Source organism: Cannabis sativa, chromosome 4 (assembly GCF_029168945.1).
Source record: "Cannabis sativa cultivar Pink pepper isolate KNU-18-1 chromosome 4, ASM2916894v1, whole genome shotgun sequence".
NCBI lineage: Eukaryota > Viridiplantae > Streptophyta > Magnoliopsida > Rosales > Cannabaceae > Cannabis > Cannabis sativa.
The window spans coordinates 6,217,401-6,287,435 of record NC_083604.1 but is presented as its reverse complement, the minus strand read 5'-3'; the positions used below and the strand labels follow the sequence as shown (position 1 = coordinate 6,287,435).

Here is a 70,035-nt window from a genome sequence, read left to right as displayed (position 1 = left end):
GAATTAGTTATTACTAATTTTTCCTTTTTCTTAAATTTGAATATATTTTGATTATAATATTAAGCTGAGGAATTCTAGGAATTAGTTATTGAAGATTCTTAAAAGATATTATTTTAAGTTGGTTTTAAACTTAAAAGGGGAATATCTTTAAATTAGGTAGTTACCACCTAATTTTGATATTTAATTAAATTATGTTTGGAAAATCTTAAGTTTGTAAATTATAGATTCTTTCTATAATAACTTAAATCAGACATTTTCCAGATCTTGAAAAGATACCTAGTAGAATTGAGATATTTTCTAGATAGTTATTTCTATACTAATTATTATTTCTAATATAGGAAAATATCATTGATTGTGAAATTAATTGTTTAATAATTAATTTTGGTACAATTCAATTAAGGATATTTTTCCTTGTATTAAATTAGAAATTAATGATTAAGCCTTCGCTATAGTTAATTATTTATTTCCTGAATTTAATACATTTAATTAAATTGAAAATTAAATATCTAAGTTGATTTTCATAATGATACTTAGGTATTGTAATTTTCATGATATTTAATTAAATAAGAAAATTATTTTAAGTTGGATATTTCCATAACAACTTAAATTTGAATAATTTTCAAAATATATTTTATTTATTTTATTAATCATTTTTTCAAAATTGCATTTAATTATGCAAGATGATTTTGAATTTATCTTGAAAGATAGATTGAAGTTGTAAATTAATTATTTTAATTGATTTTGAATCAACTTAAATCAATGATCTTTTCATTTAATGATTAATTTAAAATAAAGGAACTGAAATATATTATTAGAAATTGGATTAATTAGTCAAGAAAATCTAGATAGATAATATTTTTGCTTGAAGTATTTTTTCTAAGTAAAGTTTGATTTATTTTAATGTATTTAGAAAATTGTATATTTTTGGAAATACAATATATATATTTATAGAAAATTTTAATTTGAGTTGCAAATTAATTTAAATTAATACAACTTAAATTAAGTAATTTTCTTAATATTTGTTGGAAAATTAATACTAAGATAGAAATAATTCATTTTATTTTCTTAACCATCTAAGTTTAATTTTACAGATATTAAATTAAATTTTATTTAGATTCTATTCTAATTTAAAATTTAACAAATATATATATGGATTTAAAATAAATAAATAATAGAAGAAAATACAATTTTAAATAATGAGCTTTATTATTTTAAGATATTCGATCTCCACTGTTGGTTTTACATAGCTATTGTTTTAGTGAGTAATCCTCCCTAATGGAGGAACGTTCATTAGCAAGTTAGCGCCGTTTAATCTCGAAAGATAAGTATGTTTGTAAGTGTTTTATATTGGTATTGATCACCCTAATGGTGGGTACTGTATAAGACTTACAAACACATGAAACAATGGTAGAAGCTCATGAAATAGGAATGACCTTGACTCTCGCCTAAACGGGACAACGTCGGATTCTCTTTTCGATCGAATAAAAGGTTGCTAGAATGTTTGCCATTTTAGATGAGCTGACAACTCTATTCAATGGATGATAGCTTTGACTCTCGCCTAAACGGGACACTGATATCAGTTTGTTGAAAACCTTGGAAATTATTTAGGATTGAATATTTTTTTTGTATTTTCTATAGTCATTCCTACTTGCTGTGTGCTAATAATTTCTAAATAAGATTTTGTGATAAACCATAATTGATATCTATGTGTTATCTTGTAGTATCCTGAATTGCAATGTCAAATCCCATGTTGGCACTCTTAACTGAAAATAAGCTAAATGGGTCTAACTTCCCAAAGTGGAGAGAGAACATTCATATTGCTCTCATAGGTGAAAGTGCCTCGTTTGTGTTGACTGAGCCGTCCCCTGAGCAACCAGGTGACAATGCAACCAAAACTGTGAAAGAAAAGTTCGAGCGTTGGCAGAATGCTAACAATAAAGCTCGTTACTTCATGCTTTCCAGCATGGTTGACACCTTGAAAACAAGGTTTACAAACACTGTCACGGCTACAGAAATCATGACGCAGTTAACTGAGCTATTCGGTATGGCATCTATCCAGTCTCGTTTTGACGCGACTAAGAAATTCATCAACGCACGGATGGAACCCCATCAGAATGTGCGTGATCACCTTCTCCAGATGGCTAGTTATTTCCAGGAAGCCCAGAATCATGGTGCTGAAATGGATCAGACTACTCAAGTGAGTCTCATCTTGAATAGTCGACTCGTATTTTACGCCCTACACATCAAATTATGTCATGAATAAGAAGGAACAAGACTTTCATACTTTAGTCAATGACCTTCAGACATATGAAAATTTGATTGGAGGTCCCAAGAAAAGAGGGAATAAACCTCAGAATTCTGGAAATGGTAATAAGACGAGTAATCCTGAGGCACATGTTGCTTCTACTTCCAAATCCAATCATAAGAAGAAGTGGAAAAATGCCAAGAAGCGAGCTCAAGCTGCGAATGCAGCTAAGAACAAAAATGCTGGAGCTTCTGGTAATACACCAAAAGGAAAGTGTTTCTACTGCAATGAGAAAGGCCATTGGAAATCCCAATGTCCTAAGTATCTCGCAAAGAAACAAGGTATTTTCTTTATAAACTGCTGTATTTTTAGTGAATTATTATCCTTTTGGATTATTAATTCTGGACTACTAACCTTGTTTATTATTCTTCTTATAGCTAAAGCTTCTTAAACTCGGGTGCTGTCTTAGCGAGTTGGATTAGAAAGCTGGATGGTGGATGGAGATTGTCTACAATAAAGAAGAAGCTCTTTCATTTGAATTAATTGTTTAGTTTTTCAAACAATTTGGATTTCAAGTTTTGGGATCTTAATTCCCTGTTTGGTTCTCATAATATTGCAAACAATTTTTTGGTTTATAATAAAGTATCTTTTTCAAATAAATTGCAATTTATGAGTTGAGCTTCAGTACTTTATCTTATCTATTACCAATTGTTATATTTATTATGTTTGCATATGTATGTGTTTTTATTATTGATACAAATTCAAAAGGTATTTAAACTCCTTACAGAGTTATTACTACATAAACACTAGAAATTATTTCTATGTTTATGAATAATTGTTAGTTCCAAAAACAATTATTTGAGAATTTGTTTAATAAAAGGATCTTTTGATCTGATAGGGGTGGAGAAAAGTTAAGAATAATATGCAGTTCAAACGATCTTTTATATCTAATGAACTCTGGATTATATTCAACTCCACAGATTCTCTATCACACTTAGAGATTGACAACCTTTAGGGGTGGACCATAATCTCTATAAACTTAGGGGTGGACTTTATTCTACAGTACCCTTTGTGACACATAATTTTAAACATGCAAATAATATAATAAATTAGCTATTATCAGAATAAATCCTTGATCTTGATTATATGTTCCAGTTTAGATTCACTGTTGTAATAGTTATTGATACCATTAAAGTTCTTTGATAATGTATCACATTACCTTGGTTGAGTGGGAGAATATTAAAATTCTTTACCCATCTTCACTTGGTTGATAATTGTGATAGGAACTTAAGAACACCTCTGATAAAAATAAGTCTAACCATTCACATGGATAGAAATAACTTATCAGAATTATGAGAGTAAGATAGAAGAATTCTTGCATAGTCTATTCGAAAGACTTGATTCAAGATGTCTATTTCTCATAACATTTTATGGTATCTTGATTTGATTTCTTAAATCTCTAGCAAGTATTTTACACATCAAATACTAGACTGCTATGTTGTTGACCTAGTCTTAAAGAAACTTACAGTTTCAGCTTAAGATAATAAGTCACAATGAGATGTTCCCAGAAACAATAGTAAAAGGTTAAAAGTTTCTAACCAGACATCTGCTATTGAGTGGGAGCCATCTGAGATGTAATCAAATGGGGAACATTAGGGGACAATCAAGAAAGATTTATAAAAGTGACCTATATGTTATTAAAGAACTATGCATCCACACCGACTCATTAAGAATTGTGAGATGGTGGTTACTCTGGGGGTGGAGGAATCATTATAGAAGAGTGTTAAAACCCATCTATAATAATTCAAGCTTCATCAGAGAAGATATAACTTTGTAAATTCGAAATTACCAGAAAGTTATTTTACTGAAGAAAATTCTACAATGCATTATCTCAATTCCAAATTTTAAAATTTGAGAGATATGTCTTCTGGTTGTTCAGATGTACTTAATGGGCAGTAAGGATTTCAGTATCCCTTGATGAGTAAAGCATAAGTTAAGGAGGTTTCATGAGTCTTATGAACCTGGTTCCAGATATATGGGTGGATTCAAATATACTACACTTGATCAGAGGATCAAGGCAAAAGATTGATTGTAATGCACAACTTGTTTTATGTTAGTGCAAGTGGGAGTTTGTTGGATTTTATGCCCTAAATAAAATTCATTACAATCTGATTAGTTATCAATTTAGAATTTTGAAGTGAATTATGATTACATGTATGTTACATGTTTATGGTTTAATATATATATACTTGATATATGCACAAAATCAGTTAAATCCAGAACATATAGTTATTCACAATTACAGTATTGTCAATACAGTGGAATGTGATTGTGATTATATGATTCAAAAGATTTGGTCCCTGTTCATCAGTGTTTTGGATTTACACTGATGTGATAATCAGCGATGAAGTATACTTACACTTGGAGTAAGTGTTATGTTCTTTCCAGAACATTGGCAAAGTATACTGGTTTCGAATGTATGGAGTATGCATTAGACTGAACCGATATTGAACTTGGTCAAAGATATTGTAAACTTACCGTTGTATCTTTCCAAGTCAATATCAGAAGTTGATCTTAGATTAAGAGAATCTAAATCCTGATATGCTTAGGCTCAATCTCAGGAGTGCTATTCTTGTTCTTTGATTTATTAGTTAAGCCTACCTTTGGGTCAGGATAATACATATATTTTGGGAACATGATAGCATAACTGAATGGGAGTGCTGAACATAAATATGGAAATCTATAGCTTCTACTGGTGTATAGAAGTAAAGTGATGATTCCTTTTGAGCTTAGTTAAATAGAAGTAAATGGATGAGCTCTTGTTTCGGTATTTGTATATCAGATCACTAAAACATCATTTACAGGTAACTAAGTGTTCAAAGGGGCAAAATACATTGAGGGGTGTAAACGGTAAATTGGTCCCATCTCGATGTAAATCATCTATATAGAGGATCTCTAAATCACATTAAGATTATAACAATGGTTAAATGAGATAGCATATTGATATCGTGAAACATATGATATGCTCTATATAAGTCTGAGAGTGCAATTCCAAGTTCTAAGAATGGATTCAACGAGGAATTAATAAGTTAGGGATTTACTTGGTAAATCGGTTCAACTTATTGGAAGCTCAGCATATAGATCCATGGTCCCCATTCTAGTTGAGACTATACTGTTTGTAAGACTCTATAATTGATTTATGATTAATCAATTATAATTCTAAAAGTTAGACTATGTCTAATTTGTGAATTCTCACAGTTTAAGGATGAAATTGTAAATAAAAGAGTTTCTAGGTTTAATTATTAATTATGAGACTTTGCATGTCTAAATTAATAATTATTTTAAATGGCAATATTATTTAATAATCTATTTTAGTTATTAAATAATTAGTTTTGGCATTTAAATGATTAGAATTGGAAAAATGGCATTTTTGGAGAAATAGAAATAAAATTGAGGAAACTGCAAAATCCATGTGAGGCCCATTCACACCATGGCCGGCCACATGCTTGCATGTTTTCCAATTATTATTTTCAATTTAAATTGCCATATAATTGCTAATCAAAGCCTAGCCTAAATAGGAAAGTAGTGGATCACACTAAATAAGGCAGTTATTCAATTACACAGTAAAAGAGGAAACTGTTTATTTGGAAAGTTGTGCTCTTCCCTTTTCCTATTTATAGCCGCCCCTCTCTCTACTCTTATAGGGCTTGAAAAAGCTTTGCTTTGCATTGTGTCACACGAAATCAAGAGAGAGAACAAGAGAGAAATTTCGAAATTCCTAGTGAGAGAGAAGTGCCCACACACATCACTCAGTACCTCATTATAGTTTGGAAGACTGTGAAGGATCACATCCAATTGAAGAACTTTCGGGCTCAGATCTTGATTATACTCCGCTACAGACAGGAATCAAGGGTTAGAGATCTGAGTGGAAGGAGACATTAATTCTGCTGCAATCACTGTAAGTTATTCTTAACTTTTATGTGTTTAGTTCATCGTTTTAGAAGTTCAATATTAGGTTGTTAAATCAACATACTTGTGAGTAGATCTAAGATCCTGGATAAATATAATTCCAACACTTGACGAGGTGAACCAAAAGCTTAATGAGGCCAACAAGAAACTTGAAGGGGTCGAGCAGAATGCCATAACTAAAGTTAACTCGATGGCTAAACGGTCTATCTATGATGCCTAGATGGCCAATCCAAACATGGATCTAAGCTTTTTGGCAGAAGGAGTCATGGAGATGCTGGCCCTTTTTTAGCAGACCGAGAAAGACGAGGTTGCGGATGCCGAGGAAGAAGAAGAAGAACTTACCAAGTCTCCAACCATGTAGACTTGGTTGTTTATATATTTTTTTTTTTTGAATAATGGCCTTTTGGCCGAGACCTTGGTTGCCCTTTATGGCTTTTTGTAAAAACTTTTGCTTTGTTGGATGGCCAACATAGCTAATTTATATATATTTTTATGCCTTTATCCTACTTTTTTCGAGTTATGTATGTTTGTTTATTGTGTTCCAATTCACAATCTAAATATTTTTTCTCTCGATATAGCTTAGGACACTCTTTGGGTTACATGCATTTCAATGTCATCTTCTTTGAGTTACACGATTAGTTAATAATCTACCACATTTTCACGAGCAGTTTACAATCTCACATGTTATACGCGAGCAGTTTATAATCTTCTATGTTATACGAGAGCATTTTATAATCTGCTATGTTATATGCGAGCACCTTTTGTACAATTTTTAGTTATTAAACTAACATATTTATTTTTTAGAATGTAAGTAGAAAACTCACATTTATAAGAGTGCTACAATAACCAAATCTTTTACTATTATCCCAAATCTATCAAAGAATAAAATAGGATATAACTGTGCTCACAAAAAAAATATAAATCTCAAAGTCATTACTGATACGTCTTTAAGTGGGTGGAATTTTAAAAAATGTTGCCATGAATACTTTTTCAAAATTTCACCTCAGACAAGGGGTAAAGTCAGTATACAGACGAGATAAAAGACAAGGTGCTCCAAGGAGCCATAGCTCAAAAAAATTTGCTTAACAAAGATATCTCGAATGGCGTACATTTGAGACTTTGACAAGTAGGTAGCGTGCTAAAATTGAGTACCCAAAGAGTTAAGGCCAATGCCGACAACTTGCTAAGACTAGCAAAATGAAAGCTACCATTGGCAATAATTAATATTATCTTTAAAATCCCGTATTATAAAGATAATAAGTATCGGAATAAAATAAGTGCCAAAAAATATATTAAACTTAAGTTCCAAAGTCGCCAAGATATGGAATAAACCAAGTTATATATGCTTAAAAAGTTCTAAAGATGTGAAAAGACTTGTTTGTTCTAACTATAATAAGCACTCCACAACAAGTAGACATATACAAATCCATACATGTAGGTCTTAACATAAATGCACAACCCAAAAGTGTATAAGAAGAATAATAGAATTCAACTCTATTCACGACAGTCCTTACTTGCCAGCCAACTTGAGCAAGAGATTTAACTCTACTCAAGGATGAGTTTGAGAAAGGGATATAACTCTACTCAACCCTGATCAAAACTTAAGCAAGAGATTTCAAAACTTTGTAAAAGATTCAAATTCAAGAAAGAGATATAACTCTACTCTGAATTAAAAAACTTAAACAAAAAGTTTTAAACCTTGCAAAAGTCCCAAAATCGAGCAATAGACATAACTCTACTCAACTACCGCATGAGATGTGAGAGATAACTCACCTCACATTCTAAGGAGAAGCCATGTGATTTAAAAACTCCACACATATAATTCCAAGGACATTGGTCGTGCCCATGCACACCTCTTCACAAAAATGACGAACATTGGTCATGCCCATGCACACCTCTTCACAACAATTAAGGACATTGGTTGTGCCTATGCACACATCTCTAGAAGAGAAGTAACATTCATACAATCTACAAAGAAGTGCTTTCCGTGAAAGCCTTAGGAAAAGTGCAAAAGCAATGCATGAAGGCTTAGAAGCAAAAAAAATTGGGAGAAATGTTATATCAAAATTTCACAAAAAAATAAAATGGCTACTCTTGCACAAGGGCCCACTTGCCAAGAGTACCTTGAAGACACTCAACTCAACCCTGTGACTTTGACCAAGACTTATAAATGAAAAATAAGTTAAGACATCCTACTTGAAGGCTCCATGGCACCTCTAGGAACTCAAAAACATTGACCAACTATTTAGTGCCGAGACTCACACACCCAAGTGTGCCTAAACTAAGATTTATGAGCCCGCATGAGCGTTTTCACCCTATATACCTCAATCTGACAAGGAGACCAACAAGGAATTTACAAATTAAGGCATAAAAATGCTTAGACTTAAACATGAAGTCAAAATTGCACAAGAATTTCACGCAATATGGCCTATGCGACCACTGCCACATGAAGATGGCAATGCTCTCCTTTTTTTAGAGCACTGTCAGAAGAAGATGGAAGCTCTCGCCACTCAAAGAAAAATACAAAATGGGACTTATTAAAATGTGTTCTCTCAACACCCAGCAATGTAACACAAGTTAAAGAAATCATTTCCCACAAAAGATGAAGCCCAACAGACCACTGCCATCTTTGTGGCACAAAGAGTGATAGTGGTCGTCCACATTGAATGGGGAAAATCTTTTTTACCAAAAGTAATTTTTCATCAATAACATGTCAAAACCAAAAGAGAAAAGCCACCAAGTGATATAGAAACCACTTGGCCGACCACTGCTACCTTTTTGGCAAAAATGGTGGTGGTGGTCGACCACAATATAGGATGGGGAGTTTCTTTGGCCAAAGTGTATTTCTAACATCCATATATCAAATACAAGTGAGAAAAGTCACCCAAGAGTCCATAACCCTCCTATGCGACCACTGGCATCTTTTTGGCTAAAAAGATGGTTGTGCTCTCTTAACCAATTCACCAAGAACCAATGTGGCCAAAGTAGTTTTATAGCGTCCATATGAAAATAAGCAAGAAAATCCTTCCAAGGCTTCCCACAAGCTATGGCCGACCACTGCAATCTTTTGGCCCCGACTGATGGCAATGGTCTCCCGTTAGGGTTTTAGACGTTGAGATGAGGTTTTGGGGTCCCAGGATCCCCAAAATATGACTCGCCATAAAAAAATGTCAAAACACACCCCGAGGGGGTCAAGAACATGCATGGTCGAGAGCTGCCATTTGGTCGTGTCAGTGCTTGCATTTGGAGCAAAATAACACAAACTGCCTTTTAGTAAAATGTGGATAACTCTCTTAATTTTTATCCAAATGACCTGGTTCAACTTGCAATGGAAAGATATTTTTAAGAAAAATCTAAGTGTCTCATAGTCATAGCTCAATTCTGAAGTTATCAAGCTCAAATTTTTCTTACAAGACAGGCTGGTACACTGTATTCGAGAATTGAGTTGTGTAATTAAGTGTAGGATGTTGGAGAGCTATGCCACAGCCCATGTAGCATCATATGTGAGAAGTGGCACCTTAAAACACCTATTTCCAATACTTCTATATAATTTTATGAATTCCAAGCCGAGAGGTGACATCCAATGTCATCCTCTCCAATTTGATATTTTTCTAGCCGAGAACAACCATTCTCCCAATGTTTGTGGGATTTTAGCCTAAGAATAAGTGAGATTTTTGTAGATATTTATTTATTTGTACTTTTTACTCATTATTGGGAATGGGATACATGATTTGAAAGTGAGACATGCTGACATATGGGGGATCACAAACAAACCCTAAGCCTATATAAAGATAGTGATATGCTGGTTAGAGGATGAATCGCTTGCTTACTGGATGGCTTCTAAGAAAATTACATCCCTTCATTTGCTCCTCCATACTTTGTCGACACCAAGTCTCCATAACTCAAATGCCATTAATATACACAGTTTCCAAGAATAGAGACTATTCTCTTTTCTTACTCCTATTAGTTTATTATTCACAAGAGCCTTACAACCAGTACCTATACTAAATTTGTGAATATTGGATCTCCCATGTGTCTTGTGTTCATAAGTCTCGATACAGATTTCACTTGGAAATCTATTTTTGTATTATTTTCAAAACACTCTTGAGAATATAACTCTGGTATATGTCGGATCCAATTAATAAAAACAAAAGTAGACGTAGCCCCATTACCATCGCGACATGGGAGTGAACTACTATAAATCCCTGGTGTCCATTTTATTTATTACGATTTTATTTAGCCAATTAATTCATCGCAATCCTCTTATTTTTTACGATCTTCTTATATTAGTTGACGAAAAACTGCATCAACACAATCGTATCACTGTGACACCAATGGCCAAATCGTCGCATTACACTGTTACCGGGCATAAAATATAAAAATAACATAATTAATATATATTATATATAATACATCTAGAACTCAACAAAATTACCAGAATTGAGAAAATATTTCTCAAACACCTATTTTTTGACAATAGGCCCCATTTTCATTAAAGCATGCATAATCAACATTAATTAACTATCAATCATAAAAATACCACTAAGTTCCATGTCTAAATATGCAGTCATTACACACTCTCTCCAAGAGATTTGTTGGCGCCAACCACTTCTACCCTCTTCTCTCTTCCCTTCTTTTCTCCCTTTTATCTCTCTTTGTTGCCATCCTCTCTCCTCAAGAGAGTGGTGTGTGCCAACCAATTCTATCCCTATTTTCTTCTCTTTTCTTCTCTCTTCCCTTATTTTCTCCACTTTCTCTCTCTTTAGAGCCATCCACTCCCCTAGAAGAGTGGTTGGCACCAACCACTCTTGTCCTTTCTTCCATTCTCTTCTCTCCTCTTCCTTTTTCTTTTCCAATTTTTCTCATATTCCCTCTCCTTGTCGCCAGATGGTTCTCAGTGCCAAGGAGGCTCAATTCCCTTTTCTTTATCTTATCACTCAATGAGACATAAGAACACAATTCTCGTGGCACAAAAAGGATGAAATAGAAACAAAGTGGTAGTTAAGCAGGGGGCTAAAAGGCCAAACAAATATCTTTGGGAGCGTGTTGTGTAGTCACTTGACCTCAGCACCCAACAAGTAGTGGTGGCAGGGTCAAGCATGAGGAAATTAACCACCGAGTACCCCAAAAATTACACTCGTGCAACCACTACTCCTACAACCATGACTCTGACATATAGGAGTTAGCAGGTGTACCTTCTACTAATTATCTCTGGGGAGCACAAGAATCAACTTATAACACAAGGCCAATAGAGCCTCAATATAAAAATTCTTCTCCTCCATTTACGAGCGGGTTGGAAAATTTGATTGTAAATTCTAAATTATTTTTACTTAGAGATTCTCTTGAAAGCTTTTGGAGTTGTATTATTTTTCTTAAATTACATTATAATTTTAATTTTCCAACTTAAATATCGTTGACGAGTTCTGACTGTCATTTGTCATTAGTTTTCATGAGGGACTTCGGATTGCCATGTGGCATATGCAATTCTGATATTGTTTTAAATTTATTATTGTCTTTTTATTTTATTTTTACTTTTAATAATAGTGTCGATACACCACTCACTACAAGAAATGTCAGTTGTACCAGCACAATTCGCTATTGCGCTCGTAAAATTTCGCAAACTGCACTAGCAAAGAGGTCAAAGTTTAACGAGCGTATATTTGTAGTCGCTAAAATCTAACTTTTACCAGCAGATTTACGCGCTGGGAAAAGTCATTTTTGTCAGCGCTTTTCGTTTTATGCTGGAAAAAGTTCTGATACCAATATTGATTTGCTAACCCCCTTTTGCCAATACATCACAAGTAAATTCTATTTTACCAGCGCAATACCAACTTTTGCCAGCACAAAAATGTGTTGGCAAAAGTGACATTTCTTTTAGTGACTTTCCAATTGTTATGGTAGTAGGGCTTTATTTATTCATGGTAGGGAATTTTAGTCTTATTTCATTTTGGAGCGTTGAGGGAATCTCAATTAGCTCAAAGCACGTATGTGTTAGTAGCATGACTATCCTTGTTCATACTCAAATTAGGGGTATCTCGAATTCTTATTGAATTCATAATTTATGATGCGATTGTTTGTTATGATTGTTATACGTTATCACTATATTGGCCGTTTGATTATTTTCCTTTTATTCTAGTTTGAATAATAAAATTGTTTGAAGATCTAGTATTCTTCTATTATTATTATTATTTAGCTTGTCTATTAATAGAAATTTCTATTCTCCTCTCTCTCTAAAATGAAATGTGGTAAAGAATATAAAAAACGAAGATCCTTATTTCACCTAGCATAAGCTTTACTACTAACCTGATATTCTTTTCTCCAAATTTTCCGTCAAATCAATTCTTGCTTTTCCTTTTTAGCTATTATCCCAATTCCCAACATCAAGCAATGCATAGAATATTCTAAATGTTTGTAATTTAGAAAAAGAAAAAGAAAAAGATGAAAAACTTGGCAGAGATAATAGATCATAATAATCTAACCACATCCCAAGCAAGGTATTTATACATATCGATCGAAAAGAATTTTCACCTTCTATTTTGTTTTTCTTTTCTTTCTTAGTTGCCTTTATTCCCTACTGAATCATTTTAATAAGCGTTTTTTGAAGTTAAAACACAACTAGTTCCATGCATGTATGTTTCACTTGTTAAAAAGTTTAGAATATTGGACATGATATATTTATTTAATCTACATTAACACTTTGCTATAAGTTTAATGCTTGACTTTTTAATTAAAGAGACATTATATGTAATTAATTTTACCATTTCACATAATAAAAAAATATTATCTATTTGACAAATTTTAATTTGATAAAAGTTTGAGAAGCCGGGCATATGAAAAAACAATTTATATAAATATATATTGTTGAGAATCATGATCATGATGTTCCATCTCAAAATTAATTGGCAATGAGTGGAGTAGCGCATGTTCTTATATATGGCTCAATTCTCTATTATTTATTCCATGTGAGACAATGTCCACACAATATATATTTATATATTTAAAATATAAAATTAACTCATCATTATTTGTGGTTTTAGTAATTGCATAAAAATTATATTTAGTGTGATTAATAAAAGAAAATTACCATTACATCAATAAAGAAAAATACTAAAAAATATCAGTAGTGTCTAGTATTATTTTATGTGTCAATATTGTTATTGTTAGTTAAACTAAATATCATATTTCATATAATTTAATATAATAATAATTTTTAAGAGATATCACTAACCAATCGTAAAATAATATGTTACCGATGCCCAATAACAACACTCTAAATATTAAATGACACTTATATTATGGATTACTTTAAGAGGTGTCATATAAAAGTACTTTAATTGTTATAGATTAAGTTGTTGCCTATAAAAGGACCCAAGAGTGTAGCCAAAAATGCCACTTATTCGAGTCCTCTACATATACACCAAATGGAATCACCACATAATAACAATAATAACAACGCAGAAGCGGGTGATCATGATATTATCAACAATGATGATGGTGATGATGATGTATATCATGACATTGTTAGTAGTAACATTCTTGACTCTGGACATTGTAATATTCTTCATGTAAGGCCTCTTCTTAACATTATGGATATCATCTTTAATAATGGCGTAACTGATCATCTTTCTGCTCAAATATTTATCATGGTAAGCACCAATATATACTTGATTTATATTAAATAAATGATTTATTTCAATGAAGTCTTAATTTTTATGCAAAATAATAAATAAATAAACAGGGTAACAATATGGCTGCAACCGAATTGCCTGATCATTATCAAAGCATGCACAAAGAACTTCCAAGAAGGATGATTAGAGCAATCTGTGAGGTAATTATTAACATAATATTATAAAACTTCTTTAACCCTATGTATATGGTATAAACCAAAACGATGGCTTGTATTATAATTATTATTGCAGATACTGAACAAGTGTTGGGATGGTGGAGTAGATCAAATACAGATGATAACGAAAGAGATATTGCATATAACGAAGCAATACAAGTGGGATGCAAAGGTGGTGTTAGTCTCACTGGCTTTCGCAACGTCCATTAGTCAGTTTCCGCTTGTGCTGTGCCATTACAAGACCAATCCACTGGCCAATGCAGTTGCTCTTCTCAATCAATATTTTCCCCATTTTAGTTTGGAGCATGAAGTGGTCGATGCATTCTTTACACTCAATAAACAAATTCTTGATGTCACCACCAAAGTTGTCGATTTTTATGACTTTCCTCTTCATAACTTCTTTACTGATGAATCGCCTGAAATCTTGGCTGCCAATTCTTATATGCCCTTTGCTGTTTATTGGATCATTCGAAGTATTGTGGTTTCTCTAACACAAATTTTGACATTCACATACAAGAGAATCGTGTATGTAACATATAAAATTATTTATTTATCTGCAAAAGTTATTAAATTATTACTTTTGCAAAAATTAAGTACCCAATTACTTTCATTATAAAATCTATTTATAATTTAGATATTTTTGTTACAAAAGCGCAATAATTTATTATATTTTTGAAGATATTATCGGATTATCTTCTTCTAGTGAAAAGTGTGGGTTGTAAAACATAAATTTTTTCTGAGTTTGGTACGTGACATTTTCTGTGTAGGATTCTTTTTCTTCTATTACATTATTTTGTTGTAAGCAGACTAATAATGCTAATGCTCATTTGCTTGCACAATTGGCTTTCTCTCTTCAGTCACTGCCTGTTTGGTGGCCGAGTTTGCCTAGTTGTTAATGTGCGTGTTTTATTTGAGTGGTTTCTTTAAAGATGTATCTTATAATATTAATGAACTTTCTCAAAAAAACAAAAAAAATACAATACTACCAACTTTATAATTTTGGACACTTTTGCCTCAATATACATCTATCTTATCTTATGTGTTGTTCTAATGAAAACTTTTCTTGATCTATTAGCTTGCTAAAATCAGAGCAATTGAAATCAGCTAAAAAACTCAACGACATAAAAGGCCGTCTTTTGGAGCTAATTGAAAACCGTAACAGATCTGCCAGTGAGGACTTATGCTTTCTTTTCTTTCTTCGTTTATTTATTTATATGTTTGGTATCTAACTCATAAAATCTTGTTTGATTCAGAAAACAAAAAAAGCAGTACTGCTGACAGATATCAAGAGTTGTTGGAAATTTTATTAGGATCATCATCAAACACTACAGATAACTCAAAGACCTTGAACATTTTGTTTGACAAACCAGGACTTCATGACTGCTACTACAAGAAAAAGGTGCAATTACTATTTCAATATTCTTTGAACTCTGGTTTGATTATTGCACTATGATGAAATTAAGAAGCATATTGTAACATTACCCAACACTGGTGTTTTACCAAAACAGGTCTCTAATAAAGATTTGACTAACAAAGTTGTAGCATTGTTCATCACGGATTTGGAAAATGATCTCACAACTGGGGCTGAATGTGCAATCATTCAACAAATGTACATGGAAAAATGGCACAATCCATCACGTATATCAAGTAATTTTGAGGTTGTTTGGGTGCCAATTAACCTGGATTCTAATAACAGTTGGAGTGAGGAGAATATGGAATTGTTTAAGAGGCTAAGGGACCAGATGGAATGGTATTCAGTGGAAGATCCTTCAAAACTGGATTTAATGGTTGTTAAGTTCATCATTGGGCATTTGAACTTTTTAGAAAACCCTCTGTTAGTGATATTGGACACACAAGGAAAAATTGTACATAACAATGGAATATACATGATGTGTACATGGGGAAGCCTGGCATACCCTTTTACTACTCACATAGAAGAATCATTGTGGGAGGAAATGAGTTGGTCCATTGACCTTTTGGTGGACAACATGGACTTAAATAAGGACATTTGGGTAAGTTTATATTAGAATTAAAGCTATTATTTTCGTGTCAACTATTTGACAATAATGTGTTAACCTTTGTTTCAGATCCTAGAGGGAAAACACATTTGCTTATATGGAGGAGATGATGTGAAATGGATTAAGAAGTTTATCAAGACTGCAAAAGTTGTTGCTAACACAGCAAGGGTTGATTTAAAGTTTCTTTATGTGGGGAAAAGCAAACTTAAGAAGAAATTGGTAAAAGTTATTGACATTATTCGAAAGGAAACTTTCAGCAACTCACTTGATTGGAACATTATATGGTATTTTTGGGTACGGTTGGAGAGCATGCTGTACTCCAAAAAACTACACCAGAGAGGGAATTGGGACTCTATATTGCAGGGGATTATTACGTTGTTGAGGTTTGACTCTGAACACAAAAATTGGGCCATAATAAGTAGTGAATCTGGTGAGATGGTTATGGCTGATGGGCAACGTATGCTCATGGGGTTGCGTGAGCTTTTGAAGATGAAATCAAGAGATAAAATTAAAGGCTGCTTTGTCCCTGCTCTGAATGAGTACATCAACAATACTTGTTCTGCTCCTTCTGCAGCCTTAGATATATTTGCTATCACAAGTAAGAGTTCTTCTACCTTCTACAACTCCTATCATTTTACTTAGTAAATAATCACAGGAGCATTGTCATTAGGCACCAATGCTGTTCTTAACATGGTTATAATAGCAATATGACATATTGTCGTTAGTCACCACGGGTAAACAATTTTATCATTAGCATTTCTCATAATCACGGCTATTTAGAATTAGAATTTTTCCCTGAAGTTTTAGTATTGTCAAATCGTGCTTACTAATTGAAAATATATCTTTGTGTTTTTTTTTTCTCAGTGTCAAAAAAAGACTATGAAGTATTTAATGTTGTTGAATGCATTTTGGAAACATCAAACCTGCATGACTCAAAGTATAGGAGTGTTTTATTCAACTTCAACTACACTCATAAAGCAATATTCAACGATTTATACAGCAAGAAACGGGTTTGTTCTTCAATCCTGTCACTTTTATTTTCAATTTTGAAACCTAAATTTGGTTTATTAAAATATTAATTCAGATCAATACCTTCTTCAATTTACTTTTAGTTATATAACAATTTGATTATCCTATTCAGATTTCCAACTATAACTTGAGAAGGAAGGTTGTAGTGTTGTTCATTACAGATTTAGACCCTGAGCTCCCACTTGGATTTGAATATGCAATTTTGAAGAGAATATACCATGAAAAGTGCAACAACCCAACCAAGACTGAGAGTCAATTCGATTTAGTTTGGGTACCAATTATGGATCATTGGGCTAGTGAGGATGGTAAGACTTTTGAAAGCCTTAGAGAACACATGGAATGGTATTCAGTGCACCATCCTTTGATGGTGCCTCTCAAAGTAATAAGGTACATAAAAGAAAAGTGGAACTTTACCAAGAAGCCTCTGATTGTGGTGATGGATACACAAGGCAAAATTGTGCACAGAAATCCTATCCATGCAATGTGTATTTGGGGTACCCAAGCATTTCCTTTTAGTACCGATCAAGAGACATTGATGTGGAAGAATACAAAATGGTCAGTCGACCTTTTAATGGACAACCTTGAGCCAGATATGCTTAATTGGGTAAGAATTTTACTCTATGAGCATGAAATTAAGTACAACTACAAACTTATTATTAATCATGTTTTGTTTTAGGTGCAAGAGAATAAGCATGTGTGCTTGTATGGAAGTGAAGACATAGATTGGATCAGAAATTTCACAACGGTGGCAAAAAATGTTGCAAGAGAAGCTAACATTACCTTAGAGTTAATTTACGTTGGATGGAGCAACCCTTCTGATAAGGAGAAAGTTAAGAATGTTATAGATATAATTGTACAAGAGAACCTAAGCAGAACACTTGAGTGGGACAACATGTGGTACTTCTGGATGCGACTTGAGAGCATGTCCAAATCTATAAAACAACATCTTAAGCCCAAGAATATGATGAATGACCCTGTAATCAAAGGGATCGATGCAATGCGTGGCTATGGCTGGGGGGCAGTGATCGGCATGGGACTTAGCAAGATGGTCATAAGCAGTAATTTTTGCATGCTCAATGCCTTAGTCTCATATGATAAGTGGAAATCAAGGAAGGACGTGATCGGGTTTGTGCCTGCATTAGAGGAGTACATCAATTCGTGGTTCAGGACTTTTGGTGAGTCATTTCATATGCATAAATACCCAATTTTTCTATATAATAATTTAGGAAAATCCTATGCAACGCCCTTAGTAATAAATGTCTACTATTTTCATTTTGGAATAAATAGTATTTGTCTCCTTAAATTATGAAGCTTTGTAGAGTTTTGCCTTAAATTATTTTTGTTGCAAAAGTTCATTAAATTATAAAAATCGTTACAAATATCTCTCTAATTATATTATGCTGTATTTTTTAAATAATTTATTGAAGTAACACTAATATAATATTAATCTACTCAATTAAAGAATTAATTCAGACAAATAGTCTAATCGATTATAAGAATCTTTATATACCTAGCTAGAGTTAATATTTTAATATTAATAAATTAGATTTTTAATAATTGTTAACTCATGGCCACATAAGTAAGTTTTTTGTTAAAAAAAATAGCAGAATAAAACCGAATAAAAAAAAATTGCAATGATTTGTATATATTTCGGGGAAAATTTTTGGCAAAAAATAATTCGGGGAAAATATATTCTTATTTTATGGTGTCCTGACAGTCCTGTGATTAGTATGTATTTTTTTTTATTTGTAGAAAACCCTGTGACTTGTATTCAAAAGACTGCTCTCATTCTCATTTTTTGTAAACACTAATACAGAATACATGAGTGATGACCAACATCATGTTTTGAGGATGCATGATGATGCATACGATTTGGATCGGCTTAGGCGTTATTTTGTGCTTTTGGAACAGTCCCTAATAGAGCACGGTGAGTCCCTCATCATCATATTTATACTAGTTTATAAAACATACCTAACACACTTACCACTTACCACTTGAAAAAAAAATATATAAAAAACAAGACCAAAAAAAGAACAAAAAATAAAAATTAGAGGAAATTATGGTGCCTTTGAAAAAAAAAAATAGAAATATGCTCCCTAGCTATTTTTTATCTTTTTTTTTATTTATTTAAGCAAATAAAAGAGAAATAAAGTGATAGAAAGTGGGAAAAATGAATTAAATATTACCAATAAAAAATAGAATTACTCCATATACTATTTTTTTTTTTTAACTTTTTTTTTCAAATTTACGGTTTGGGTGTCTAAAGGGATTTTGTGTTGCAATTTAGGTTGCAGCGCTAGTTGCAATAGGAATTTATATGTAAAATTCCGTAAAAATGCAAAAAAAAAAAACTATTTTGAAGTGTAAAAATAAAAAAACTCCTTAAAAAAATCACTTTATATTTCTTAAAGGATTTAAAAAAAAAAAAAATCTTTAAGTAAGTTTTTTTTTAATTATAGCCTTAGAAAGCTCAAAGGCACCAAGAGTGAGGAAATATCATTGATAAATGACTTGACTATAATAATATTTCTAATATAAATAACACTACAATATTCCTTTTCAACCTAACTTATTGAATGGGAGGTTGCATGTAGTGTTATTTTTCACCATAATAAAATTTCATTTTATATAAGAATAAATATTGTTGCTTAATTTAAGAAAAACAACTTGTTGTGGTGGCACAATAATATTTTTTTATGTTTATTTATTTATTTAAGGTGTTTATTTCTTTTTTTTTTTTTTTGTAAGGTGTTTATTGTTAGATACTTATTACAAAATAAAGTTAAAAATACATATATGTTTATTTTTACCATAACAAAATATTATTTATACAAAAAAATAAATTGCCATTATTTATTATTGTGATGTGATGAAAATGGGAAGCAAACAATTATTTGTAATTTTTTATTAGATTAATTAATTGTATCGATCTGTATGAGGAATCTTTTATATGTATATATTTTTTAATGAAATTAATTTATATTTTTCAAAATAAAATTATTTTTGATTCTTTAAAAGGAAATTATTTATTTGATTGTTACAATTATTATGGTGTAATATTTTTATATTTGAGGCACTCTATCTTTAATATTAATGTAAATAGTATTATAATATTTGAGGTACTATATTAGTAATTAAGGTATTATGTTAAATTTTTTTATTTAATAATTAATAATGTATCTATAATTATGGGGTGAATTGTTAGGTATTTAATTTAAAGATAATTATATTCTAAATATTTTTTTTTTTTGAAAAAAAATAAATCTTTGAAATAGGTGATTATTGGCCGTTAAAATATGTTTTAATATGTGTGGTGTATTATATATAATATTGTATATTAATATTTTTAATAAATATTGAAAAATATATAAATGTAATGTAATATATCCTACTTTATAAATGTAATATCAGTATTGGAGATGATTGAACGCAAGTACTCAAACAACGTCCCCGATAACCTGAAGTCATTGTATACTTTGTTCTCCTTCTTCTTCAAGTATGGCAAGCCTCAACTCTACGATGGTTCCACCAAGACAAGGGTTTGCCCCAAATTTAATTTACATTTCAAACTCTGTTTTATTCATAATTATAATTACTTTATATACATATATTGTTTTTGTGAAACACAGTATGATGACTTGGAAAAGCTGAAGGGGAAAGTTGTAGCTTTATTCATTACTGATGTAGATGTTGAACTCACAAACAGAGATGAATACTTACTCATGTGTCAGATGTACTTAGAAAAGAAGCAGTGTAACAATAAGTACGAGGTAGTTTGGGCCCCAATCAAAATATTCTGGGACAACGATCTAGTTAAATTGTTTATGACCATGAGAGAGAAAATGGAGTGTTACACGATCTACAATAGTGTGGCGCTTTCTCCTGCCATAATCAGCTCCATCATAAAGAAATGGAAGTTCAATATTGAGAAGCCTATGGTGTTGGTTTTAGATGAGAGAGGTCAATATGTGCATTACAATGCCCTTTACATGATGGGCATATGGGGCATTAGAGCCTACCCTTTCTCATATGTTAGAGAAGAAGAATTGTGGGAGCAAAACAATTGCTGGAACTTCAACTTTATCCTTCACCGCCTCCACCCAGACATCACTAATTGGGTATTATATTTTCACTTCATTCAAAATATTCTAATAGAAATTTAATTACACTAATTAAAATCATAAATACGATTCATCTTCATAAAACTATTAATTTAATTATATACATAATGTTGCATGTAGTGATATGTTACATATAGGCACCAATAAAATACAATATAAGCAGTATATTAGTCACATAAGTAAGATTAAAATAGACATATATAAGGCATAACTCAATAGAATGAATAATTTAAAGATGAATTTTTAACAAGAGAAGCATAACTTAAAAGTGGAAATAATTTATTATGTTGAATAAATCTTATTTATTTTAATTAAAATGTTAGGCAGCACATATGCTTTTATAACAATGCTCTATCATAATAGATATACTTAAGTAATAGATGCTCTTTCATAATAGATATATAAGTAAAATAATTTTTAAAACTTTGTCAATTACTTTGGATAAATCTCATATTTATTTGGGTATTCCGAAAAATTTTTATTTCAATTTTTTTTATGCTAGTATACATTGTAGTTTTTTTAAACTTTTTTTGGAATACTTAAACAGAGGATGCACCGATTAGTGTATTGTAAATAGTTGCCGGGATCAACTATGATATTTATACAATAATAGGAGCATATTATTATCTTAACATAAATTTACCGCTTGTGAAAAAGAAAAATGTTATTATAATTATATATGTATGCACATGTTTCAGATGGTAGAGAAGAGATACATATGCTTGTACGGAGGAGATGATATTGGGTGGATACGAAAATTCACTAGGGCCGCAAAAGAAGTAGCTCGCCGATCCCACATCCCCTTGGAGTTGCTTTACGTGGGAACAAGAAGTAAGGATCCTCTGGCAAATGAGAAAGCTAGGCTTAACATTATCGATATGGTTTCTAACGAGAACTTGAGCGTATCACTTGATATTAAGCTTATGAGACAATTTTGGATGAGGATTGAGAGCATGAATTACTCCAAGGAACAGCTTATGGCAGAGGACCTCATGTCCGAGAGGATTTTTGAAATGTTTCACTATGGATCTAATGAGAAAGGTTGGGCCTTGATTAGCAGAGGTGAATATGATGATGTGGTCATGGGTAATGGGGATCACATGTTCTTGGTTTTTGTCGAACATCTTAGGTGGATACTAAGGGAGAAGAGGTTGGGATTCCTTCCAGCTCTTGATGTTTACCTCCGAAAGATACAACATGATGATATGACACAACAAATCACCATAAGTTTCCCTCCCAATTTCTACATTTCCAAATTGGTGTGCTTTGTATGTGGTCGTGTAATGTCCAAGTACATTATGCTCGTTCACTCTAGTGATGGAGAATGATTTGCTTCTATTAATAAAATAAACAGAAACTAATGTAATATAATGTGTGTTAGTAATTATCACAAATATATGGCCATGTTTGTCATGTTGGTTTCAATGATGATCTGATTCAATTAAACGCTGTTTTTTGTTTACTCATTTTCATAGCTACATGCATTGATCCATAACAAACACAAACACAGTACTGCTATCAATTTAGTATTCAATCATGCATATTTATTAAAGTATATTAAAAGGGCTTCTCCGGGACAAGGTTGACGGCAGTTCTCTTACCGTTGGTAATAGAAAGACCAGCTATCTCTTCCATGTTGAGATCTTGTTCTTTCATTCCATCAGGCAATTTCCAGTTAAAGCTGTATAAGAGATTTGCAAGCCCAAATTCAACTGTTGTTGTTCCCATGTAAATGGCAGGACATGCTCTTCTCCCCGATCCAAATGGCAACAGCTCGAAATGTTGACCTTTGAAATCAATGGAACTATCCTCAAATCTCTCTGGGATGAACTCTTCGGGATCCTTCCAGTTCTTGGGGTCTCGTCCAATCGCCCAAGCATTCACTTGGAGCAGTGTTTTCGGCTCAATGTCATATCCATTGGCGGTGAAATGTGATATGGTCTCTCTTGGAACAAGCATAGGAACTGGAGGATGCAATCTCAAAGTTTCTTTTACTATCATTTTGAGGTATTGAAGCTGATCAGTGTCTGTTTCTGAGACTTTTCCTTTGTTTCCAATACAAGTTCTAACTTCATCTTGTGCCTTCTTCATCAGTTTGGGTTTCTTGGCTAGCTCTGCCATTGCCCACACCATGGTAATAGCACCAGTATCAACCCCAGCTTGAAACATGTCCTGCAATCACACACAACACAAATTATTATACAATTTTATCTCTGAAAAGTGTTCAAGAAATAAAAGAAAACAAAACAAAGCTTACCAAGAGTACTGCCTTGATATTGTCTATGGTCAGTGAAGCTGCTTTATAACTAGTTTGCTCATTAACTATTTTCAAAAGCACATCAATAATATCTTCTTCATGCTCTTGTTTTACTCTCCCAGGATTAAGATGATCATCAATCACTTTTTGAAAGAAATCATCCATCTTGTGAAAAATCCTTTTGCTCCTTTGTTCTAAACCCGAAAGCTTGTCAACAATCCATCCCACATATGGAAAGTATTCAGCTGCACAGAAACTTCCCAGGATGGCTGAAATCTCTAAAATCATGTCATGAAATTTCTCCTCGGAAAATTTAGCATCTTGAAAAGTTGTCCCAAAAGCAATCCTGAAAATTATGCTAGCAGTAAGAGTAAACAACTTCTTAGTAAGATCAACAGGAGCACCAGGAGAAGATGAGGAGTGATGAGATATGGAGTTGATGAGCTTAGTAACTTCCTCTTCTCTAATTGATTGGTATGAATTTACCCTTTTCACACTGAAGAGCTCAAGCACACAAATTTTCCTAATCTCTCTCCAATATTCTCCATAAGGTGAAAATGCCAAGTCATGGTAGTTGTATGTCAGTTGCTTAGGACCATGTAATTGAGGTCTGCTGCAACTGCCGAGATCATGAGTCTTCATCACTTGTTTTGCAGCTTCAGCAGAGGAGACAATAACAGCTGGCAAGTTTCCGAGGTGAAGAAGCATCACTGAACCATATTCTTTGGAGAGTTGACATAATGATTGGTGAGGCAATGAACCAAGCTGGTGTAAATTGCCTATGATGGGAAGCTTTGGAGGGCTTGGTGGAAGGTTCTTGTTTTGTTTCTTTGTTATTTTTTTTACCAGGAAAATCAATAATGGAATGAAGAGGAGGAGAAGAGAAACAAGAAAACCTAGTTGAGCATCCATTGCCATTTGCATTATTCACAAGAGTCATGTTACTGTTCTTCTATTTAAGTAACGACGGTAAGAACATAAGATATTAAATTTGGTGTTATACTATCATCAAACTTAGCGTCAAAAAATATTTCTACTCCAACCACAACATCAAAAATTATACTAAAAAATATTTCTTATTATTATATTAATTTTTTAATAAAATTTTTTAAAAAAATAATATCATATTAATTAACAAAAATCATTACAATTGTTATATTTGACTAATAATTTAAATAAACTTACTAATTAGATTACAATGTACCCCTCTAAATAAAAGAGTCACGCGACAAAAAGTTTAAATTTTATTTTCGGCGTGTTAAAGTTTTTTAAATTTTTTAAAATTTTACAAAATGACTTAAATAACTATAATGTACACAACCATGAAAAAAAAAAACTAAACGAGTCTCTCGAATGCCAAAATAAGTAGGAGTATATTAGTGCGCCACTTTTAAAAAAGTGTATTGTTTTTGGCGTTGTTAAATTTTTTATAAATTTCTTAAAATTTTACAAAATATTTTAAATAATTATAATGTACACGATTATATAAAAAAAATAGAATAAAAAAGTCTGTCGGGTGCCGAAACAAATAGTAGCAAATTCGTATATCACTTTTAAAAATGTAAATTGTAAAATTTTCTAAAAATAAATTCTTAAATTTATAAATACAATAATAAAAAATATATATAAATATTAATTATATAACGAAAAATGTTGTGCATGTAGACAAAACTTCACAATAGTGTAATTTTTAGTGTATCGTTGGAAATAAATCATGCATATATAAATATATGCAGTGTCTCTAATTGAAGAGATAATTTCCATTATTGCTACCTTTTCCCTTAAATTAAATATTAAAGGATAGTAGGTTTTTCTTTTTCTTTCTTTTTTCTTGGATTTTAACCTTAAAAAAAATGAAAAGGAAAGAAAGTAGGATCCTTTTTGGGATTTTGTCTACCTGCTCCCACTCCAACAATCAAATGCAACACCTCATTTATCCAATCCACAACTTATTGTTAAGTAAGAGATTTTTTGTTTCTCCTGTACTTTTCTTGTTTGGGTTTATGCTTTAAAATTAAATATTTAATGTAAATATATTTTAAAATATATAAAATACAATTATAAGATAAATAAATATGTTAATTATAAAAATATAATTAATAAATATTTGAAATTTTTATATTCATATAGAGATGGTATGATCTTGTAAAGCAATACAAGAAAATTAAGATCATACAATATGAATAAAATAAGTCGGTAGTGTATAAAAGTAGAGAATTTTTAATATGGAATTACCAAGTACTGTTTATTATGCACTATACTCTAGTGAGTGAGATTTTGATTCGGATCACATATGTGGATAGACATGTAGTAAATGTAATGCGTATAATTTTATTATACATGACTCGATCGATATGTAATAACATCTTTCATTAACATATCGTTTATCATGACAGAGTTATTCATATCACAACGATAACCACTAGTAGATTAGTTTGAATCTTGAGTATACATGGATTCATATTTGTGTTCATTGATTTTTTTATTCACTCGTTAAAGTTTCTTAGAAATGATTATTCTTACAACTTCTGTTTTGGGAGCTTGATAACATGAGTAACTAGAAATATGTTATACAATAATGAAATCTAAGATTTCCGAGAGGATTGAATATTAATTTCCTTATAGTGTTAATTCTAATAGTGTTAACAGTTGGATCCAAATCTATAATGGATTATAGATTAACTGTTCGCATTAAATTAATGGTACATAAGTACTTCAAGAGACAATTAGAAAGGTAAAATAGTAATTTTGACCAACTCTAATTATGAACTAACAATTAGAGGGTGAACTACTTATATTGATTATATCAATAGACTACAAGTTAGAATTCTGTAAATATAATTCTATATCGTCAAATAGTACAATTCCATATTTATAGTGGAGTAATAATGAAGTTAATAAACTAGATCATTCTATTGAAGAGTTCAATAATAGTCAAGTGTTTATTAGAGATTCGAAATATAGGTCCATGGTCCCAAATTACCTCTATACAACATTGTACAGAGGAAGGTTTAATTCGACGAATAAATTGAGAAATAATTCTTATGGGCAAAAAAGTAATTTTGTATAAATAATTATTTGGAATAATTATATCAATTATGAATTGAATAATTTAAATAATATTTAACTATTTAGTGTTATTTGATAGAACTATATTAACTAGCTAAATATAATATTATTCTTAAATAATATTTGAAGAGAGATAAATATTATTTTAGTGTAAAATAATATTTATTTTAATTATAGTGAAATAAGAGATTAATAAAAATTAATCAATTATATTTATTGTAAAATAAATAATCAATCTTATGGTAAAATTTTTTTTAAAAAAAAAAGGATTTAAAATATGTCCCACGCGCTTAAGGCTTAGCCCCACACGTGTAGGGTGACATATAAGAGATCGATTAGTTTATTTTGATTATTTTATTAAATAAGATAAATCAAAATAAAATGATAATTATCTTTTAATTATTTGAATTAAATATATTATAGGATAATATATTTAAATTAAAAGATATAAAATAAAAGAATATAACTGAATTTTATTATTTAGTTAGATGATATTTATTTTAAATTTTAAATTAAAATAATATTATATTTTTATTTTATAGGATTAAAAAGAGCCTTAATCATTATATATGTGATATATAATTTATAATATATATATGAGTGAAATATATGTAACATAAAAGAGCAAGTTTCTCTCTCTCTCTCTCCCACTCTCTCTCTCTCTCTCTCTCTCTCTCTCTCTCTCTCTCTCTCTCTCTCCACGCAATACACTACTAAGTGTGGTTGTGTGGTTTTTTCCAATCTCCATTACAGTGTGTTATGAGTTGAGAATATACTGTAATCAGAGATGGTTACTCATCATATTAAGCTCACTTTTATTCTGAGTGCTGATGTTGATGTTGATTTGAAAAATTTGGTGTGGATTATTCATCAAGCCCATAAAACTTTGGATTGGATGTTCGAACAAGTATACGAAAAGAAACAAGGATCACGTGATAGGCTTGAAGAGGTAAAATCTTTATTCCATGTAGTTAAATTGAATTTATGTTGTACTGTGTTGAGAACCGAAGTTTAAGGTTCGTATTAGATTCAACAAATATTTTTTTTTAAAACTTTGTTCCTATTTTATGTTTCCGCTGATACACTAATATGAATCCTAAAAACCATCAAATGTTACTAGAGCCCGCTCCGAAATTGTATAAATTAAACATTGTGTTGTGTATTATGCATCTATATATATAGGGACACGATTTTGTCACGTGATGTACTTTCACGGAATATATTTCGTGATGTACGACAACCGTTTAATGGGAAAGTTATTTGATCTGAGGGCTGGGACTGATCTAGGGGTAATTAGGGTTAAAAAATAGTAACGTACCCTGAGACCCATCTAATGTACCACGGAATACATTCCGTTAAAGTACATCACGGGACAAAATTGTGTCCCTATATATATTGTGATATATTATGAATGAATCTAAAATATGAAATCGACATTTAATGTGGATCAAATGCACTATAAGTAAAATTGTGCAGATTAAATTGGAATAACAACCTATTATTCTTTCTTTTATGTTTCAATTATTAGCTTGGTTGTTGATTTCTTGTATAGTTGATTTATTCTCTATTAGTTGTTGTTCTTGATTGAGTGGTTATTTCACAACACTACTTGATATGTAAAAGTGGAAGTGTATACTAACTCGACTATATACATATAGCTATCAGGTTTATTTTTTTCGTTGATAAAAAAACCAAGTTTTTGCAAATGCCAATATATATACGAAAATATAAAACTGTATACACCTGCAGAAGCAGAATGTAATTCTGTTACTGCAGAAACCAGTTTTGCAGCGACAAAACAGAACAGGCAGAATATAAAAATATTTTTAGAAAATTAAATAACTTGACACAAGAGATTTGTACGTGGTACCAATGTTCTCCCGAACACTCCTAGTTCACGGGGACACACCCAGAGAATGAAATCAATTAATAAAGTATCAAAATTACAAAGACAATTGACTTAAACAACTTTAGACTCCCTCTAAAGTATTGCTGCAATCCTTTGTAATCAACTTTATGAATTTGACTTCAGAAACACCTTCAAACCCGAACTCCCTTCGTCTTTGAAGTGTGAGTGCTTACTTCCTCCCGAAGTAAGGCTTCAACAAGTCTTCTCCCGAAGACCAAAGTGCTTACTTCCTCCTGAAGTAAGGTTTTATCAAGTCTTCTCCAGAAGACCAATCTCTTGTTCAGTCAAGTCGTTCTTCACAAAATCTAGGACAGAGTAAGAACAGAAATATAGAATACTAGAACCTAGATGAACAACTAGGCTCTCACAAAACAAAGAAACTCTCTTCTCTGAAATAAGATAAGTGCAAAAAATGAATAATGGAAGAGCTGATTCGATGGCTGCTCTCTAGGCTCTATTTATAGAACATAGAAAGCCTAGAGATAGCTACAAGGTCGAATCTACAACTGTACAAAACTTTCCTAAGAAAAACACGATCTGCAGCATCAGATTCGGATGCTGACGCAGCAGATCTGACCAAAAACAGGAAACTTGCTATAATCGGCTCCGATCCTCTATTAATTCTCGATTCCTGCCAAAAACAGATTAGATATTCTGATTGTATCAAGATAAAATCGAATTCAATAAGGAAAAGGCAATAATCAAAGTTTCCTTAAAAAACTAACTTTCCATAAGAGAATTGCTTCTCTTACAAGAAGTTTCCAAACAAAGGAAAGTCCAGCTGAAAAGTGCATCTTTCCTAACATAGAAAGGAGCATATAAAACCGAATAAACAAGTTAAGAAAATCGTGTATGAATGCAAAACAATCTTACCATAAAAGAAAAATATTTTGTCATCTAACTTGCCAAAAAAGGACTTTACAATCTCCCCCTTTGGCACTTTAGATGAACAAAATATTTTTTAACACATAAGTACCTGCAAATTAAAGTTAGCAGAAAAAATAACAACTCCCCCTGAGTAACACAATCAAAAATCAAAAATAACAAAATAAACATGCTAACTTTTAAACCAAAATAGCTCACAAGTACCAAACACAACTCCCCCTAGAAAAAGGGTCAAGAGTTGATAAAAACAGTAGTTAAAAACCAAATATTACTCCCCCTTTTTGTTTATGTAAGGGCCAAAGATAACAAACAAGAAAGTATAGAAATAAGTCCAACAAAATCAAAAAGAAAGAAAAACTTATGCCCTATAAAGCTTGATCAATGAGGAGCAAAACTTGAGCTTGCACCAGCAGCAGCATCAGCAGCACGATTGGAGCAGCAGGAGGAGCATTCGAGGGGGGCTTGTTCAGATTCCACCATCTTGCTTGGATGCCCTAGGTTCTTAGTCTTAGCTATGAATTTCTGAAAGAAGAATTAAAAACAAAGAACAAGAACACTAGGAAGAAGGAATCGGGTAGGCGGTGAAAATAAATGACAAGTAACAATTGGTTTAAATAAACATGAGAGAGTTGAGCAAAAAGGAAATCAATTTCAAAATTTTGAGTAACTACCAGCCCACAAACACAAAAAGGAAACCGCCCACTCTTTTTCCAAAATTATTTTTTAACAAAAAATAAAAGGAAACAAGAATTACCAAGATATTTTCCAAAAATAGCCAATTCAAGATTAAAGACAAAATACAATGGATATGATATTAAACTTTAAAAGGAAACATATCAAAATAAATCAATGAAGAGTAAATATTGAGACTTAGCAATTAAGCACAAATTTCCTTAGCCCATGATTCAAGTCACCAACGCCTCCCTCTCTTTATTATTTATTTTTTTTTATTTTTTTTAATTTTGAAGAATTGAAAATAAAATAAAATATGTACAATAAGTATAAGGAATTCTAAACGAAGAAATTTAATCAAAAATGATTACAAATGACAAAAATACATGTTATGCTTTCAAAAGAGAATAACTAATTAGTTTCTCAAGAACAAGCCATACTTAATAGATGTTGAGGAAAAAGATATGCATGTTACTAAAAATTGTGAACAAAGATTTTTAATTTATTTTAGTAGAGGAGACTTACATACTTGTACACACTTGTCAGATATAAGTGTGTGCAGTGAAAATAGGATCATTGTCCTTGGCAAGATTTTTCACTTTCGCCTTTTTTAATTTGATCCCGCAACTGGAGGCTATCACACCATACTGAAGGTAGCCCTTTTCTATGGTAGTTCATCCTCATCATAGTTGCTAATTACAATGTTCCAGCTTACTCAAAAGATGGCTTTCACACCTCAATATGGATAGCTCTATTCCAGCAAGGGGCCTGACAAGTAACTGAAACAAAAAAATGCTCAACTCTGTATAAGAACATTATTTAATCTCAGACACAAATAAAAAGTAACATGAACCTTTTAACTCAACCTCAAAAAGTATGGTAACAATGAGATCCTAACTTATTATATTCCAAAAGCATAAACATGAATTGTCAAATTAGAATGAAAAGTAAAGAAAAACTTGACAATATTGTACAAAAATATGAACAAGAGAGATTAGACAATGCAAACTCCCAAAGACTTTCTGAGGGAGTCAAAGCGACTTGAGTCTAGGGCCTTGGTGAAAATATCAACTAATTGTTTTTCAGTATAAACATATTCTAATTGCAAAGATTTATTTTCAACAAGTTCCCTGATAAAATGATGCATTATATCATTGTGTTCTGTTCTAGAATGTTGAACAGGATTTTTGGAAATATATACAGCACTGGTATTTTCACATGCAGAATGACAAGAAAGAATAGATGTGAGAGTATAACAATTATCAATAGATCTAAACCCTTATAAAATTCATTGTTTATCATTGTTAAGAACAAAATAATGATCATTGTCAAAATTGACGGTATACCCTTGATTACAAATCTGACTAATGCTAAGTAAATTAGCTTTTAGTCCCTCAACAAGCGTAACATTTTTTAACCTTGGTAACCCTTCAAAATTGAGAGTTCCCATACCAATGACATTTCTTGTTAAACCATGACCAAACGTGACCTCACCACATTGCATTGGTCGAATATTAGTCAAAAAATCCTTGTCACCTGTCATATGTCTAGAGCAACCACTGTCAAAATACCACATTTGAGATGCAGCACTTTTATTAGAAAAACCAGCTAGACAATTTTTCTTTACCCATATTTGTTTCAAACTTTTATGTTTCTTTTGAGATTTTTCCAAATTACCAAAATAATTTGTTTTAAACATATTTTTCAATGTGAAACATTTAGGTCTGATATGACCTTTTCTACCACAAAATTGACAAGTAGGAACAAATATTTTTACCTGAGATCTTACTCTTTTTGTAAATCCTGGAGATTTTGCGGCAGCAGAAACTGATTCTGCAACGACAGGTTGTGAGACTGTTGCAGCAAACTTCACATTTGCAGCATCAAGAAGATTCTTCAGAACACTTGATTTTACAAACTTCGTGATTCCAGAACTTTCCATACCATTCGATCCAATGCCTGCAAAACCTCTTTGACCTGCATTCTGAGCTTTTTCAAAAATAGAAGATCTAGGGTTAAGCATTTGAACATTTTTCTTAAAAATTTTAAGTTCCTTCTTTAAGAGAGTGATTTTTTCATCTTTAACATTAAAATCTGTCTCATAATCTTTTATTTTTAACTCAAACATTTCAATTTGAAGAGACAGTTTTTTATTCAATTTAATCAACTCTCTATTTTCAGTAGTAACCTGAATCCATTTTTCATACATGACTTATTCAGCAAGAGACTCTTCACAGATCTCAGAATCATCAGAATCTGATTCTTCCTGTTTAGTGGTATTATTCAAACATACCAGTCTAGCTTTCACCTGTGAATCACACAACATATTAGTCATAACAGAAGTTAGGGCAACATTCTCAGAATTATCTTCATCACTCTCAGTCTCATCATCACTCCAAGTGACATTGAAACTTTTCTTATTCTTTTTCAAAGTGTTTGCACACTCAGATTGAATATGCCTAAAACCATCACATTCCCTACACTGAATTTCCTTTTTGTTAGAAACATATGGTTTAATAGGAGTATTACCCTTTGAAAATTTCGACTTATTCTTTTTATTTCCCATATTATTCATATATTTCTGAAAATTCTTTGTTAACAAAGCAAATTCATCATCACATTCACTATTAGAATTTTCATTATCAACAACTTTTAAAGCGATACTTTTACCTTTATCAGCAATGGATTTGGGTTTGTCCTTTTGTTTAATTTGTTGATTTAATTCAAAAGTACGCAAGGAACCCATTAATTCTTCTACCTTCATTGTGATAAAGTCTTTAGCTTCCTCCATTGCCAAAAGCTTAGTATCGAACCTCTCTTGAAGAACTTTGACAATTTTTCTCACAAGAACAAAATCATCAAGTTTTTCACCAAGAGCAAAATATTCATTAGCAATATCAGATAGTTTTTCATAGAATTCAGTAAGGGTTTCATTTTCTGACATCCTAAGCTCATCAAATTTAGTTTGAAGCATAATAAATCTAGAGCGATTAACATCAGTTGTTCCTTCAAACTGAGTTTGAAGGATCTCCCAAGCTTCCTTGGCAGAAACACAAGATGATATAAGTTTAATATAACCTTCACCTACACCATTAAATACAGCATGCAATGCTTTGCTATTGTAGGCAGAAAGTTTATCATCTTCAATAGACCATTCCAGTTTAGATTTTATTGTAGAGTTACCTGAGGAATCTGTCTCAATTGGAAGAGACCAACCTGATAGAACCATCCTCCAAGCTTTCTCATCTTGAGATTTGATGAAAGCCCTCATTCTAACTTTCCAATAAGGATAATTAGAATCATTAAGCAAAGCTGGTCTAGAAATCGAACTTCCTTATGCAAAAAATGACATTTTACACAAAACTGTTATAGGACCACACTAAGAATTTAGTGTCCCGCTCTGATACCAATTGAAAAAACTTACTTTTTGCAAATATCAATATATACGAAAATATAAAACTGTATACGCCTGCAGAAGCAGAATATAATTCTGTTACTGCAGAAACCAGTTTTGCAGCGACAAAACAAAACAGGCAGAATATAAAAATATTTGCAGAAAATTAAATAACTTGACACAAGAGATTTGTACGTGGTACCAGTGTTCTCCCGAACACTCCTAGTCCATGGGGCCACACCCAGAGAATGAAATCAATTACTAAAGTATAAAAATTACAAAGACAATTGACTTAAACAATTTTAGACTCCCTCTAAAGTATTGCCGCAATCCTTTGTAATCCACTTTATGAATTTGACTTCAGACACACCTTCAAGCCCGAACTCCCTTCGTCTTTGAAGTGTGAGTGCTTACTTCCTCCCGAAGTAAGGCTTCAACAAGTGTTCTCCGAAGACCAAAGTGCTTACTTCCTTCTGAAGTAAGGCTTTATCAAGTCTTCTCCCGAAGACCAATCTCTTGTTCAGTCAAGTCATTCTTCACAAACTCTAAGACAGAGTAAGAACAGAAATGTAGAATACTAGAACCTAGATGAACAACTAGGCTCTCACAAAACAAAGAAATTCTCTTCTCTCAAATAAGATAACTACAAAAAATGAATAATGGAAGAGTTGATTCGATGGCTGCTCTCTAGGCTCTATTTATAGAACATAGAAAGCCTAGAGACAGCTACAAGATCGAATCTACAGCTATACAAAACTTTTCTAAGAAAAACACGATCTGCAGCATCAAATTCGGATGATGACGCAGCAGATCAGACCAGAAACAGGAAACTTGATATAATGGGGTCCGATCCTCTATTAATTCTTGATTCCTGCCAAAAACATATTAGATATTCTGATTGTATCAAGATACAATCGAATTCAATAAGGAAAAGGCAATCGAATTGCTTCTCTTACAAGAAGTTTCCAAAGAAAGGAAAGTCCAGCTGAAAAAGTGCATCTTTCCTAACATAGAAAAGAGCAACTAAAACTGAATAAACAAGGTTAGAAAATCGTGTATGAATGCAAAACAATCTTACCATAAAAGAAAAATATTTTGTCATCTAATATTTTACAGTTGAGTTGTATTGTATTAAATAATAAATAATATTATATTTGGATAAAGTAATGTATTATATTAATTATTGTAGGATTTTACCACTTTGACCTACACCAAAAAAACAAGTAATATCATTGTCAAAGGTCAATTTTGACCTTTCCTTAGTCTAAGTAAACTTAGACTAAAACGACAGCATTTGATCTCTCACGACACCAAGTTTTGTGTCGTATTGATCTTCAGCTCAAAGACTCCTCAAGAAGAGTCTCGAAGCCCTAATCCCCAAACACAACACACACTCAACAGGAAAAACCAAACCCTTGTGAAGAACTTGCTCGATCCCAGTAGAAACCCTAGGATCCTCACCCACACACACACATATTAGATTTAGTAAAATGAAAAACAAAGCAAGGAAGAGAAAACACCGAGAAATTTGTTTCAGAGTTCACCCAAAACTAGGCTACGTCTCTGTCAAGCTCATCTCAGAGATCTAGCTTGATATCCACTATCAACAATGGTGAGTTACAACGTTTTGGAGCTTCCTGTCACAAGTTCGATCAGGTAAGACTCGATTTCAGTATTTTACAAGTCTGTCTCTCTCTGTTTCTCTTATATTCTGAATCTAACTTTGTGTTTTTCTTGTGCATGTACTTCTTCTCTCTCAAAATCCTCACCGCGAGAGTTTTACTCTCAGTTTTGGACCAGTTCTCTCTGGATCTTGGATTTTGGAGCTCGAGGCTAGGGTATACACATTCTCGTCTTCTCTTTGTCTTTGATCTGTGTTTTGTCTTTTGTATTTGCTTTGATTTGATGTTTATATACATGTAATGAGTCGGTTTATCACAGATCTAGGAGTTAGTTACAATGACAGTTGTAACTAACTCCTATTTCTTGATACTATAGAGACGAAGCCACCTAGGGTTGAGTCAAGTTGTTTTGTTTCTGTTGTAAAATGCTGATGTGGATATTTGTATGTAAAGGGACTGGTTATAAGTGGAATTTACTCAACAATTTCCACCTGAATTTCTCTTATAACCAGTTTTGATGTATGTTGTTTATCTCTGAGAGTCTTAGCTTGATAGGTCCTACATTTAGTCTCCTGAGTCGATTCTTAACAAGTTCATACAATGTGTGAACTTGTTAAGAGTCACAATTTTAGTACCCATGTTTGCTAGGTTATCCTCAGTAGGCACCTTTTCAATGTCAATTTCACCTTGAGTCACTTTATCTCGTATAAGGTGATACTTGATTTCTATGTGCTTTGTTCTGTCATGGAACATAGGGTTTTTACATAGAAATATACAGCTCTGGCTATCTGAATACACAGTAGGCACACCCTTAAGTAGATTAAGCTCATTCATTAGTCCCTTTAGCCATAGTGCCTCCTTTATAGCTTCAGTTATGGCCACATACTCAGCCTCTGTTGTTGATAGTGCCACAATAGGTTGGAGCTGAACTTTCCAGCTAACACAATTACCTCCAATTAGAGAGAAATAAGTAGATGTAGATCTCCTATTATCTCTATCTCCAGCATAGTCAGAATCACTATAACCTTCAATTATAGTGCTAGCATTCTGTTTCTTGTAAACTAGTGCAACCTTAGTTGTCCCAAGTAGGTATCTGAACACCCATTTCATGGCCAACCAGTGAACTTTTCCTTGATTTGCCATGTATTTACTAAGTACACTCATAGCATAACCTAAATCAGGTCTTGTACTTACCATAAGATACATGACTGACCCTACAACATTAGAATAGGGTACATCCTTCATAGCTTCTATTTCTTTTTCTGTTTTAGGACTTTGCTCTTTAGAAAGAGTGTACTGACTTATAATTGGTTGCTTAACAATGTTAGCATCTCTCATAGAAAAATTATCTATGATCTTCTCAATGTAGTCTTCTTGTCTAAGAATTAGTTTACCCTTGTCCCTGTCCCTTAGGATAGAAATCCCAAGGATCTTGGTAGCATTTCCAAGATCTTTCATTTCAAATTTTGTCTTGAGCAGATTCTTGACCATATCAACCCTAGACCTTTCTTGGCTTATAATAAGCATGTCATCTACATAAAGCAGTAGATAAATGACATCCTTTATAGAGCTTCCTTTGTAGTATAGACAAGTGTCATGATAACTTCTGCTAAAGTCATGCTTCATCATAAAGGCATCAAACCTTTTATTCCATTGTCTGGGAGCTTGTTTGAGTCCATATAGGGACTTAACCAACTTGCAGACCATGTCTTTCTTCTCCTTAACTTTAAAACCCTTAGGTTGTTCCATATAGATCTCTTCTTCTAGGTCTCCATGTAAGAAAGCTGTAGTGACATCCATTTGATCAATTTTCATGTCAAATTGATTTGCTATAGATAGCATGATTCTTATAGTCTTGTACTTGGCTACTGGTGAGAATATCTCATTATAGTCAACCCCTTCTTTCTGTGTGAATCCTTTGGCTACTAACCTAGCCTTAAACCTTATAGGTTCTCCCACAAATCTGCCCTCTTTGTGTTAAAAATATTTTACCAGGATCTAGATTTACTAACAAGTATGTTTCATTAACATCCTAATATGAATTCTAAAACAAAGAAAATAAACACATATAAAGTTTAGTAAACCTTACATTGGGTGCAGCGGAATATAATGACTCCTTCCGTTTAGATCTCTAGCCCTTGATTCCTTTCTGTAACAGAACATAATCAAGATCTGAACTTGGATCTCTTTCTCTCCTTCCTTTGATGTTGATTCTCCTTCTTGTTGTTTGGAATCTCCTACAGTCTTACACACTATGATTGAGATACAACTTGATGTGTGTGGGCACTTACTCATTCACTCAAATATTTCGAAATTGAAGAAGAAAAGAGAAGGGAAGTGGCGGCTATAGAGAAAGAATAGGAGGCTCGAATTCATCTGACAAAGTTAAGTGTGAATGATAGCCATCACTATCTATTTATAGGTAACCACCTAGGTTTAAGTTAGAATTATTTGGCATTAAAATAATAAAAAATAAATGATAAAAGCCTATAAGAGTGGTCGGCCATGGGCTTTGGATAATGGGCCCCACTTATGCAATTTTGCTGTTTTATCATTTCTGCATCTCATTTTCTCAAAAACGTCAATTTTTAAATTCAACCATTTAAATGCCAATTCTAATTATTTAATAACTAAAAATTAATTATTAAATAATATTGTCATTTAATATATTTATTAATTAGACATATAAAGTCTCTTAATTAATAAATAAACCTAGAATCTCTTTTCTTTACAATTTCGCCCTTGCTTAGTGAAAATTCATAAACTAGACATAGTCTAACTTTAGAATTATAATTGATTAATTAAAATCAATTAACTGAGTCTTACAAGCAGTATGGTCTCAACTAGTATGGGGACCATGGGCCTATATTTCCGAGCTTCCAATAAGTCGAACCGAATTTACCAAGTAAATTCCCTAACTTATTAATTCCTTATTGAATCCACACTTAGAACTTGGAATTGCCCTCTCAGTCATATAGAACGCTCTATATGTTCCACGATATAGATACGCTATTAATTATCCATTATTATAATCCTAATTTGATCAATGACCCTCTTATAGATGATCTACATTGAATAGGCACTAAGTTACTGTTACACCTTCAATGTATTTTATCCTTAAAACACTTAGCTCCGTATAAATGATATTTTAACGTAGTGAAATGAGATCTCCACCATTTATCTTTGTTTAGCCAAGCTCGAAGGATATCATCGTTTCACTTCTAAATTCTTATTGAAGTTATAGACTCCATATTTATGTTAGCGTTCCCACTCAATTATACTATCATGTTCCCAAAATGTACGTATCACGCTGACTGTTCAAAAGTAGGCTTAAATAAGAAATCAAAGAACATGTATAATACTCTTGAGATTGAACCTAACCATATCAGGATTAAGATCATTTGATCTAGGATCAATGGGTGAAATTGAATTGAATAGATATTACGGTAAATTTTAATATATCTAATCAAAGTTCAATATCGGTCCCTTTCGATGTATGGAGTCTCCATACATCCGATACTGGTAAACTTTACCAATGCCCTGGAAAGGACATAACACTTATCCAAGGTGTAAGAATACCTATCGATGATTATCATGTCAGTCTAAATCCAGTGTTCTGACAAATTAGGGAATAAAATTTCGAACATATAATCAAGATTATATTCCACTGTGCTGACGACACTATAATCATTAACAAATTCATATGTTCTGGACTTAAATAGAATTCATACATTATATATATAATCATGAGATAAATCATGTGAACCATGCAACATAAAATGTTATTTCTGATCTTTCTTAATGAGTAAATCTGATTATATTGAAATGAGTTTTATTTAGGGCATAAAAACCAACACGTTGTGCTTGTAAACCCACTTGCATGCTATTATCCTTTTCCCTTTAGGCCTTAGAACCATTATCCATGTTTTGTTTTTCTTTAGTGAAACCATTTCCTCATCCATAGCTTTAAACCATTTCTTAGCATTAGGCCCTGTCATAGCTTCTTCATAAGTTTGAGGTTCTGAACTTAGTGATTCCATGGCTGACATGAAGGCATAGGCTATGTCTTCATTCCAAATATTGAAACTTTACTTAGGATTAGGTTTTGGTGTCCTTTTCTCTCTGTCTCTGGTCAGTTGATAGTCATCTAGAGCTTCAGTGGGTTGAACAACCTCATTTTCATCTCCGTGTTGCTCTTCATTCTGTGGTACCTCCTTGTTAGAGTTTTCGGTATGTTCCACCTGATCTTGATCAAGTTCATTCCCAGCTGGTTCCACCTGATTTATATCAGGTTCTTCTTGATCATCTAGCCTCCATAGAATAGGGTCAAACTGTATTGTACCTGCATGGTTAGTTTTTACTGTACCTGCAGGGTTAGTTTTAAGTAAACAAGGAAATTCATTTTCTTTAAAAATAACATCCCTGCTAATAATAGTTTTGAAACCACCATTTTCTCTTAACCAGATTCTATAACCCTTAACTCCTTTAGGGTAACCTAGAAAAACCCCTTTAATAGCTCTAGGTTCAAGCTTACCAACACTTTGGTGCACAAAAGCACTACAGCCAAATACCCTTAAGTTTGAGAGATCAGGTGGGTTACCAGACCACCTTTCTTCAGGTGTTTTGAATTCAATAACACTTGAAGGACATCTGTTTGTAAGATAAGCAGATGTCATAACAGCCTCTCCCCAAAAACCATGGGACAAACCAGATTGTATTAACATACATCTGGCTTTGTTCAGAATGGTTCTATTCATTCTTTCTGCAACACCATTTTGTTGTGGTGTTAATTTGACAGTTCTGTGCCTTTGAATCCCTATTTCTATGCAAAACATATCAAACTCATTGTTGCAAAATTCCAGACCATTGCCTGTCCTTAGATTTTTAATCCTTCTGTTAGTAAGATTTTCAACAAGTGTTTTCCAGTGTTTAAACCTTTAAAAAGCATCATTTTTATTTTTAAGTAAAAAGATCCATACTTTTCTAAAAAAATCATCAACTATAGACATAAAATAAGTATCACCTCCATGGGTTGGTGTCTTTTCAGGGCCCCATAAATCTGAATGTATATAATCCAATATACCTTTAGATTTATGTGTCCCTGTTTTGAACTTCAGCCTATGATGTTTTCCAAGTATGCAATGCTCACAAAATTCCACCTTGCTGATCTTGTCTTTACCTAGCAGTTGTTGTTCATTAACAATTTGCAACCCTTTTTCTGATAAGTGTCCAAGTCTGTTGTGCCATAGTATTGCCTTAGCATCTTCTGGACTTTGCAAAATATTGTTTTGTCCAACAGTGTTGTTGCTTCTAGCTATAGGTTCTCCTATCATGTAGTATAGGCCTTCCTTCTTAACTCCTTTGATTATAGTCATAGATCCTTTGTAGATTTCATTTGTCCATCTTTGATTTTGCTTTCTATTTTCAAATCATCAAGCCCACTTAGTGAAATAAGATTTCTAGACAAATCAGGTACATATCTTACCCCTATTAGTGACCTAGTGACCCCATCCTGCATCTTGAATGCCACTATTCCTGCTCCTTTAATTTCACAGCTTTGGTCATTTCCTAGGATCACTTTTCCTTTAGTAGAGTCCCTGAAATCAGTCAAAACAGATCTATTATTAGTCATATGAAAAGTACAGCCAGAGTCAAGTATCCAATCATCTTTAAAAGATGATCCTGCAACATAAACTTCCCCACCTTCATAACAGTTACTAAAATTTGCATTTTGGTGATCTGTTTTATTTTTAGGGTTTCTGGAATCTAAGTTGTAGTCATTTCTTTGCCCATTGAATTTGTTCTTCTGTTTTTGTTCAAGAAATAACAGTCTTTCTTGAAGTGTCCAGGTTTCCCACAGCTATAGCATCCTTCTGTGTCTTGTGGCCCTTTAGAGTTAGGTCTTCCTTTGTTTTGTCCTTTGTTGGGACCCCTGCTGTGACTTTGACTCCTCCCTTTTCCATGCCAAGGTTTTCTTTGAGTAGGTCTGCCTCTACTTAGGTTTAGTTTACCATTAGAGCCACCATTTCTTTCAGACTTCATCTCTAAGTCTTCTGATTTTAAGGCAGAGATAACCTCATCAAGAGTGATAGAGGTTCTTCCATACTTAATTGTTGTTTTTACTTCTCTGTAAGTTTCTGGTAGTGAATTAAGTATGATGATGGCTTGGTTTTCATCACTAAGTGCCTCATTTTCCCCTGAGTTTGCAAGCTCAATATGCATTCTCAAGAATTCATCAAGATTTTGATCTAAGGTTTTGGATTGGTTCATCTTGAACCCAAAAATCTTTTCCTTGAGATAAATCTTGTTTGTCAAAGATTTTTGTTGAAACTGCTCCTCTAGCTTTTTCCAGATCTTTGATGGGGTTTCCTCCTTATTCTTCTTGCTGAATCTTTGAGGTTCCTTCTGGCCATTCAATAGGTTCTTCTAGCACCCTTAGCAATTTTTGTTGAGCTAGGAGAGACCTAATTTTCCTTCTCCAGATTTTTGTAATCCCCTGTACCATCAAATTTATCAATATCAACCTTTATGTTACTCATATTAATAAAATTTGAAAAACAGAGAGAGTTTAGAAATCTCAGTTTGTGATGTTTCTATTTCCGAGTCTGAATTTAATTCAGAACTTTGATCTTTTTTCTGGTTTAAGTGTGTTCTTGATTGTCAATCTTTCTTTCAAGATTTCTTGCCAAGATTCCTTCCTGATATTTTCCTTGAGTATTGTTGATCCTCCTTAGCCAAACCAGGCTCTGATACCACTGTAGGATTTTACCACTTTGACCTACACCAACAAAACAAGTAATATCAGTGTCCAAGGTCAATTTTGACCTTTCCTTAGTCTAAGTAAACTTAGACTAAAATGGCACCGTTTGATCTCTCACGACACCAAGTTTTGTGTCGTATTGATCCTCAGCTCAAAGATTCCTCAAGAAGAGTCTCGAAGCCCTAACCCCAAATGCAACACACCCTCAACACGAAAAACCAAACCCTAGGAGAGCAAGTTCTTCACAAGAACTTGCTCGATCCCAGTAGAAACCCTGGGATCCTCACCCACACACACATATTAGATTTAGTAAAATGAAAAACAAAGTAAGGAAGAGAAAACACCGAGAAATTTGTTTCAGAGTTCACCCAAAACTGAGCTACTTCTCTGTCAAGCTCATCTTAGAGATCTAGCTTGATATCCACTATCAACAATGGTGAGTTACAACATTTTGGAGCTTCCTGTCACAAGTTCGATCAGGTAAGACTCGATTTCAGTATTTTACAAGTCTGTCTCTCTTTTTTTCTCTTATATTCTGAATCTAACTTTGTGTTTTTCTTGTGCATGTACTTCTTCTCTCTCAAAATCCTCACCACGAGAGTTTTACTCTCAATTTTGGATGAGTTCTCTCTGGATTTTGGATTTTGGAGCTCGAGGCTAGGGTATACACATTCTCCTCTTCTCTTTGTCTCTGATCTGTGTTCTGTCTTTTGTATTTGGTTTGATTTGATGTTTATATACATATAATGAGTCGGTTTATCACAGATCTAGGAGTTAGTTACAATGACAGTTGTAACTAACTCCTATTTCTTGATACTGTAGAGGTGAAGCCACCTAGGGTTGAGTCAAGTTGTTTTGTTTCTGTTGTAAAATGCTGATGTGGATATTTGTATGTAAAAAGGACTGGTTATAAGTGGAATTTACTCAACAATTATTACCACCAAAATTTTTAATACAATATAAGTTGTATAATTTAATACATAACAAATGGTCTGTATCAATTTGTATTATAATATTTATAAAGAATATGTGGTCAACCTCAATCTCTGATCCGCACCCGAAACTCAGACCTGGATCTGAATATGCAACCAAGGACTCGGGACTTGGACCTGGTACTCAGACCCGACCTATAGTAAGTTTTCGAGTCGAATTTATTGAAAGTATGCTATAACTTTACACAATTTATTAATTCAAGCCAATACCAAATATAGTATTATATTAAATAATACTGATACAATACAATACAATCCAACACAATACAATACAATACGACGTATCAAACCCGTTCATATATATATATATAAATTGTTCTCAGTCAATACTCTTTTACAGTTTTTCTGCTTTCTTGGTTTTCATGTTTATCAATCGTTCTAAATAGCAAGTTTCCCTTGCATCATATTCATTCATGTAATTCACTTTTAATAGTCTAAAATCAGTTCTATCTTACACCAAATCATCTGATATTTATTAGTAGAATAATGCCACATTAAATACAATACATTAGATTGTTTCAGGATTAACTAATCTAACAACATCTTCAAAAAGACAAAGCTGAAAAACACATGATAGCAATCAATTTATTCTTCATTTATAAGTAACAAACATACATTAATTTATTTAGTAAATAAGTCTAGATCAGATGTTTCTCTGGGACAAGCTTGAGAGGAGTTCTCTTGGAGATGGTAATAGAGTAACCAGCAAACTCATCCATGTTGATATCTTGCTCCTTCATTCCATCAGGCAATTTCCAGTCAAAGCTGTATAAGAGATTTGCAAGGCCTAATTGAACTATTGTTGTTCCCATGTAAATGGCTGGACACGCCCTTCGCCCCGAACCAAATGGCAGCAGCTCGAAATGTTGACCTTTGAAATCAATGGAACTATCCTCAAATCTCTCTGGGATGAACTCTTCAGGGTCCTTCCAGCTGTTGGGGTCTCTTCCAATTGCCCAAGCATTCACTTGAATCATTGTCTTTGGGTTAATTTCATAACCATTGACAGTGAAGTGTGACATGGTCTCTCTTGCAAGAAGCAGAGGAGCTGGAGGGTGTAATCTAAAAGTTTCTTTGATTATCATATTGAGGTATTGAAGCTGATCAAGGTCAGTTTCTAAGACTTTTCCTTTGTTTCCAATGCAAGTTCTAACTTCATCTTGAGCCTTCTTAAGCAATTTAGGCCTCTTGATTAGCTCTGCCATTGCCCACACCATGGTGATTGCACCAGTATCTACCCCACCTAGAAACATATTCTGCAATCATAGATATATTAGTACTCAAGCCATGATTGGGGAAACTCAAAGCTTAGTCAAGTGACTAGTTAATTGCTTTTTGTCAAGGATAAAAATAAAAACAGATGGAAGAGCTTACCAAGAGGACTCCTTTGACATTGTTTATGGTTAGAGAAGCAGCTTGAAAACCAGCTTGGTCTTTCACTATTTTGAGAAGCACATCAACAATGTCTTCATGCTCTTTTTTTTCTCTTCCTGAACTAAGATGATCATCAATCACCCTTTGAAAGAAATTATCCATCTTGTGAAAAATCCTTTCGCGCCTTTGTTCTAAACCCGAAAGCTTGTCAACGATCCATCCCACATATGGAAAGTACTCAGCTGCACAGAAAGTTCCCATGATGGTTTCCACCTCTTGAACTATACCATGAAAATTCTCATGAGAAAATTTAGCATCTTGAAAAGTTGTCCCAAAAGCAGTCCTGAAAATTATGCTGGCAGTAAGAGTAAAAAGCTTCTCAGTAAGATCAACAGGAGCACCAGGACAAGATGAGGAGTGATGAGATATGGAGTTTATGAGCTTAGTAAATTCTTCTTCTCTAACCGATCGGTATGAATTTACCCTCTTCACACTGAACAGCTCAAGAACACAAATTTTCCTGATCTCTCTCCAATATTCTCCATATGGACAAAAAGCAGAGTCTTGAAAATTGTATGTCAGTTGCTTAGGACCATGCAATTGTGGTCTGCTGCAACTGCTGAGATCGTGAGTCTTCATGACTTGTTTTGCAGCCTCAGCAGATGATATAACAACATTAGGAACATTTCCGAGGTGAATAAGCATAACTGAGCCATATTTCTTAGAGAGTTGGCATAAAGATTGGTGAGGCAATGAACCAAGCTGGTGTAAATTGCCTATGAAAGGAAGCTTTGGAGGGCTTGGAGGAAGGTTCTTGTTTTGTTTATGAGCAGTTTTCTTGATCAAGATTATCAGTAATGGAAAGAGGAGGAGGAGAAGTGAAACAAGCAAAGCTGGTTGAGCATCAATTGCCATTTTTTCTTTTAGATTTTATCTCTAACTCAAAAACTACCTATCATTTTAAGGGGGTACATATCTATATTTTGTATTGGGAAATGGTTATTTTGTCCTTTTCTTCCCTAAAGTTGTACTTGCTGACGAAATATGTTCTAATACTATCGATAGTATTCATATTGAATTGTCTTCCTTAAAGTTGTAGATGTGATGAATTTCATCACCCTGTGGTTGTTCTCTAAAATACAAATCAATCTGCAAATATCATTTTAATATTTTCGTGTGATTTTCTATAATTAATATGTAATACGTGTATATACATTCCAAAAAATTTTAGTTTGTGATTAATTATTAATTAATATTCTTATGTTGTGATTAAAAAGTCAGTGACTATAATTTTTGTGACTAAAATTAAATTAGCGACTACTTGTATTTAAATACTATATTTTAGTCACAAGTAATTTTTTTGTTATGACTAAAATCACATTTAGCCACAAAAAATTTATGTTGTGACTAAAAAGTTGTCACTAAAAGTAACTATTTTTTGTACTGATAATACAATGAATATTTTATATTCATTGAATTTGGTCACAATTAATTGGTTGATATTTTATGTATGGTCGGATTACCATTTACTAAATATTTGATTTTTCGATTTAATTTCCTGGATTAATCGTCAGAATATTGACAATTAATTTTGGCAGAGACCATGATAGAAGGTCTAACCTATATAAATATAGGGTCTTGATCTTCGACCTCACTACTCATTCTATGAAACACAGTAAATCTATCTAAAGAGATCGTAGATGGAGCTTGGAAGCCCGATTACCCACACTAATTAGTTTCCTTTTCTTTTGTAGATCTAAAACTCGTGTGGGATTGAAGCTCAAAGAATTATTGGCTGGAAGTATTGCGATTATACATATATGTTTGATTTAATTTTGCATTTCATACATGATAAAATATATTTCATATCATTCATATAAATTTTTAACAGTTAGTATCAAAACAAAAGTATGTACCTCGATTATTTGAGTTTTCTATATATATATATATGGGTATATATATATGGAAGATATACATATATAGTTACAATAAAGTATGTAACCATTGAAATCTCTTCCATATATATAACTCTCAATTTTAATTCATTTAACATTTTGTTGTTAAAATTATTATAATCATTCAATACTAATATTTTACATGCATTATAACGATTGTTTATTTATATATGGAACAATTCTTAATGGGTATTACCTATGAATAGTTACTAAACAAATTTAACTATAAATATTTATTTTAAAAATATTAAACCATCGAATTTTGATCTAATAACGAATAATGAAATCACAAATTTGAATTTCTATGCTTAGTTTAAATACATAATTAAAAAAAATATAAAAAAATATTTCTTTTTACACAATATCAAAAATATGTTCATACAAAAATATTTAACTCAAACTCAACTTTTTCTTTTCTTATTTTTCTTGCTAAAAAACTTTTTTTTAATTTTTTTTTTTACCGATGAACAATCTGAGCCCATATGATATAAAAATGATATATATGAGTACACTCTAGGTAATCGGGCTTCCAAGCCCCATCTACTCTCTAATATATTAGGAGAAAATATATTTATATATAATTGTCCTTATGTGACTTTATTATTTTATATTGATTAAAATTTATTATTCTATTTATTCCTCATAATTTTAATAATAAAATCATTTTATATAATTGTATATACACACAATTTTTCGTTTTTGGCATGTGATAAAAGAAATTATGTATTTTTGATCTTGATATTTTTTTTTTTAATCTTAATAGCATTATCACATTTATAATTTTATATTATATTATATAGAAATTTTCTCCATGAAAACGATTTCAAAAATCATGAAGCTTGAAATTTATTCTAGAAAATACATTTCCTACCCAAAAATGATTTGAGAAATTAAAGCATATCTTTTTTACATATTTTCAATGCCTAAATCCATATGAATCTTTTAATATTTTCATTTATATCATTTTGAAATTAAAGACAAGAAATTCGGTCAATGAAATTATAATTTTTTGACCGAGTTTTGAAACAGATCTATTTGACCCACTTGTAGAAAATAGGGTCCAAATGACCCATTACAAAGGAAGAAGACAACTCTGTATATCACGTCATTTTTAGGAGACAAAATTTTCAAGGAGACTCTGTACGACAAGTCATTTACACCTACCGTGAAAAACGACATGTTTTTTTTTTTTCGAAATTTATATGTTGTTTGGTGTAAAATAGAATTGGAAAAATATGATTTGGTAACTATTTACATATTTTATTTAGGCATATAATTTTAATAATTTTTATATTGTTTAACATTTAAAGTTATACAATTATTTATGCAATTATTATATTTATTTACCAAATTAAGTTATTATTGTCTTAATTATTTATTTGTAAAAAATATCTCATTAATTGTAAATTACGGAATTTTACATTTAATTTATTATCATAATAATTGTATTATTTTGTATTTATTTTACAAATTTATTATTAGTACTATTAATTAAGATTTTGTATTATTTGTATGCTAGATTAATTCCGCAATAATTTATTATCTTATTTAGCATGAATTTTTAATTAAATCTATTAGGTTGTTTTTATTAGTATTACTTTTAAATTAATTTTTAGTGTGTTTTTAATTTAATTCTACTCTTGTTTGCAGTAATTTTACGTTTTTTATCTTTTATTTTTGCAGATTTAAAATAGAAGAAAATTAGAAAATATCAATGGAATAAGATGGAAAAAAGATAATCGATAAAATACAGAAAATTGTGAAAAAAAAAATAAAGTTAAAACTTCAAGCCTAAACTCGACTATGTTCTAATTAGATTTTGAAAAAAGACAAAACATAAAAGCTCTAGATCTCTCTTTCATCTTTTCGGAACATCTTAAATCGTCCAATTCCGAGCAATATCGAGAGAATTATAGCGAAAATACGATCAATCAACGCAGTAGAAAACTCACTTCTCAAATAAAAGGGGCACGCCTAGGCATGGAAATCATGGGTCGCGGCCCGCCCTTTCTAATCCTAAGAAAATAGGTTTTTTAGCGTATTTCTTTTTTTTATTATTTTTTGGCTATATAAGAAGTGGACTTCAATAGTTTTTAACAAACAATTAAGGAGGACAAAATTAGAGATAAAAATCAACCGTGAATGCTTTTTCAATAGGGTTTTCAGCATTCTTTTCTTTTCTATTCCTTCTTTTCCTGTTTTTTTCTTTTTGGGGGCCAATATGTGCAGAGACACTTTTAAATGCATTAACTGCGAGGCTTTATATTAACTATTTCATTTGCTATTTTATGCTTATTATCTTGCCTCTTTGCATATCTGTTTGTCGTATAGCCATTCAGTAGGTAGTTTAAGATATCTTAAGCTTCTGGTGCCAACAGCCAAAGCTTCAAAACTTAAGTTTTCCTTAGGACTGATTCTAAGTCTGTTTGACGTCTGGAATTGTTGAGAAGATAGCTCTCCTTCCTTATCTCTAGAAAGTTTAGCAAAAATTTTAGTACTCCAAAAGTTTCATTTTTAGCTTTTCCTTCTGAGTGAGCATATGTCTCCAGGACTTAGGGCCCTTCCATGGCATATATACTTTAGTTAATTTTGAGTAGCATTAAAGAAGTTGTACTTACTTTTAGATCCCTGAGGTTTCGGTTCCGAGGATTACCCACTCGCAAAATTCAGTTTATACTTTTCGTACTCGAGTTAACTATTTTAGCGAGTTATTACATGTAGGTGAAGTAATAAAGTTGCTTTCTTCCTGGAAGGTAAAGCTCCCCATTCCAGACATAACTTATTTTTTCACGCTAAATTTAATATTAATTTGCAATTTCACCAAGGTTCGTTAATTTAAAAACTCATAAGAAAAAGACTAAAAATGTTCTAAAATTCAAGCGAGATTTATGTTCCATATTTTTAATTAACAAAGTAAAATGATGCATGATGAATTTACTCGTCTCAAAATATGGTGAGAAAATAGCTAAAAATGTTAAATTTAGGCAAAATTTTATACTTCCACATTCCGTAAGTTTTGACAATAAAAATAAATGGCAAAATTTAAATACAAAAATAAAAAGGTATTCTATATTTTTAGAGGTACATAGCTGTATATCCTACCCACCAATTGAGTTGAGAATTCAGATGTCTCTAAATTGCTGGTCAATTATTTAAAATGCAGCTTGAAAACAAAAATAAAGTGCATTCTTTTTGAATTTTTCTTCTAATCTCTTTTTATTGTGCCTGCATGCATACATAAAGAAGGAAAAATACAAAAATACAGCCAATAGAGAAAGATGTTTGGATCCAAACACCCCAATTCACTAATACTATTAAAGTAGGTGGTCTGCATTCCATGCTCGTGGAGTCTCTAGTCCATCCAGTCTTTGCAATTGGTACGTTCTATTATTCACTTTATGTTGAATCTCATAAAATCCTTCCTAGTTTTGTCCTAAGACCCCTACTTTTGGTCCTTGAGAAGTTGGAAATATCTTTCTTAAGATGAGATCTCTAACTTCAAATGTTTGACTCTTAATTTTGGAATTGAAGTTCCTGGTAATCTTTTCTTGATACATTTTTAGGTAGACTTGAGACAGTTCCCAGAGCTCCTCGATTATGTCCAAATACTCTTGGAGTAGAGCATGGTTCTAGGTTAGGTGATAGGTTTCTCGTTTGTGTGAAGGAATGGTGTTTTTAACTGGAATGATTCCTTCGCATCCATGAGTAAGGTGTGTGCCTTGTTAAAGTTGTTTTTGTGGTCCAGTATGCCCAGAGAACTCTGGTAAGCTCTTTCAGAAAATGATGTTTAATTAGTTAAGTTATATATGTTAATTAATTGAATTGGTAATATAATTTTACAAATAGAGCATAGGAGACGTTAGGGAGGTCAAATGCATTCATTGAGGCATATCCAGGAATATTAGTAGCAAATTACCCAAAACAACCTAAAAACTAAAAATGTGGTTTTTGTGTATTGAAATACAACAGTGACATTGTCACATATGCAAATCCTAACAGATACTTAACCGAAGTAAAAGTTGTAAGTTTTAATTATCTTATTTTTTTATTAATAAATAATATAATCTATATACTAATAAAAATATTTTTTTCTTTTTACAGTTTGGGGAAAAGAAGACACACGATGCAAAAATTGAGTCGTACTGTTACAACGATAGTGGATAGAATAATTATTTGTGGTGATTCACAAAAACTTACAGTGATGCACGAATTGCAAATGTTGAATTGTATACGAATTTTTTTCTCTTTTTTTTCTATGTTTAATTAGATAATTTGTAAAAACATTTCTCTTATTTTTCTATGTTTAGTTAGATAATAACTTGTAAGAATTCTGACTAATTTTAAAATAGAGCATTTTACAATTTTGTATACATTATTTTAATTAATTATAAAATATGTGCAAAAAAACTTATTATCATTTTCTCATACACTTTTATATATAATTAAAAACTTTTTTTCAATTTTTATTATAATATATATATGGTAATAATTATTGATTAGTATATATATGGTAATATTGGTTATGTTTATTTTTATGTTTAGAATTATAATAAACATACTAATAATATAAAACATTTTATATATGTGTTTATTGGCTATGTTTATTTTTATGTTTACAATTATAATAAACATACTAATAATATAAAATATTTTATATATGTATTTATTTTATTTTCTATTAATTAAACATACTAATTTAATAAACAAAATAATAATATTCACATAAGTTTATTATATCACTCTACGTGTGTTATGTTTATTTTTTTAGTAATTTTTAGAAAATAAATAATATATATATATAAAAAAAAATTGTTTATCTTTATCTTTTTCTTTGTTTATTAATTGTGTCGTGTTTATTTTTTTTAATTAAATAATTTTTGGTATTTATAAAGTTATGTTTGTTTATTTATTTTTTAATGTAAGAATTATACTTCAATAAAAAACTCGTTCACTAACTCATTAGAAAATAATCAATATATAGAAACAATAGAAAGAAAATATACTTATTTTAGTATAGTATAAATTGACTATGTCTATTTTTATGTTTACAATTATAATAAACATACTAATAATATAAAATACTTTGTATATATATGTTTATTTTGTTTTCTATTTATTAAACATACTACTTTAATAAACAAAATAATAATATTCACATATGTTTATTATATCACTCTACGTGTCATGTTTATTTTTAGTAATTTTAAGTATTGATTTATATTTATATACATTAATGTTTATAATTTTGATATTGTATTTTATTAAAAAAATCTTATTAAATTATAATAATTCATACTAAAATAGATAATAAACATTTATCTTTTAATAAAAAAATATTTAACTTGTTTATTTTTATAAAACTGTTTAATTAATTTTACGAAATTGTTTATTTTGAGGTTTAATAAACATATTAAAAATGTATGGTTTCATGTAATAAGTTTTCAAAATGTATAAATTTTTAAAATAATTTTTTTTTGCACATTTTTTGTAATTATTTTGTTTTTGTTGTACATTTATGAAAAAAGCCCTTTAAAATATTTGTGTGATATATTTACTTACAATACTGTGTATATATACATTTAGTTTTATGTTTAATTTAATTTTTAGTTATATTAAATTAATATTTAATTTAAATAAATTAATAAAAATAAATATGTGAAAATAGAAAATTCTTCATAAAAAAAAATACAAATATGCAGAACCCCTTATATTGGTTATTTGCTAATAACCGACACCATACAACATTACGATGTCGTTTATTAGCAAAAAGTTGATGGCATAGAGGCTGCATTATACAACAGGACTCCCTATGCTGTCGGTTATTGCATAATAACTGGGGACAGGCTCCCCTTATACCGTCGGCTAATGCTCCCCCCTACGACATCACTTAAAATAGCGTTGATAGTAAATTTTGCCAAAATTAATGCTGAAGATCCTAAAACTGCATCTAAAGCTTATTTTTAGTTGTGTATATATATATACCTAACAAGAAGGAGGAGGAGGTAATGGTGAGTGCGAGTGAGAGAGAGATGAGAGAGACGAGATCGAGAGAAATGAGAAAAGGAGGAAGGTGAGCTTCGTGGGAGGAAGAAGACGGAGGAAGGTTTCGTCTTCGAGGGTTTTGCAGTTTCCTTCGGTGCGCTACTAGTGTGTGTGTGTGTGTGTGTGTGTGTGTGTGTGTGAGAGAGAGAGAGAGAGAGAGAGAGAGAGAGAGAGAGAGAGAGAGAGAGAGAGAGAGAGAGAGAGAGAGAGAGAGAGAGAGAGAGAGAGAGAGAGAGAGACTGAATAATGAAATGGGGAGGAGGGTTTTATTCAAGGTCGGGTATACCTGACAGTTTAAAACTGTTGGGTGTTACCCACATAAAAAATCATGTTTAAACTCTTAAAAATCGTCGCGAATTGCGCTCGTGAGTGCTCTAAACCGTCGAAAATACTCAATTTTTCCCGATAATTTAAAACACTCATTTAATTTTATTAGCAACGTTTCTCCCAAAAAAAAAACATTTTGAGGACTAATAGGAATTCTCAATTTTGTAGTAGTGTGTGCTCCAAGGTACCTTAGCAAGTTAGCATGAAAGAGACAATACTAGAAATGGTTTGTTCAATTCCTCACTTCTATATCGTTCTTTCAAGTATAAAAATAATTTTATATATTTTTTTATAAAACACATGACACCAAATGGATATTTATTGTTATTCATAAAAAAGACAAGAGATGTAAGAGCACCAAAAATTGGGTGACCACGTGGAATAAAAATACAATCAGATTAAAAAAAATATATAATTTACGGTATAAATACTTAAATTTAACTTTCAGTTGTAAATAAATATTTAAGTTTAATTTTTTATGGTAATAATACTTAAGTTATATTTATAGAACTCTGTGTACCTAGCTATTAAATATCAAGTCATTACACTACAACAAATTTTGGTATTACCGGCGGAGCCACCCGCCGGTAATAATAGAGGAGACCGCCGGCATTAATTAATATCGGCGGATTCCGCCAGTAATTATCCGCCGGTATTAATTGGTCGCTATAAGTTACTATTAGCGACGAATATGGTATTCCGCCGGTAATAATATTAATACCGGCGGATTAATAGCGGTGGGGTCCGTCAGTATTAATATTTGTACTTTTCCACGCAGATGCATTAATACCAGCGGACCACAATCAATTTCCGCCGATATTAATATTTATAAATTAAAAAAAATATATTATCTTAAATATAATATATATAATAAAATTAATTATAATTAAATTAATATATATATATAATAATTAATATATTTTATAATTAAATTAATTATAATTATATATAATAATTATTTCATAAATATATTATTAATTAAATATAAAACATTAATATTAAGAAATTAAGCATTAATATTAATTTGTCCATTACAAAATAAACTTTATTATCTTAAATAAAATTAGAATATTGTCTTTAGATAAAGTTTAAAACATAAAAATTGACATAATTAAAAACACCTAACTATCATTGTTCAAATCAGTATATTCTAAAAATTCATCTGTATTCGAGCTAAGTCTTGAACCATCAAGATTATCACGGGATTGAGCTGGCGGGACAGGATAATAAGGTTGTCCAGTCTGCGGTGTAGGTAAGATCTCCATAAACTGTCGAGGATGCGGGCGAACCAAAATAGGTTGTTGCTGTTGTTGCTGGCTCTGCGCACTGAAAATCTGACTATACATAGGCTGTTGTGGAGATCCTCCCATTAAATTTTCAAATTTATGACATATTTATGACATAAATTTTCAAATTTATGACATATTAAATTTTCAGGATTTTTTTAAAAAAAATAAATTATTATATTTAATAATACTTATTTAATAATTTAAAAATTATTTTACTATTAATTAATTAAATTAATTTTTCATATTTATACTTCTAAGTAAGTATTACTTTATATATATATTATATTTTTTTCATTTAAAAAATTTATAACTAATTTAATTTATTTTTATTTTATTTTTAAAAATTTATTATTTCAAATTTTTTATATTTATTATTTATGATTTTTTTATATTACTCTACTTAATTATATTTTTGTATATTTATTTTTCAAAGCACTTTTAATTTATAATTTTCTTCATGTTAAATCTTTATTATTTATACACTATAATATTACATAATTATTTTAAAATATTATTTTATTATAATAAACTTTTTAAGTAATTAATATATTCTTATTCTAATTTTTTTTTAAAAAAATAAAAAACATTACATAATTAATTATTTAACAAGCTTATAATTTTTTAACTATTCAAAATTCTAAATATTAAACAAAAATACACATTTATTATTATAAAATACATTTATTACTATATAAACTTAAAATCTAAAATTTTACAAATTTACACATTTAAAACTTTTAAGCAATATATATATATTATATTTATTATTATATAAAAATTTACATATTTAAAATTTTTAAACAATACATTCTATATATTACTATATATACACACTAAAATCTATACTTTTATAAATTTACATATTCATAATTTTTAACAATATATTATATATACATATAATATAATATATATACACTGTTTAAAAATTATATATGTATATACATATATACATATAATATATATATATATGTATAATATAATATATTGTTTAAGAATTATGCATTCATATAACACATATCTCATACATACACAAAATTATATATTTACACATACACAAAAAAATTACTAAACAGTTCCATAAAAACTACTAAACACAAAATTATATATTTACACATACATTTGCATAAAAATTTACACATACACAGATATATAAATGTAATATACCAATTACTAAACATTCAAAGATTGAAAAAAAAAAAACAAACCTGTAAATTTTTCTGCCAAGCTTTTACTCCTCCCGCGTTTTCACTTTCCGTTACTGTTTCGAGCAAAATATCTCCCCAAAACTTCAAGCATGGAGAAAAAATTAATAACTATCAAAGAAAAATAAAAATAAAATGAAAAAACCATAGTGAAAAACACATTACCTGTCAAAAAAAAAAATGATGGTGCAATGGCGCTTCACGGTGGCAAACAGGCGGACTATGGCGGAGGAGGACGACTCGGAGAAGGGGACTATGGCAGAGGAGGGTCGGGCTTAGGGAGGAGGAGGAGGAGGAGGAGAAGGGTCAGAGTGGGGTGGTGTGAAATGGAGTGGGGAAATGGAAAATGTTTTATGAGTTATGGGGAGGGATTATATAGACATTTATTACCGGCGGGACCCGCCGGTATTAATAGGGGTTCCGCCGGTATTAATAAAATGGTCAGAATCCCCTGACTAATACCGGCGGAACCCGCCGGCAATAATCCGCCGGTATTAGTCTTTTCAAAATTTGGGCGGTAAAAATCCCGCCCAAACTATTAGAGGCAGGTTTTCCGCCGGTAATACTAAAGTTCCGCCGGGAATACTAAATTTAAATAAATATTTAATTAATTTTTAATTATTCAAAAGTAATACCGGGGGAATGCCTTTTTCGCCGGTAATAACCCCATTAATACCGGCGGTTTGGCTCCGCCAGTATTACTTCCGCCGGTACTGAGTAAAAATATTGTAATGTTATCTACGTGTTATTTTGTTGTTGGTTTATTTAAATTAATTTTTTTTTAAAAAAAAAAAAATTCATGACCTACACTAATCAGGAATTGACACGTGACAATTTACTTAACACTTAATAATTAGATACTTACAGAAGTTCTAAAATTATAACTTAAGTATTATTACCGTCAAATTAAACTTAAATACTTATTTGTAACTGAAAATTAAATTTAAATATTTATGCCGCAAATTACTAATTAAAAAAAAATTGATCTTAAGAAAAAGGACAAGAGATATAAAGAGAGAAAGTGATTGGCTTCATTATGAGAGCAACAATTTTTTTAGGAAGACATAGGAAATTTATAAGTATAAGTATATTTAAAAAAATGAAAAGTTGAAAACATGTTATTGAGTTTATTTAAAAATCACGTGAAATCTTTTTTTTTTTTTTTTTCCATCTCTTTCATTTTCAACTTTTAACTCTAAATAATTTTTTTAAGAGAAATTTAAGTCAAGTTTAGTATAGCTTCTTCATAAAAGTTTCCTAATAAGTTAAAGGGAAATTTATAGTTTTGTATAAATTATATAATTTTATTATATTATATAATACAAATAATTTATTTACATTTAATTATATATTTTATATTAAATACATAAACATAATTTTAATTTTAATTATACATAAATGTACAACAAAAATAATATAATTACAAAAAATGTGCAAAAAAAAAAAAAATTAAAAACTTATACATTTTGAAAATTTATTATATGAAACCATACATTTTAATTATTAAATAATAAAATATATTTATTAAAACTCAAAATAAACAATTTCGTAAAATTAATTAAATAGTTTTATAATAATAAACAAGTTAAATATTTTTTTATTAAAAAATAAATATTTATTATCTATATTTTAGTGTGAATTATTATAATTTAATAAGATTTTTTTTGAATAAAATACAATATCAAAATTATATACATTAATGTATATAAATATAAATAAATACTTAAAATTACTAAAAATAAACATGACACATAGAGTATAATAAACATATGTGAATATTATTATTTTATTTATTAAATTAGTATGTTTAATGAATAGAAAACAAAATAAACATATATATACAAAGTATTTTATATTATTAGTATGTTTATTATAATTGTAAACATAAAAATAGACATAGCCAATTTATACTATACTAAAATAAGTATATTTTCTTTCTATTGTTTCTATATATTGATTATATTCTAATGAGTTAGTGGACGAATTTTCTATTGAAGTATAATCACTACTACGAAAATAAGTTTTCCCGACGTTTTTAAACAGTTGTTTAAAGTATTCCCGTTGGTTTTCATAACCGTCGCCTATACGACCATCGTAAAATGGGCAGAATAGGCGACGGTTCAAAACCTCGCTAATGTGGGTTTTCCGACGATTTAAAAATGTCGCCTATAACTAGGTGTAGGCGACGGTTTATAACCGTGCCCTATACTATAGGCCACGGTTTTAAACCGTCGCCTATACTGTAGGTCACGGTTTAAAATCGTCGCCTATACCCTCGGGAATGTAAAAAAAAGAAAAAAAAGTATTTTCGCCCATCTGCATTTGCGCCCATTTTTTTTTTCTTGCATTACTTTTATAATTTTACCTAAATTAAAATAAAACAACTAATTAATTTTGTTATAATAACAACTAACTTTAAAACACATTAAATTTATAAAATAACAAAATAAATATATATAATATATAAAAAAGTATATAAATAAATATTTGTATTTATACCGAGCTCGGAGAGAGAGAGGGAGACAGAGGGGAGGTGGTGGTGGTCTGACGTATGCGACGGAGAGTATAGAGAGACCGACGGGAGGAGGGGTGGGTAGAGATCGATGGACGAGAGAGACGAGAAGAAAAGGAGATCGAGAGAGGGAGGAAGACGGCAAGAGAGGAGGGCGATGGTGCGGAGGCGTGGGTGGGATTTTGGAGAGTAAAGATTTTCGTTTTAGGGTGTGAAAAATGGAGAAAAAATAGGTGGTGTGGGAAATAGAAAAAAAGTAGTTAAGCACGTGGAAAAGGTGGCGAGAAGTAGGTGACGATTTTTTAATGGATCCTTATAGGCGACGGTCCATTAAAAAACCGTATTTTATTAAAAAAAAATATCGCCTATTTTGTTTACTACGATTTTAAACCGTTAGGAATACTAAATTTTTCCTGACGGTTTTAAATAGTTACTTAATTTTTTTAGCGACGGTCCCCGAAAAAAATTATTTTTAGGACCGTCGCAAATTCTGATATTTGTAGTAGTGAATTCTTACATCAAAAAATAAATAAGCAAACATAACTTTATAGCTCCAAAAATTATTTAATTAGAAAAAATAAGCATAACACAATAAACAAAGAAAAAGATAAAGAAAAATAATATTTTTTTTATATTATTTATTTTCTAAAAAATTACGAAAAAATAAACATAACACACATAGAGTGATATAATAAACCTATGTGAATATTATTATTTTGTTTATTAAATCAGTATGTTTAATTAATAGAACATAAAATAAACACATATATAAAATATTTTATATTATTGGTATGTTTATTGTAATTGTAAACATAAAAATAAACATAGCCAATATTACCATATATATAATAATCAATAATTATTACCATATATATACTATAAAAAAATTGAAAAAAAGTTTTTAATTATATATAAAAATGTATGAGAAAATGGTAATAAGTTTTTTTGCACATATTTTCTAATTAATAAAAATAGTGTATACAAAATTGTAAAATGCCCAATTAATTTTTCCTAAATCTTATATAAATAAACAATAAACATACATATTTTTCCTTACAACAAAATAAATAAATAAATAAATAAACATACATATTTTATTTATAAAACTATACATTAAATATATTAGATTATAATAATTTATAAACATTATCAATATAAAATATAAACATAATGTTTATACATAATTTCACCTTTAGTTATAATGTTGTTCCTTAAAACAAAATAAACATAAATGTTTTATTTTTAAACTTATTTATGAACTTTTAATAAATAGATTCTATTGATTCTATTAAAATATTATCGTAATAAACATATTAGATTAATAGTAACATTATAAACATTAATAATAATTAAATTTTTAATAAACATTCATATACATTGTTTATAAAAGATAAACAAAATTTTTAAATATATTTGTATAATTTTAGTAATATATCAAAATATAAATATTCGCGTAAAAAAATATAAATATTGACTTATGTATTTTTATATTTAATTTTATGCGTTTTTTTTAAAAAATTAATTGAAAATAATCGACATGTTAAAATCGTAAACATTTATGTTTATTTTTATTATATAATGTAAATATGATGATTATTTGTAAATATTTATAAAATTGGATATAGAATTATGTAATTAAGTTTTTTTTGCACATTTTTTGTAATATAATTAATTTACTTGTATATAATTGAAAATCGCCCTTAATTATACACAGTAACAAATTTCTAGCCAAACAAGGCCATATCAATGGAAGGAAGAGGAAAAGCGAAACAAGCAAAGCTAATTTAACATTCTGTTTGGAAGTAACTGTGTAATTATTAGGTAAGGTAATTACTAAGGTAGTAATTACACAGTTTAGTAATTACACTATATTTTAAAATGCAAGGTGTGTTTGGATATGAGGTGGTAATTACATATGAATTCCTAATATCTTGTTTGGCAAAAAAATAGTAATTACATGGAAAAATAATATTTTTTAATAGCTAATGTTTAATATGAAAAGTTTTAAGTAATTACACAGTATAATTACATTCAATTCTTATGAAGGCCATGAGAATTGGAGAGTGTAATTGGAACCCCTCAATTACTTCCAATTCTACGGTTACAGTTCCAATTACATTGTGGCTTTCCAAACGCACCCTGTTACAAACCACGTTTGAACAATTTATATATCATTTGGGTTTATTACTACGACTCCTCAGAGATCGTTGCTATCTAATATCCATCTCTTCTTTCATTTCCTTTCCAAATATCCTCCTGTTTTTTTCCCTATTACAAACCACGTTTGAACAATTTCTGAGTTTTTTTATTATTTTATTTTTATTAGTCAATAGCCAACTTGGACCTGCAAAGTAATGGTCCAATATTTTTGAGTGATCCCACTAAGATAGTCCCCTGCTGTTGAATTGATAAATGAGTAAATACACTTTCATGTGCCTCATCATAGTTATCTTAAATTCCCTACATAACAATTCTTAAAATCCAAATACAAAATGACGAAAAAGAAACCACAATTTTAACAACAAAATTAAAGAAAAAAACACCCCTGCTATCCAAGGAACTATATCTTCTTCCTTAACATATAACTAAAAAAAATAATTAACAGGTGCATAATTTCACCCTTAATTATATCTTCTTTGACTACATTTATTTAAAATTTTCACATAATAGATAAAAAAATTTGAAAAAAATTATACAAGTACATTGAAAAAAATTATTTTTATTTTTTAAACTTTTTTATTTATAAAAATACATCTCTAGTAAAAATAATAAACGTTTTTTTTTATTGTTTTATAATTTATTTGTAGTTGTCATGAGATTTTTTATTTTTTTCTAATGGTTGATTTGTAGTCAGGGGCGGACGTACATAGTTATTTATAGTGGTCATGGCCCTCCTAGCATATATGTAATTCTAAGTTTTAAACTTTAGTATATTGTTCAAAAAAAAAAAAAAAATTAGTATATTGTAATTGGCCTCCTTAGCATATATGTAATTATGTATATGTGATTCTAGCTTCTAAGTCTAAAAATTTAGTATATTGTGATTTAACATTTTTAATAATTATTACATAGTGGCTCCTTTCAAAAAGTTAAAGTAAAATTTGAAGAAAATAAAATACATTGTGTCTACAGTAGCACTAACAAAATCATATACAATTATTACTTTCTTTTATAAAAAGAATATTATATAAGTGTCATTTTTTTTAAAAGTATTTATTTATATTCTTTAATAATATTTATTTAGTTTATTTGTTAGTTAGGCCATTACCACTTCACAATGTTTTTCAAAAAAATTGTTTAAAAAAAAGTGGAAATCTTCTTGATTTTACTATTTTAGCAATCATTTTTTATTTATTTAAGTGAGTAGTTAGTAAAAATTAAAAAAGCAAAAAAATTTAAATTTATGTATAAGATAGTAACTCTTATTCTACACATCCAGTTTCTAAAGTTACTACATATCAATTTTTTTCTGCTATGAATATAGTGAAGATTACACTTCGCAACAAAATAAAATATATTTTTAAGTAATTATTTGTTAGTGTATATAGAAAAAAAAAAATTGCTAAAAAAATTAGCATAAATTCACTTATATATAATTTTCATGATATTTAAGAGAGACATATTGTATTTTAATTTTAATTATAATATTAATAATATATTTTGAATTATTTTTCACTTAATTTATAATGTAGTTTGGCTCTCGTTGAATTTTGACTCTGGCTCCGCCCCTGTTTATAGTCTTTGTGAAGTTGATTTTTTTGTTGTTTTTTAGTTGTATTTTTTTTTTGTTGAACAAAGTATATTTTTGTAATTAAAAATTTTAAGACGTAAAATTATAAATAACAGATAAAAAAAAAGAGTATTTAAAAAAAAATCATTTTATTTAAAAAATGTCAGAAATTTACGGTAAAAAATGTTTTGTTCTTCTATAGTGGCCTCAATGTAAGAGAATGACCAGCAAACTCATCCATGTTGAGAGCAGTTCTCTTGGAGATGGTAAGAGAATGACCAGCAAACTCATCCATGTTGATATCTTGCACTTTCATTCCAACAGGCTATTTCCACTCAAAGCTGTATAAGAGATTTGCAAGGCCAAGCTCAGCCATTGTGGTTCCCATATGAATGGCAGGACACGCCCTTCGCCCTGAACCAAATGGCAGCATCTCGAAATGTTGACCTTTCAAATTAATGGAGTTGTCCAAAAACCTCTCAGGGATAAACTCTTCAAGATCCTTCCAGCTTCTGGGGTCTTGTCCAATTGCCCAAATATTCACTTGTAACATTGTTTTTGGCTCAATCTCATATCCATTAATAGTGACATGTGATATGGTTTCTCTGGGGAGAAGTAGAGGAGCAGGTGGGTGCAGCCTAAGAGTTTCTTTGACAATCATTTTGAGGTATTGAAGCTGATCAATGTCAGTTTCTGAGACTTTTCCTTTGTTTCCAATCCAAGTTCTAACTTCATCTTGTGCCATTGCCCACTCCATGGTAATTGCACCAGCATTTACCCCACCTAAAAATATATATGTTCTGCACTAAAAAATATTTATTCGGTAAATAAACTAGTTATAAACATGTACTGCATAGGAATTTATCCAAAAACAAATTGAAAATTCAGAATTGTCCTTACATAATTTTAATTAGTCTTCTTGAATCCAAGTGCTAAGAGTTCATAGACTTGCAACAATTCACAAACTAACCAAATAAGATAAATAATTAAAAGCTCCTATCCTAGTTTGCTCCTTTATAATTCTCAAAAGTACATCAATAATGTCTTCCTTTTCCTTTTTTTTTTCTCTCCATGAGTTTACATGAACATCAATTACCCTTTGGAAGAAACCATCCAATTCTTGAAATATCCTTTTGCGCTTTTGATCCAAACCAAAAAACTTATCAACAATCCACCTCACATATCGAAAGTACTCAGCTGCAGTGAAGCTTCCCATTATGGCCTCTGCCTCTAAAACAACATCATGAAACTTGCCGGAATCTGTGGTGGTGAAACCTCACTCTCAAAAATAGGTTGTTGAAGCAGTAATAATGTCCAAGAAACACAATTCAAAATTAAAACCAATTACAAAACCAAAAGTTGAACTTAATTGAAAGAAGACATAGAAAACTTAACTCAATAATGGATGAATGGTGGATCTTTATTGAATAAGAATAGCCAGTAGTACACAATAAAATGAGCTCAAGATTACAACTCAAAACAGTAAGTAATTACAAAGAAATGTCTCACATTGAGGGAAATCACTTCAAGAGTGATACACCCTTTTACATACCTCCACACACACTCACTATGATCTTGGACTCTCTCTCTCTCTCTCTCTCTCTCTCTCTCTCTCTCTCTCTCTCTCTCTCTCTCTCTCTCTCTCTCTCTCAACTGAATCCAAAGTATGAGATTTTGGAGATTAAAACTCATAACTCAGAACCCTTTCGAGAATAGAGAAACCCTTATATATAGTTGTTGGTGGGTCCCCTTTAAGTTGGTGTTAAAGCCAACTGTTATAAATAGCAGCAGCTTCTTCAGATTCATTTGATGAGTATATAGATGAACATATTGACTTGACAGGTTAAGTGAGTTTAATCCCCACAATTCTACCTGATTAGACTCACTTAATCTGTAATCCAAAAGAAATAAGTGAGGACATTAAATGTCCTGAATGCTCAACAAGTTTAGACAATGCCTAAAGTACTTGTCTCTAGTTACACTTTTAGTGAAAATATCTGCAGGGTTATCATGTGCGCTTATTTCTTTCACTTGTACCTTCTTGGATGACACAATATTCCTTATGAAGTGTAACTTGATATCAATGTGCTTTGACCTCTCATGAAACATTGGATTTTTCATGAGATGTAAAGCACTTTGATTGTCACAATAAACTGTGATATCCTCATTTCTGAAACCTAACTCCTCTGTCAACCCCTTAAGCCATATAGCATCCTTGATGACTTCTGTAGTAGTCATGTATTCAGCTTCTGTAGATGACAAGGCTACTACTTTCTGTAGGATAGATTTCCAGCTGATGCAGCCCCCAAGAGCAGTGAACACAAACCCTGTTAGGCTCCTTCTAGGGTCTAGGTTTGCTGCAAAATTTGAGTCCACAAAACCAGTGATTTCTTCCTTGCACTGGTTCTCCTTACTGAACATAATACCAATGTCCAGAGTACCTTTCGGGTACCTCATAATCCATTTCAGTGCTTCCCAATGTTCAGGGCCTGGGTCTGAAATGTACTTGCTGACCACACTCATTGCATGAGCTAAGTCAGGTCTTAAACATACCATGGAGTACATGAGACGCCCAACACAACTTGAATAGGGAACATTGCTCATCTTGGCTCTTTTTACATCTGTTTTTGGTGACTGAGAAAGTACTATCATGCCAGGCTTATGTCTCTTTATGTCTATCAAAAGAATTCTCTTTGCTTTGCCCAGATCTTTCATCTCAAACTCATCACTGAGTTTCTTTTTCAGCTTGTCAATCTCTGACTTCGCTTTGCTAAAGATCAGTATATCATCAACATAGAGTAGCAAATAGGTTTGATTATTGAAATACACACATGAGTCATACTTGCTTTTAGTGTATTCAATATTTAACATATAAGTGTCAAACCTTAAGTTCCATTGCCTAGGTGCCTGCTTGAGGCCATAAAGAGAATTCTTGAGTAAGCATACCTCATCTGGGTTCCCATTGTCAAAGCCCTCAGGCTGTTGCATATAGATTTCCTCTTCTAACTCACCATCCAAGAAAGTTGTTCTAACATCCATCTGTTCAATCTCTAGGTCCATGTCTGCAACCTTTTCCATCATAGCTTTGATTGAAGCTTGCTTCACCACTAGAGAGAAAATCTCAATGTAATCAATGCTTTCTTTCTAAGTGAACCCCTTAGCAACTAACCTTGCCTTGAATCTAGTAGGCTCTGTTAGGCTAAAATTAGTCTAAGTTTCAGGTCATATTTTTGGTTAGTTTTCACTCTTTATTTCTAGTTTTACGGCTATTTTACGCTTGATTCTTTTGTTTCAGGTCCTCGGGTGTTTAAAGAAAGTATGTACAAGAATTGAGGACAAGTGGTGAAGGAATCGAGAAGAAAAACCAAGAAAATGTGTGCTGCCTAATCTTGTCGCGACGGGAAATGTCCCAGTCGCGACCGGGATTGGCAGAGAGAATCTCAAAAAATAATGCTTAACCCCGTTGTGACGGGGCACATTGCCAATCGCGACGGGGACCCAGTGACGGAATTTTTGGGCAGTTTTGTAATTTCACAAATTTTAAAGATCAGACTTGGTTTAAATAGAGGTAGTTCGTGAAAATTGAGTTTCATTCAGATTTGGAGCCCTAGAAACAAAGGAGGAGGCTAGAAGAGCGGCTTGTGGCGACCCGGATCAATTGCTTCAACTAGTTCTTTCTCTTCTCTTTAAGTTTTTCCTATTTAGGGAGGATGATGAATGTTGTTTTAAGTTTTTCCTAGTTAATAAATAATTGCCATTCCTCCATCTTGATTGTGAAATTATCTATATTTGTGCTTAATTCCATGTGTAAGATTGATCACCTTTTACATGTTTTATGATCTCAATTCGAAATCTGAAAAGTGAGAATTGAGAATGCTAAAATTGGATAATCTAGGTTTTGATGTGAGACGAAAGTATTTGCATAGCCTTTGTGACATTTAGATTATTGCTTAATGTTGATTTCATGTTAGTTTAATAAAGAGATTAATTAAAGAACATGTGATTTAGAACCTAAAAGATCTGAAAAGAGTTAGGTTAATTTATAATCTGTCATTCACTTCAAGAAAAGGATAGCAATTAGGCATTAACAATTGGGTAAATGTTAGGCTATTTTTAGCCTATGTTTTGGATCTATTTTATGTGCGTTTTTCGCTGTGTTGGGACGGAATTATGCTTGTTTTCTATGTTTTCAGGTTCTTTGGAATAAGAGAGGTCTCGGATGCAAAAATTCAGTAAAAGACGAGCTGAGCCAAGGAAAACACAATGTTTGAAGAAGTGCGCATATCTGGCCGCGGCTAGACACATCTTGGCCGCGGCTAGACCACGAAATTAATAGGAATTCCTGGGAGCTACAGTCGCCGCGGCGAGGGATAGTGCCGCCGCGGCCATTTAAGAGATACAGAGAGATGCCTATTTTGCAATTATCTCACCGCGGCGAGAGGAAGCTTGGCCATGGCGAGATCCCGTACGGCTCAGGGGCATTTTCGTCCATCGAACCCTAAAATTAGTTATAAATAGAAAACTGCGATTGAAAGTCAGGGGAGGCAATTTGGAACCCTAAAACACGGCAGAGAGCGGCAGGAAGAGCATAGTGATTCAAGTGAAGATTCAGAATTCATCCACCAACAGTTTCTTTCTTTATTCCTCTTTAATTTCTTTATGTTGAATATTGCTATAGGAATGGTTATGGATTTGTTTCTGAACTAAATTTCCCATTTAGGGAGGATGATGATTGTTGTTTAATGTTTGCCTAGTTAATGTTTAATTACCATTCCTTCATTCTTGTTTGTGAAATTATCTTAATTTGTGTTTAATTTCATGTTTAAGATTGATCACCTTGTGCATGCTTTATGATCTCAATTCGAAATCTGAAAAGTGAGAATTGAGAATGCTAAAATTGGGATAATCGATGTTCTATGTGAAACGAGAGTATTTACATGACTTATGTGACGAGTAGATTATTACCTAATGCTGATTTCATGTTAGTCCAATTAAGGAATTAATTAGATAACATGTGATTTAGAATCTAGAAGATCTGAAAAGAGCTAGGTTACTTTATAATCTGTCATTCACTCAAGAATAGGATAGTAATTAAGCATTAACGATTTGGGTAAACAACAACAGGATTCTCCTCCCTATCATCTCATCTTGCTTAAACTTTAACTGTGTTTTACGTTTTCTGAATTACTTTAATTCTCTTAAATCATAATTGTTTTCGATTTGCCAAATAGAATTATAAGTATAGTTTAGTGGTATTTAATCCAATTCCCTGTGGTTCGACCTCACCTGTGTGAGTTTTACTACTTGATTGCGTATACTTGCGTAGTGTTTATAAATTGCGTAACAGTAAACAAACAATAGGATTCTCCTCCCTATTTTCTCATCTTGAATAATATTCTTTTGTTATTTTAAGTTTCTGAATTATTTTATTGAATTCGTAAAAAGTATTGATTTGCCAAATAGAATTATAAGTATAGTTTAGCAGTAATTAATCTAATTTCCTGTGGTTCGACCTCACTTGCGTGAGTATACTACTTGATTGCGTGCACTTGCGTAGTAATTAATAATTTTCGTAACAAGTTTTTGGCGTCGTTGCCGGGGAATTGTATAAAGATTAATGTTACATAAAATTATACTAATTTCTACTTTGGTTAATACTTTTTGCTTATTTCTAATTTGTTTCTTTTAGATAAAATTTTGTAATATTATTAAAAATTAAATTTTGTTCTAATTTGGTTTTTCTTTTTAGTTTTAGTATTAATTTTGTTGTTTCAAATTTTTATCTTTTTAGTACTAATTTAGTTTTATTTTTTATAATGGACCTGCAAGATAAATTCAGATGCTATATCTTTTTAGTACTAATTTTGTAATGTTTTACTTATGAGTTTGACCTGCAAGATAAATCCAGATGCTATATCTTGAGGATTTTGTCCAACAACACAATGAACCATTCTATTCTGCTTGGAGGAGATTTAAAGAGCTTGGAGAGAGATGTTATCCCACTTTCTCAAGTGGATGTTTTACATGGCTCTTTTATAATGGACTTAACGATGAAACAAGAAGCTGGGTTGATTATTGAGCAGAGGCAACTGTGATGTAATAAATCTGTTGAATTATATGGCAGATTTTGATTACGACTGGCATTGGGATCCATCACTTCAGGGTTGGAGTCACCAATACCCACCTTATTGCCCAAATTCATCCCAACAAACTGAAAAAAGAGGAGCAACTACTATCACTTCTACAATCACTTCCAGGAGAGATTAATCGCTTAACTGACATGGTGAGATCCTTATGTGATAATTCAATGAATCATGATTCAGAATGTAATAACTCCAATGATGAAAGTTATGAGAGTTGTTGGTACAATGAAGAAGGGTCATTATTTGAATACAAGGAAGATAATGAGCCTACAATTGAAGATCAAGATCCTTGTGAAGAGAAAATCATTGAATATGAAATCACAAGTGAGGGTATGGATAGCCAAGTGGAGAATGAGCAACAAGAAGAAGAGTTGTTAGATGAAAGTGTAGAAACTGTGACATTGGAGGATGAAGAAGAACATGGCATCATTGATTCGACTTCATCAATGATATTGACTGATAAACCGCCAATGAATCCATATATTTCATCAACATCATATTATATCCTCTACGAGCTACGAAAGGCTTCTCCCCAAGCACATCATCCAGAGTCTTATGTTGTTGGTGCTGATTTTAGTTCAAACTCATCACTTGCCAAGCTTGAAGGCAAGTACAACAATAATCTTTAAGTTGTCTTGCATGATGCTTATTACGGGTGTCAATCGCTTGTTGATGTGGCGCTCAGGTAAGTATCTCTCAACCACAATTTTATTATAACACATTGGGGACAATGTGCATCTTTAGTTTGGGGGAGAGATTTAATTTTTTTTTTCAGTTTCTTTCAGTTTTTTTCGTTTTTAGTTAGTCTTTGTTATCTTTAGTGTCATGTGTTGATAGCTAAGTTGGAAGATTGATTGAACTACTGTTATTTACTTGTGCAATGGATTGGAATCTTAACTGTGTGCTTGAGTCATAACTCTTTGAATTAAATTGGATGTGTGTTAGAAGGTTGTTCATTTAGATGTAAAACATTTATTTTTGACGCGTATCACTTTTGTTCTATTTGGATTGTGGAATGATTGGCTTGACATGGAATAGAATTTGTTTGACATACTCTCTTAAAGCGAAGCTGTTGTTGATTTCTGTTTGGAAAGTGATTTAGGCAAGTTTTCTTTGGATCGATTGAGCCTTTCAAGCCTACCTAAAAAGTTTTATCCTTAGTTTACCCAAAGTTGAGCCTTAGCCTATTTTAAAAAAAGTTTCACCACTTAACTAAGCTTAATTCGCTATTTTTAACTACTTTCATCATCAACGTACCTTATTATGCCATAAGCTGTTAAGCAAGTTTGGGGGGGAATGAATTGTTGTAAGTGGGGGAGTAATTTTGAAAGTAAGAGATTGGAAAAAAATAATAGTTGTTATGTGTTGTGCCTCTATTGTAAAAAAAAGAAAGAAGAAAAGAAAACAAAAGAAAATAAAATAAATGTGATAATTTCTTCTTGAGAATCAAATGTCAACAATGAGATGGGCACATAGGAAAGAAAAAAAAAAAGAAAAGTGTAATCTCTTACTAGTTTCTTTGGGATAAAAGAATGGATAAGTGTGGGCGCTTATTTGGTATAATTGTGCTTATGGTATAATGTAGCCTAAATGACTTCTTATCTACCCGTTTTACCTAAGCCATGCTATTATAACCGAAAAATACCTTTTGGTTCCGAGCAAGAATTGTCGACATTAGTGGAGAAAGGTATGTCATTCAAGCTTATTGAACATGGGTTAGCGGAATGTCGGAGAGTGTAGAATGGTTGTGATATGGGTGTCAAAAGAGGTGTTTTGTGTCTATATGAATTGCTTAGTTCTGAATTGTGCATCCAAGTTAATTCTTAGAGTTATTGAGTTGAAATTCTGGTTTTTGATTTGCTTGAAGTTGTGCAGGTGGTAGTGGTAGTTCAATCTTTGGAAGGTTTAGTTATCTATTACATTGTTTAATTTCAGTTTGAGTTTTAGCTTTACTCGAGGGCGAGTAAAGATCTAATTTGGGGGAGTTTGTTAGGCTAAAATTAGTCTAAGTTTCGGGTCATATTTTCAGTTAGTTTTCACTCTTTGTTTCTAGTTTTAGGGTTATTTTACGCTTGATTCTTTTGTTTCAGGTCCTCAGGTGTTTAAAGAAAGTATGTACAAGAATTGAGGACAAGTGATGAAGGAATTGAGAAGAAAAACCAAGAAAATGTGTGCTGCCTAATCCCGTCGTGACGAGAAATGTCCCAATCGCGACGGGGATTGGCAGAGAGAATCTCGAAAAATAATGTTTAACCCCGTCGCGACGGGGCACATTGCCAGTCGCGACGGGGACCCAGTGACGGGATTTTTGGGCACTTTTGTTGTGACAGTCAGTAGTCCCGTGATCCGTAAGGGGAAATGTCGGGTAAGCTGTGCAATCCCACATCGCCTGGGGAAGGTCAAGTGGGATGATTCTGAGACTGTGTAGGTATGGGACTACACAGTTGAAGAGAGCTTAAATGGATTGATTGGTACTACCTATATCAACAAGGTGCATCTTGTTTTTCGGTAGCCCATCTCGAAAGAACTCCACAGTTAAGCGTCCTTGACCTGGGGCAATTTCAGGATGGGTGACCTCCTGGGAAGTTTTCCCAGGAAGCGTGTGAGTGATGACAAAACACGCTAGAAACACTCGTGTTGGTCTGTAGGGTCAGTCATCAATCCAGGAAGCAGCCA

General features: G+C 31.5%; 4 protein-coding genes across 4 annotated transcripts; 1 reads left to right on the top strand and 3 right to left on the bottom strand.

Moving 5' to 3' along the window:
* Positions 1–13,602: 13,602 nt before the first annotated feature.
* On the top strand, positions 13,603–22,591 carry LOC115712763 (uncharacterized). The gene is made up of 14 exons (XM_030641116.2): positions 13,603–13,860; positions 13,953–14,042; positions 14,134–14,582; positions 15,133–15,227; positions 15,311–15,456; positions 15,566–16,069; positions 16,145–16,673; positions 16,940–17,085; positions 17,217–17,708; positions 17,781–18,279; positions 18,921–19,031; positions 20,516–20,643; positions 20,734–21,222; positions 21,924–22,591. The coding sequence occupies exons 1-14, from the start codon at positions 13,636–13,638 to the stop codon at positions 22,551–22,553; spliced, it is 4,533 nt and encodes a 1,510-aa protein (XP_030496976.2). The 5' UTR covers positions 13,603–13,635; the 3' UTR covers positions 22,554–22,591.
* Positions 22,592–22,781: 190 nt separating this feature from the next.
* On the bottom strand, positions 22,782–24,423 carry LOC133028906 (cytochrome P450 71B34-like). Its single transcript, XM_030641117.2, has 2 exons — positions 23,483–24,423; positions 22,782–23,397 (listed from the first exon to the last, which is right to left on the bottom strand). The coding sequence occupies exons 1-2, from the start codon at positions 24,404–24,406 to the stop codon at positions 22,783–22,785; spliced, it is 1,539 nt and encodes a 512-aa protein (XP_030496977.2). The 5' UTR covers positions 24,407–24,423; the 3' UTR covers position 22,782.
* Positions 24,424–43,236: 18,813 nt separating this feature from the next.
* Positions 43,237–45,170, bottom strand: LOC115712764 (cytochrome P450 71B37). The gene is made up of 2 exons (XM_030641118.2): positions 44,160–45,170; positions 43,237–44,041 (listed from the first exon to the last, which is right to left on the bottom strand). The coding sequence occupies exons 1-2, from the start codon at positions 45,072–45,074 to the stop codon at positions 43,424–43,426; spliced, it is 1,533 nt and encodes a 510-aa protein (XP_030496978.2). The 5' UTR covers positions 45,075–45,170; the 3' UTR covers positions 43,237–43,423.
* A 16,112-nt stretch (positions 45,171–61,282) lies between these two features.
* On the bottom strand, positions 61,283–62,423 carry LOC115713113 (cytochrome P450 71B35-like). The gene has a single exon (XM_061113213.1). It carries the CDS (start codon positions 61,971–61,973, stop codon positions 61,542–61,544), a length of 432 nt encoding a protein of 143 aa, XP_060969196.1. The 5' UTR covers positions 61,974–62,423; the 3' UTR covers positions 61,283–61,541.
* Between the last annotated feature and the right edge of the window lie 7,612 nt (positions 62,424–70,035).

Coding starts and splice junctions, on each gene's coding strand:
- LOC115712763 (XM_030641116.2), top strand. CDS start 13,636: ATGGAATCACCACATAATAACAATAATAACAACGCAGAAGCGGGTGAT. Junction 17,086..17,216: donor ATTTATACAGCAAGAAACGG/GTTTGTTCTTCA, acceptor TATCCTATTCAG/ATTTCCAACTATAACTTGAG. Junction 17,709..17,780: donor AGCCAGATATGCTTAATTGG/GTAAGAATTTTA, acceptor GTTTTGTTTTAG/GTGCAAGAGAATAAGCATGT.
- LOC133028906 (XM_030641117.2), bottom strand. CDS start 24,406: ATGCAAATGGCAATGGATGCTCAACTAGGTTTTCTTGTTTCTCTTCTC. Junction 23,398..23,482: donor ATATCAAGGCAGTACTCTTG/GTAAGCTTTGTT, acceptor GTGTGATTGCAG/GACATGTTTCAAGCTGGGGT.
- LOC115712764 (XM_030641118.2), bottom strand. CDS start 45,074: ATGGCAATTGATGCTCAACCAGCTTTGCTTGTTTCACTTCTCCTCCTC. Junction 44,042..44,159: donor ATGTCAAAGGAGTCCTCTTG/GTAAGCTCTTCC, acceptor CTATGATTGCAG/AATATGTTTCTAGGTGGGGT.
- LOC115713113 (XM_061113213.1), bottom strand. CDS start 61,973: ATGGAGTGGGCAATGGCACAAGATGAAGTTAGAACTTGGATTGGAAAC.